This window comes from Tachypleus tridentatus, chromosome 4 (assembly GCF_004210375.1).
Source record: "Tachypleus tridentatus isolate NWPU-2018 chromosome 4, ASM421037v1, whole genome shotgun sequence".
NCBI classification, from domain to species: domain Eukaryota; kingdom Metazoa; phylum Arthropoda; class Merostomata; order Xiphosura; family Limulidae; genus Tachypleus; species Tachypleus tridentatus.
In genome coordinates this window covers 3,054,321-3,126,409 of record NC_134828.1, presented here as the reverse complement: position 1 = coordinate 3,126,409, position 72,089 = coordinate 3,054,321, and the positions used below count along the sequence as shown (strand labels likewise).

Below are 72,089 nucleotides of genomic sequence, written 5' to 3'. Positions count from 1 at the left end.
AATAGCACCTAGGTACATTCCAACCATAGAAATCAAAACATGTTTAGAAGACATAGCCAGGAGACTTGTGATACTTTCTACAGAGAAGAAAAACAAGGAAACAACCAAAAACAACCAACAGAAAGAAGACAACTTAGATAATTTTATTGACATCCAACAGCCAAACTTCCCAGGTAAAATTACAAATTTATATTTTCCAGAAACACCTAAAAACAACATCTTAAACGATTTTTTTCAAAGAAATTTCTCACAAAACCATCAACATAATTTCACAAAACAGAAAACTAAAAAACAACCTTACAAAAAGAGACATTAATTCCATTAAAAACCTAAAACAAGACAAAACATAAAAATTCTAAAAGCAGATAAAGGTAACGCTATAGTCATAATGAACACGAATGAATACATCCAAAAAATGAATAACATCCTATCAGACACGAACAAATTTAAACCAATACACACAAATCCAACAAAGACACACGAGACGCAACTGAACAAATTACCACTACAAATGAAAAAGCCAACACAATTTCGCAAACACTTTATTCCTACCTACGTAAAACCGACTCACGCACACCACAAATATACGGCATCCCCAAACCTCATAAACCAGATTGTCCATTACGACCAATAATGTCCACATATGAATCGTTTAATTACAATCTTGGTAAATACATAGCATGGGCATTCTCCAAATATGTAACATCAGCCAGCTCATTCATCAAAGACTCTATTAATTTCAAGTCTAACTTTAATCAACTTGATCATAAAGCCTTAATGGCCAGTTTCGATGTTATATCCCTCTTTACAGAAGTTCCAACCACTGAAGCCTGCAAGATAGCCTTAGAACTCTATATCCGAGACCCTAACCCAACTATAGAAATATAGGCTCTCACATACTATAAACAACAACCATTACCAGATGCGGTTTTTATTTAATTATATGAAGGAGATGGTTTAATATATGTGGACATCCTGTATTTATTTTTGTCTATATACAGAATAGGGTTGCAATAACTCTAATAATTCAGACTTACTAAACCCTATACAGTTATTTTGTTTATTTACGAAATATATATGTTTCACCAGGTGTAAATACAGTCAAACATCGATATAAGGCGCTAGTTGGGGTCCAAAAAATTCGACCGCGTTGTATCTGATTGCGCCTTATACCGATTTGATTATATATTTTTTTGACCCTCGGGGTGAGCGATAATGCAAAATTTACGCGTTTTGTAGTGTAATAAAGAAAAACAAACAAAACTACTTACACCAATGATATAGCATTTTTTTATTTATTAAACTCAATTTTAAGACTGAAATTAAATGTAAAAAAGCAGAATTCTAAAGAAATTTATCGAATTCATTACTTTGATGGGGGCTGATATTCTAAAAGTAGTTCCGTCAGAGCAATCATGTGATCGTTTTTACGATTAGACGCTGATTAAAATTAGTTCAATTTTAAAAGTTAATACATATAGTAATTAATTTTGATAATTTATTTACTAAATTATTAAAATCTAAGTACAAACTGAAGTCAAATAATTACCAGATAAAAAAATGTCATGGCAAAGTTTAAAATACGAATTCAGTACTGAAACAAAAACGGATTTTTCAAAAAATTTAATAACAATAAAATATAGTAAGCACATAAAACAAGTTGAAATGCACAAATTTATAGTGGATTTGGTTTTTGATTTTTGATCACATTAACCGGCTGATTACATTAAGCAGTGGTAATATTAAGCGGCGGCCTCTAGAAACCCCAAAAAATTTGGGGCCTAAGACCCCATCGCGCCCAACTGATTATCGCGCTTTATCGATGCGTTTTATATCGATGTTTACCTGTGGTTAATAAAGGTTTTTCAGAAAATAAAAGTTATTTGAACTTTCAAAATAGAATATTTCTTTCAAAATTCATTTTTGTCGTAATGTTTCACTTCAAACTATAACGAACAGTTTTTTCAGACGTTCAACGATTCTTCGTCCAAAACAGGTGCTAGAAATGTTCCCATGAAGCATGCTTTGTTGCTGGATACGTTTTGCAAGAACGGAACGACAGCAGACGACGATATTCCGAGTGTTATTCTAGTTAAGTTGGTGTCAAACCTAATCTACGAAAATAAAACAACAGCAACTGTGAACAATTTAAAAATCAGGAAAGGTTTTTTTCTGCGTTTGTAATTATATCACTATTAACGAACCATATAATTATAAGCTTGAACGACAACAGTTTTAGGTGGTAATTAAAAATACCAAATATCAAATGTTTTAAATAATGCAATAAAAAACACGTTCTATGTCTGTTTGTGTTACACAATGCATCCAAGGAATTTCAGTTTTAAAATTAATGTTTCAATAGAGGTTCTAGGTCCGGCATAGCCAGGTGGTTAAGGCACTCGACTTGTAATCCGAGGGTTGCGGTTTCGAATTCCCATCACATCAAACATGCTCGCCTTTTCAGTCGTGGAGGCGTTATAATGTGACGGTCAATCCCACTATTCGTAGGTAAAAGAGTAGCCCAAGAGTTGGCGGTGGGTGGTGATGACTAGCTGCCTTCCCTCTAGTCTTACACTGCTAAATTAGGGACGGCTAGCGCAGATAGCCCTCGAGTAGCTTTGCGCGAAATTCACAAACAAACAATCTTTATTGGTCGGTGACCATGCATACTGTTAAGAAAGAGGTATCTTAATAACAAGCAGGTTTTCAATATATAACAGTATAAAGACAGTGAGAAAAGAAATATGAGTTAAAGAAGTAAGTGAAGTATCCACAATAAATCAAAATTGAAAACAGTGAAGAGAAGTCAGTAAAAACTGGACAATAGTAGGTAACAACTTCTGTGATTTTACAGATATTTCAGTTTACCAAATCAATTATGGAAATTGTGAAAATAGTATCAAGAGGTTATAGGTTAGGGCAACGGGAGATCAAAGAACTTATCAGTGATTATATTATAATTTATGAAGAAAAAGTTAAAGCTTCTTTCAGAAGCATATGAGTCAGTAACAAGAAAATGGGCAGGTCTCTGTTAGATGAGTATTACAAAAAGTGAATAACAGAATTCAACAGTTTATTCACCAAGCTCAGGTGTTGTGGGATACTTTATAATCAAAACTGTACCTGTGGAAAATAAATTAAAGCTAATTGAAATAATTAGTTTGTCAAAGAACACACGAGGAGTTCAGAGACTGTTCAATCGCAATGTTTCCCCATCCTTCGAAGTTCTTTGCACACTGAAAGGATATAAATCAATAATAATAATGTCAGATGTCCATGAAAGATGTGGCAACAACATGACTCATGAGTCCTGAAAGAGAGAAATATTCTGCCTACAACATGACTCTGAGTCCTGGAAGAGAGAAATCTTTTGTCTATAACATGACTCGTGAGTCCTGGAAGAAAGAAACCGTCTGCCTACCAATGTAGTAAGAGTTAGACCAACGATATCTAAAACGTCAGATATTGAGGGAGGTTTGGACATTCTTGTATAAAAGATATACTATAGTGAACGTTAGGTAGTGTTAGTTAGAAATTAGCAAATGGATTATTAAGCTGCTGGATATTGCTTACCATCTCTTTCTTTGGCTTACCACAGAGATCCTTATTGATTATTAACCTGCTTGACGTTGGCCACCACTTCCCTCTTTGGCTTACCACAGAGATCCTTATTGATTATTAACCTGCTTGACGTTGGCCACCACTTCCTTCTTTGACTTACCACAGAGATCCTTATTGATTATTAACCTGCTTGACGTTGGCCACCACTTCCCTCTTTGGCTTGCCACAGGGATCCTCATTGATTATTAACCTGCTTGACGTTGGCCACCACTTCCTTCTTTGACTTACCACAGAGATCTTTATTGATTATTAACCTGCTTGACGTTGGCCACCACTTCCCTCTTTGGCTTGCCACAAGGATCCTCATTGATTATTAACCTGTTGGATGTTAGTAACCACATCTCTCTTTGATTTACCACCGGGATCCTCATTGACTATTAGCGTGCTAGATGTTGGCTACAACCTCTCTTTTTGGTTTATCATAGGGATCCCCACTGAGTATTAACATACTGAATGTTGGCTCTCTCTTCATGTTGACATGTGAAAGAAAAAAATTTCCACATAAGAACTCGTTTACCCTATATAAATTGTCTAATAGAAGTGTCTACACAAAATGAGAAATAAGCGAAGAGTCTTATCCTTATGAACTATACTCTATCCCAGAAAATACAGCAAAGAAGCCTCATTAGTCTGGTGAGTACAGCTATATTGACAGTGTTGAATCCATTTGTAAACATTAAACTGCAAATCTGCCAATGACCAAACCTCAAAATGCATCACGAAGTTAGTAACAGGACCAACCAAACCAACACTATGTGACATTCGCTATCACATCTCGTTGAATACATCAGCACTTGAAAGACAGGGTAGATGAAACAGTAATACAATCACTGAAGTCTTTAAGTCGTCAGGCAGTGAAGCCAGAATGTAGAGGAGCTACATCTACTGGAAGGTATCAAAAATATTGAACTGGCCCAGTTGTGTTTAATAATGTAAAACAAACTGATAACGTTGATGCATCATATTGTTTTCATATTTAACAGTAACTACACTAGGACTAAGGGACACAAATATAGATTTTGGTAGGGTAGAAATCATCTTCAGCTAAAACATTTTTATTTTTCTAACAGCATGGTTGGCCTTTGGAATGAGTTTCCTTTCAGTTGTTAAAGAGGCAGTAAATTTAAATGAATTTAAGAAATAAATGAATGAGAAGGGCTAGCTTTAAGTTGTTGTTTTTTATGTTAATTTAGTTTGTAGGATGGACCAGTATGCCCAGTTTTGTCCCAAAACGTGATGTTATGTTATACACTTTAGAAACATACATTTAGAAACACGATGGGATACTTACGGCCGCCTCAGTTTTTCTAAAGTTTATTATTCGTTTGTGTTTTCATATAGCAAAGCTGCTTTGAGCTATCTGCTGAATCCACCAAGGGAATCGAATCCATAATTTTAGCGTTGTAAATCCGTAGGCTTACCGCTGTACCAGCGAGTAGTGAATCATATTATAATGGATAATAAATCATATTAAATTTGAAGGAGAACAAATATATTTTTATTGCGATTTCAAAACAATGAAAAATAAAATGTATTAATGGTTTTCGTAAAAATATTTTATCATAATTTCACAGGAATGTTTGAAAGAATAATAAAAATACATTCTAGATAGGTGGCGTTAAGTTTGTAAAAAATATTGACGTACCATCCGGGACGTTATAATGAAAGTTATTACCTTGACAATTGAATAGAGACAGCACATTTTTTAATGTCGGTGCTAACTGTTATTAGTTTCCATGTTATTAGATCTACAGACTAGAATCACGTCTATTTTGTTGATGATATAGCCAATAACTAAAGCTCACTTTGACAGAATAAATCCTTTCAACAACAGTCTCGTCTCGCGTGCATATCGAGATATACCAAATGCTCTTTACAAGGAGTGTCGTTAGCGGTTGCTTGGTTTCTCTTAATTAAACTTTCTCTCGTTCAGAACAAAGTCATCTCCTGCTGATAGCTATCCAATCAACACTTAGCGTGCAAAAGACCAGTAAAAGCGCTGAAGCTAACGATTCTGGACTTACAAATTCTATCAAGCCAGTTGTAAACCAGTTAGACATGGTTCTTAGCGGCGATGAATAGTGGATAATTATATTTATTCCGCTTGTTTTGTTAGGTTGTAATAATCAACTTCGACATGGCAATCAGCTGAATCCGTTCCCAGTGCTTGAACAACTATTGTCTTCTACTGATTTTACGCCCAAGAATTGTACGAGCGACTGTATCTTGTGAATGAATTGAATAACTTTAAATGACAGCTTGGTTGTAGGCTTAGCCTTGCCAAAAATATGTGACGTTGTTCGAAAAGAAAGCGACTCCATTAATGTAACATTTAAATAACAAATATTTTACCGGATTTCAATTTCGATAATTTTCTAGACATTTTTGAAGTGTTTATAACGCTTTAAATATTCCGAAGAGAATACAAAATCAATGAATTGAGATCACAACAAAAGTTTTATGAACTGAAAACGAAATATATCTTACTAAACAAGAATATAGTTTCTCGGAAAAGTTACTACCTCTAGATACATCACCGCAATATATATATATTACCATGTTGTCACCACGATATATATATATTACCACGTTGTCACCACGATATATATATATTACCACGTTGTCACCGCAATATATATATATATTACCACGTTGTCACCACGATATATATATATTACCACGTTGTCACCGCAATATATATATATATATTACCACGTTGTCACCACGATATATACATATTACCATGTTGTCACCGCAATATATACATATTACCATGTTGTCACCACGATATATACATATTACCATGTTGTCACCGCAATATATACATATTACCATGTTGTCACCACGATATATACATATTACCATGTTGTCACCGCAATATATACATATTACCACGTTGTCACCACAATATATATATATATATATTACCACGTTGTCACCGCAATATATACATATTACCATGTTGTCACCACGATATATACATATTACCATGTTGTCACCACAATATATACATATTACCACGTTGTCACCACGATATATACATATTACCATGTTGTCACCACAATATATACATATTACCGCGTTGTCGCCACAATATATACATATTACCATGTTGTTACCACAATATATACATATTACCATGTTGTCACCACAATATATACATATTACCACGTTGTCACCACAATATATACATATTACCACGTTGTCACCACGATATATATACATATTACCACGTTGTCACCACAATATATATATATATATTACCACGTTGTCACCGCAATATATACATATTACCATGTTGTCACCACGATATATACATATTACCATGTTGTCACCACAATATATACATATTACCATGTTGTCACCACAATATATACATATTACCATGTTGTTACCACAATATATACATATTACCATGTTGTCACCACAATATATACATATTACCACGTTGTCACCACAATATATACCTATTACCACGTTGTCACCACGATATATATACATATTTACCACGTTGTCACCACAATATATATATATATATTACCACGTTGTCACCGCAATATATACATATTACCACGTTGTCACCACAATATACATATATATTACCATGTTGTCATCACAATATATACATATTACCATGTTGTCACCACAATATATACATATTACCACGTTGTCGCCACGATATATACGTATTGCCGTGTTGTCGCCACAATATATACGTATTGCCGTGTTGTCGCCACAATATATATACATATTACCATGTTGTTGCCACAATATATATATATTACCATGTTGTCACCACAATATCTACATATTACCGTGTTGTCACCACGTATATATATGTATTACCGTGTTGTTACAACAATATATACATATTACCATGTTGTCATCACAATATATACATATTACCGTGTTGTCACCACCATATATATACGTATTACCACGTTGTCACCACAATATATACATATTACCATGTTGTCACCACGATATATACATATTACCATGTTGTTACAACAATATATACATATTACCATGTTGTCATCACAATATATACATATTACCATGTTGTCACCACAATATATACATATTACCACGTTGTCACCACAATATATACATATTACCGTGTTGTCACCACGATATATACATATTGCCGTGTTGTCGCCACAATATATACATATTACCGTGTTGTCGCCACAATATATACGTATTATTACATGTTGTTACCACAATATATATATATTACCATGTTGTCACCACAATATCTACATATTACCATGTTGTCACCACGATATATACATATTACCATGTTGTTACAACAATATATACATATTACCATGTTGTCATCACAATATATACATATTACCATGTTGTCACCACAATATATACATATTACCACGTTGTCACCACAATATATACATATTACCATGTTGTCACCACGATATATACATATTACCATGTTGTCACCACAATATATACATATTACCATGTTGTCACCACAATATATACATATTACCATGTTGTCACCACAATATATACATATTACCATGTTGTCACCACGATATATACATATTACCATGTTGTTACCACAATATATACATATTACCATGTTGTCACCACAATATATACATATTACCATGTTGTTACCACAATATATACATATTTAAACAATAAAATGGTTAGAATTAGAGATCAGAGTTAGGTCTCAAATCAACTGCAACTCATCTTCACAACTATCCACTTATCTATAACATATATTCGTTGTTTTCTTTCTCATATGTTGCGGATAATAACTGTTAGAATTCTTAAGAGATTGTTACCTCTTTATTCATCAACAATATATCTAACCCTAACTTTGTATCGTAAGAAAACTTTGTATATAAGTATCGTGAAGGTAATGATGATATTAGAATGTTCAATACAACTTTATAAGACCCCGGCATGGCCAGGTGGGTTAAGGCATGCGACTCGTAGTCTGAGAGTCGCGGGTTTGAATCACCGCTGCGCTAAACATGCTCGCCCTTTTAGCCGTGGGGGCGTTATATGTGACGATCAATCCCACTATTCGTTGGTAAAAGAGTAGCCCACGAGTTGGCGGTAGGTGGTGATGACTAGCTGCCTTCTCTCTAGTCTTACACTGCAAAATTAGGGACGGATAGCACAGATAGCCCACGAATAGCTTTGCACGAAATTCAAAAAACAAAAAACAACTTATTTGTGTTAAAGACAACGAACTTGGAACATCCAAAAATGTTTTCAGGCATTACATTAGTTTTAATTATTTATTAAAATTATTTAGTGCGCTTTTTTGTGTTCATTTTTAATCCATTATAAAATAACATTAATTTTTCTCTGTTTCAACCTTGTAATTTCAAATTATGCTACAAAAATGATGCGCAGATAGCCTAGTTGCTTTGCGCCAGAAAAAATCAAACGAAAAATGAAAAACCTTTTGGTTTACATAAAAGCGTACAGACACTACACGCCTCTCAACCTGTGAACAAGTATTTTATTTCCCGCTCTAAGTTTCCCGTTCATCTTGTAAACTTTTCTACCCAAAGATAGCTCGTAAAACATGTCATCAGAACATAGTCTTAACATATTGATTGTCGTATCCCAGTCGGCCTGAAGAACTCTAATATTCAGCGAAACGTGTCGTCGGCATTGGATATAGTTGACATAGCGTAGCTGAAAACCTGTTTTACAATTTGCTAAGAAAACCCTAAGGAACAGAATAAAAACACATAATCTTCACAAGTGACAAAAAATTATGTCCAGTCATTTATTTCTCTGCACAGTGTCCAGGGGATTAGATAACAGAGTTTAAACTTTAGATGTCCAACCATCTGTTTCCCTGTACTGTTTCTAGGGGTTTAAATAACACAGTTTGGTCTTGAGATGTCCAATCATTTGTGTCCCTGCACTATATCTAGGGGATTTAATATCAGAGTTTGGGCTTGAGGTGCCCTGTCATTTGTGTTCCTGCACTATATCTAGGGGATTAAATAACAGAGTTTGGTCTTGAGATGTCCAGTCATTTGTGTTCTTGCACTATGTCTGGGGAATTAAATAAAAGAGATTGGTCTTGAGACGTTCAGTCATTTGTGTTCCTGCACTATATCTAGGGGATTAAATAACAGAGTTTGGTCTTGAGATGTCCAGTTATTTGTGTTCTTGCACTATGTCTGGGGAATTAAATAAGAGAGATTGGTCTTGAGACGTTCAGTCATTTGTGTACCTGAACTATGTCTAGGGGATTGAATATCAGAGTTTGGTCTTGAGATGTTCAGTCATTTGTGATCCTGTACTATGTCTAGGGATTAAGTAACATAATTTAGCTTTATGTTGTCCAGTCATTTGTGTTCCTACACAATGTCTAGGTGATTGAATATCAGAGTTTGGTTTTGAGATGTCCAGTCATTTGTGTTCCTGCACTATGTCTAGGGGATTGAATACCAGAGTTTGGTCTTGAGATGTTCAGTCATTTGTGTTTCTGCACTATGTCTAGGGTATTGAATACCAGAGTTTGGTCTTGAGATGTCCAGTCATTTGTGTTCCTGCACTATGTTTAGGAAATTAAATAACATAATTTAGTTTTAAGATGTCCAGACATTTGTGATCCAGCACTATGTCAACGGGATTAAATAACAGAGTTTGGTCTTTAGATGTCTAGTCATTTGTGTTCCTGCACTATTCCAAGGGTATTGAATATCAGAGTTTGGTCTTGAGATGTCCAGTCATTTGTGTTCCCGCAGTATGTCTAGGAGATTAATTAACAGAGTTTGGTCTTGAGAAGTCCAGTCATTTGTGTTCCTGCACAATGTCTAGGTGATTGAATATCAGAGTATGGTTTTGAGATGTCCATTCATTTGTGTTCCTGCATTATGTCTAGGGGTTTGGATATCATAGTTTGGTATTGAGATCTCCAGACATTGGTGTTCATGCACTATGTCTAGGGGATTTAATATCAGAGTTTGGTCTTGAGATGTCCTGTGATTTGTGTTCCAGCACTATGTCTAGGGGATTAAATAACAGAGTTTTGTTTTGAGATGTCCAGTTATTCTTTCCCTGCACTATGTTTAGAGGAAAGAATATCAATGTTTGGTCTTAAGATGTCCAGTGATTTGTGTTCCAGCACTATGTCTGGGAGATTGAATATCAGAGTTTGGTTTTGAGATGCCCAGTCATTTGTGTTCATGCACTATGTCTAGGGGATTGAATATCACAGTTTGGTTTTGAGATGTCCAGTCATTTGTGTTCCTGCACTATGTCTAGGGGATTAATTAACAGTGTTTGGTCTTGAGAAGTCCAGTCATTTTTGTTTCTGCACTAAATCTAGGGGATTAAATAACACAGTTTGGTCTTGAGATGTCCAATGATTTGTGTTCCTGCACTATGTCTAGGGGTTAAATAACATTGTTTAGTCTTGAGATGTCCAGTCATTTGTGTTCCTGCACCATGTATAGGGTATTAAATAATAGAGTTTGGTCTTGAGATGTCCAGTGATTTGTGTTCCAGCACTATGTCTATGGGATTAAATAATATAGTTTGGTCTTGAGATGTCCAGTGATTTGTGTTCCAGCACTATGTATAGGGGATTAAATTACTGAGTTTGGTCTTGAGATGTCCAGTCATTTGTGTTCCTGCACCATGTCTAGGGTTTGAATATCAGAGTTTGGCCTTGAGATGTCCAGCCATTTGTTTCCTTGCAGTATTTCAATAAGTGTAGATACCAGATTTTTTTTTCATGTTATATCTAAATATCTACTTTCTTGCACTGTTTCATTTATACTACATGTAAAAGTTTTATCCCTGATAATTCCAAATATCCAATCGTATCTTTCCTTCTTCGTTTTATTTGAATTATATGATAAAGTTTTATTCTTGAGAACATGAACACACTTAGTTCCTTATAACAACTTATATTCTGTTAATAAGGCTGTTAAAACAATAATTATCGAGTTTTTGTCTATTATTTTAGTTTCATTGTTTCACATATTTATAATAATCTTAAACTGACTAAGTTCCTAATAGTGACAAGGTAAATTTCCCAGAATAATTGTATTTTAGACTTTCAGAGACTCTGAGTGGACATTTAGTTTATGATTTGCTCATATCGTTAAAAGTAACAAATGTCATATTATGTCAATTCGTGGAACATTAGAACTTTTAAATTGAAGTGGGGAAGATTTGAAATACTAACCTATATATAAAACTTAAAATATCTCTTGTTGATTTTTGTTTATTTATTTTTCCCCTGCGCTCATTGCGCAGGTAACACCTCCATCACGTGAAGGTACGCGAAAAGAGAATTAGTCGTAGATATACGCGTCTGTCGTCTGCTGTTTGAACAAGTAATTTTATAGTTAACGTGTTTTTCGTGGTTTTACACAAACTTTATACTTTGATAAGTTTTAATTAACATTTAATTCTGAATAGAGTATTAGAATATATAGGCCTATTTAGTTACAGATAAGTAATTATACATCATATATTTAATGTCACACACGAAAGAGACGTATGCAGAATTAAAATGTTATGTGTGAAAGAGCAAACAGTTGGCCTAGCCTATAAAATACAGTGATGATGTCTACCATGAAATAGTGAAAATAGTATTGCTTACTGTATACTATTTATTGTGTACAATATGATTAATGTCAGCGTGACAAGTAGAGCACTGGCATGAGGCGGAAGATGGAAACTGTATTTTTTATTACTAGTAGAATAGACAGGCCTATTTAGTAATAGATTATTAATTATTCATTTATTAACACATCATATATTTAACCTCATGCACACAAAATATGTGCAGAATTATATTGTGTGTGAAGAAGCATACGGTAGGCTTAGCCTGTAAAATATAATTGTTACTGGGAACAAGAAACAGGAAAATGTTTTTATTCCATGTATCCCGTTAATTCCAAACAATTTTTCCTTCGAGTTCAAACGCATGCAGTTCCAGATTTGGGATGTCAATAAACAAAACCCAGGGTCAGTCTCTTAAATTAGTGAGACTTGATTAGCTGTCACCATCTTTCTCACATGGACAACTCTAATTTAGATGCACAAGTGTGTGAAACAATAAGGGCCCGTTTGTCCAACCAGTGAAGAAGAAAAAAATCTTTCATAGAGAAGCTCTGATTTAAAATGATTTGTATTTCATTTTTAAAAATCAAACCTATAATTGCATATTTTTCATAAAGTCATAAAATATGTTTTATATATCGAAAGATCGAACAGAGAAAGTATGGTTATTGTCTTGTCATGTTTCACCGTGCTGATGTTTCATATTCCTCGTTTTTGATAGAATTACAGTGGGCATTCTGGAGAATATTTACTAAAATGTAGAGAATTAAACCAGTCTTCTGGCTCAGAGAACGTTAAATAAAATTATAACTTTGTTGTTCTGGAAACTTTCATTATTTAGGGACAGATTATTTTAAAGAAAATGTTAGATACAATTATAGCTTTGTTATTCTGGAAACTTTCATAATTTAAGGACAGATTATTTTTAAGAGAATGTTAGATACAATTATAGCTTTGTTATTCTGGAAACTTTCATTATTTAAGGACAGATTATTTTTAAGAGAATGTTAGATAACGTTTGTTGTTTTGGAAACTTTAATTATTTAAGGATAGATTATTTCTAAGAAAATGTTAGATAAAATTTGTTGTTTTGGAAACTTTCATTATTTAAGGATAGATTATTTTAAAGAGAATGTTAGATAAAATTATAACTTTTTTTTTAAACTTAAAATTTTGGATTGTTATATTTTTTAACGGTGCCAGGAAATACGAGGGCTGTTCAAAAAATACGCGGACTGACGTCATAAAACAAAATGTACTTTATTTAGAAGTTACAGGTCTGGGACCCCTTCAAAGTACTCTCCTCCCCAACGCACACACTTATCCCAACGGTGTTTCCACTTGTTGAAACAGTCCTGGTACGCTTCTTTTGTAATGTCCTCCAGCTCCTTAGTCGCATTTGCCTTAATCTAGGGAATCGTCTCAAATCTTCTTCCTTTCAAGGGTCTTTTGAGTTTGGGGAACAAGAAAAAATCGCAAGGAGCAAGGTCAGGTGAGTAGGGGGGTGGGGAAGAACAGTGATCGAGTGTTTGGCCAAAAACTCACGAGTTCTGAGGGCTGAATTTCGCAGCAACGCGGTGCATCTTCAATTTTTCGGTCAAAATCTCGTAACAAGATCCAGCTGATATCCTACACTCTTCAGCAAGCTCCCTGACAGTCAGACGTCGATTTGCTCACACCAGGGTGTTGATTTTGTCGACGTGTGGGTCGTCAGTTGACGTGGAAGGACGTCCAGGACGCTCATCATCTTCAATGAACTGTCGACCATCCTTAAAACGTTCATGCCACTTGAAACATGCCATACGCTTCATAGCAACATCACCGTAAGCCGTGTTAAGCATAGCAAAAGTTTCAGTCGCAGATTTTCCAAGTTTAACACAAAATTTCACAGCAAGTCGTTGCTCCTTCAGGTCATTCATTCTGAAATCCGCCAAACGAAAAAATCGCACTTCACTTAAAACCACGTAGCTATTACACAAATGAAGATATCTGCAATCGGGAAATGGCGTCGTAATCAGCTGATCTGTGCAAACCTAGCGACACCAAGCGGATTCCCCTGGAACCAACTGGAGCCGCGCAATTCAAACAGTCCGCATATTTTTGAACAGACCTCGTATGATCAGTTTTATATGCTCTCTTTCATTGCTATGTCCTTACTTATGTGGATAAGAGTATTACCTCAGATTTTGTTTGGGTGTGGTTTCGAAGTCAGTTTTTGTTCTAAATGTTCTGCTGCGCAGGTTTTTCTCTTCCACAGGCAAGTTCCAGTGTTGTGACGCTACCCCATTCAATAATCTCACTTTATGAATTTATTTGTTAAGAAAGGTTACAAATTTATTGATAGATAATTTTTGGAGCCAATTTTCTCTTAGTAAAGTACTGTTACAAAAAGACTGAATGTAAGAGAACTAGAAAGCGTTCCTGCCAACGAGAGTTCCAATGTAAATTGTTTGGTCACGCTGCTACTCTAGTAAAACAGTTGCTAAGTGTCGTTCACGCAAAACAGTAACTAGTTTCTGCTAAGTATCGTTCACGCAAAACAGTAACTAGTTTCATGAACTAGTTCCTACTGGATATTTCTGATCTTCCATTATTCTCCTTGACTGTGTTTGTACATAAATATATCGTGGTGCTCAAATTTTTTGCTTGTTGCTAAGCGTAAAATGACACAATTAGTTCTATTTTGCTCATTACGGGCAAGAAAGCCCGATTTGTGAGCTTCATAAGCCCTAAGACTTTCCACTGAGCCACTGTGTGTATGTGTGGGAGGGACATATCAAACTTAAAAATTCCGGTTAGCTTCTCTTTAGAGACTCTACCATGATATTTTTATGTTCTTTTTTTTGTGCTAAAGTATCATTAACATCGTAAAGCCATAACTTTCACCATCGAATGGTAATACAGGTTTGATGCTCTTTATAAAAAGCCTCTACCGTTTTATTGGGCTATTAAGAGCTGTTTATCTGATATTTCATTCTGTACAGTTCCTTTTTACTGTCATTTATTACTTCTACAACATAATGTCACAGAATGACTGCCACTGTCTCGAAACATACAAATAATTTTTTTCGCAGAAAAACCATTAAGATCTGACGTAACTGCCTTCAGCATTAGGTTTACGGCCAATAAAGTTGCGTAGTATAAAAAAGGTTATATCTATAAAGTTTGTTCTCTTTTTATCACGTGACTTTATTTCTTTAATTGTATTCTGAATTATTTTGTGAAAACAATGTTAAGCCAATGTTTTTGTTTGACATAACCATTTTTTTTGTCAAGCAATGAGTTAAGTTTCTTTTTTTATAGTATTTATTGGAAATAGATAAAAATAAACTGGGATTATTATGCAATATATGAAATATAATTTTTATAACTAGAACTGCACTGAAGAAACAATTTGAACTACGGTATGATATTCTAAGCCCATGTAAGTTTACAATATCATATTGTAGAATAGATTATAAAAACTGTTTGTATATCTATCTGGCACTAGCAATGTGGTTACAAATAATGTTTTATTTTTCATTTATGTCAATTAATTCTGTTGGGTGTTGGAGCACGTGTCATTTTTAAATAGTCAAGTCGTCTAGTGAATAACAGCGGAAGGAGGTAAAAAGTAGTATAATTATTTATATATTACATAAAATAAATGATTCCCATTTACAGAAAAGACGTTTCTCACTCTTAAGAACGGTAATTCCAACTTTATGAGACATTGTTCATTATTAGAGACAATGATTTCCAATTTTGTTTGTTTGTTTTTTTAATTTCGCGCAACGTTACACAAGGGCTATCTGCGTTCGCCGTCCATAATTTAGCAGTGTAAGACTAGAGGGAAGGCAGCTAGTCATCACCACCCACCGCCAACTCTTGTGCTACTCTTTTACCAACGAATAGAGGGATTGACCGTCAATTATAACGCTCCCACAGCTGAAAGGACGAGCATGTTTGGTGCAACGGGGATTCGAACCCGCGACCCTCGGATTACGAGTCAAAAGTCTTAACCCACCTGGCCATGCCGGGCCATTTCCAATTTTAGGAAAGGTTGTCAGAGACAGTGAGTTCCAACTTCGGGAAATATTATTTACTATTAACAATCACAGGAAACATTATTCATTGTTAGAGACGGTGATTAACAATCACAGGAAACATTCATTCTTAGAGACGGTGATTAACAATCACAGGAAACATTATTCATTGTTAGAGACGGTGATTAACAATCACAGGAAACATTCATTGTTAGAGACGGTACTTAACAATCACAGGAAACATTATTCATTGTTAGAGACGGTGATTAACAATCACAGGAAACATTCATTGTTAGAGACGGTACTTAACAATCACAGGAAACATTATTTATTGTTAGAGACGGTGATTAACAATCACAGGAAACATTATTCATTCTTAGAGACGGTAATTAACAATAACAGGAAACATTATTCATTGTTAGAGACGGTAATTAACAATCACAGGAAACATTATTCATTGTTAGAGACGGTAATTAACAATCACAGGAAACATTATTCACTATTAGAGACGGTAATTAACAATCACAGGAAACATTCATTGTTAGAGACGGTAATTAACAATCACAGGAAACATTATTCATTGTTAGAGACGGTAATTAACAATCACAGGAAACATTATTCATTCTTAGAGACGGTAATTAACAATCACAGGAAACATTATTCATTCTTAGAGACGGTAATTAACAATCACAGGAAACATTCATTGTTAGAGACGGTAATTAACAATCACAGGAAACATTATTCATTGTTAGAGACGGTAATTAACAATCACAGGAAACATTATTCATTCTTAGAGACGGTGATTAACAATAACAGGAAACATTATTCATTGTTAGAGACGGTAATTAACAATCACAGGAAACATTATTCATTGTTAGAGACGGTAATTAACAATCACAGGAAACATTCATTGTTAGAGACGGTAATTAACAATCACAGGAAACATTATTCATTGTTAGAGACGGTAATTAACAATCACAGGAAACATTATTCATTCTTAGAGACGGTAATTAACAATCACAGGAAACATTCATTGTTAGAGACGGTAATTAACAATCACAGGAAACATTATTCATTGTTAGAGACGGTAATTAACAATCACAGGAAACATTATTCATTCTTAGAGACGGTGATTAACAATAACAGGAAACATTATTCATTGTTAGAGACGGTAATTAACAATCACAGGAAACATTATTCATTGTTAGAGACGGTAATTAACAATCACAGGAAACATTATTCACTATTAGAGACGGTAATTAACAATCACAGGAAACATTCATTGTTAGAGACGGTAATTAACAATCACATGAAACATTATTCATTCTTAGAGACGGTGATTAACAATAACAGGAAACATTATTCATTGTTAGAGACGGTAATTAACAATCACAGGAAACATTATTCATTGTTAGAGACGGTAATTAACAATCACAGGAAACATTATTCATTGTTGGAGACGGTGATTCTCTATTTTAGGATAAATTATTCGTTATTAGAGGCTGTTTTTTTCCGTTTTTAAGAAATATTATTCACTATTATATATATATACGATGATTAACAATTACAGGAAACATTATTCATTGTTAGAGACGGTGATTTCCAATTTTGTGGAAGGTTCATTCATTGTTAGAGACAATTATTTCGAGTTTTCGGGAAGAAAATTTGCATTCTTAGGAGAAACGATTCGTGTTCTTAGGAGAAACGATTCGTGTTCTTAGGAGAAACGATTCGTGTTCTTATAGATTATTGTTTATATTGTTTAAAGTATTATTTCATTACAAGTTATAGCTTTTACAGGAAGGAAGAATATTTTTAAGACATTACAAAGTTTCAGTCACTGCGATCATTCTCCAGTACATAAATATTTTTCCGATAAAATCTGTAACTTGTAATGACTTAATACTTATGATGAGTGAGTAAAATTAAAAAGAATTTATTAATTAGCCCTCAATTGTAACAGATATTCTGTTGTAAGCTTAGTGCCTACTTCTTGTTTCAGTGTAATTTTCTTTTTGCTTGTGACATATATTATTGGCTATTTTTTCAGAAAGTCCCGCCTGTTCTCGCAAACTGTAGAGGATTCTTGGAAGTGAAAATCAACAATATTTATTTTACGAAAACACGCTAGAACATTGTTGAAATTTATACAAACTCGCTTGATGCCAATGAAAATTGGTAAACCGAGAGACGGAAGAGAGAATATTACACTATGTAACAAAATTTTTACTTTTTCTTGTTCCTGGGCAGAAAGTATTATTTTCCAATTACTTATGTATAAAGTAAATAGAAAAGACCTATTTTTATCTTAAAACTTTGCTTTTGTGATCTGAAATTTTAAAATTTACCCATTTTATAGAACATTCCAGGTAGATTCAGTGCTGAGTAGCTGATAGAGAATTTTCAAGAACATTCTAGAATGTTGTAGAACTTAAGAGAATTTTCAAGAATCTTTTAGAATTTTCTAGAACTTTCCATGATTATATATATACATGGGCTCACCACTTACCACTTTAGTTTAGTTCTAGCTGCCTAAGTGAACACAAATAGACCTATCTGATTTTATCAAGAAGCTGCAAGCATTATCCAGACACATTCTGCTATGTATGTGGCTAATTTATCAAGACAAGAACGAAAAGATATTCTGTGACAGCATCTGCTAAAATGTGTAAAGACTACAAGGTAAATATTGGACATCTCATTTTGCCTGCGAGCACTGTCAAATACCTCTAGAGGGTAAAACGGACAATTTTTGCTTGCTTGAATAGTAAGATTTTATATTATACAAATTTTAGACCTTTTAAAATTTAAATATCTTTTACTTTTTAAATTTCCAATAATATAGAAGAAATATCACATATAAAATATTTTGCATGACCCTCTTACACATTAGTTGTGGATGAAATAAATTTATTTTTCATAATAACAATTTTATTTTGCTCTTTAGCAGGATGGTAGAGAGGGGAAAAGAGAGCCATGAAGTTCGCTATTCCAAGAATTTGGTGTGAACCTACTGACCGCTCAAGCAATTGCTACTTCTGCATGGTGGACCCTGACAAGAATACATCTGCTATCATGTATCCGGACCTTCCATCATCCATCCCCAGTGTCACACTGCCCTGAACTCCCTGTACCCACTCCGCCAGAGAGAAAGCAGCCATTCTCAGAAGAGAGCAGCAGATCAGAAGAGGAGGGAGACGTTGAAGATCCAGATTACAATTTTAGATGTGCAGCTGGTGAGAGAAACCCATACTACCCCCAACCAAAGAGACCTCAATGACTTGATCAGAGTCTTGGTCTAACAAAGTCAAATGCCGAGCTTTTGACATCTAGGCTCATGGAGTGGGATTTGTTAGATGAAAGTGTGCAAGTCGCAAGTCAGAGGAAGCGTCACCGACATTTTTGAAGCTTCTTCACTCGTCAAGATGGGCTCTGCTTCTGTCACAATGTATCCGGTCTCTGCGAGGTAATTGGAGTTGCTTGTAACCCGAATGAGTGGGGCCTCTTCATTGAGACAATCCAGAAGCCTCAAAGCTGTGCTGCTCCATAACGGGTATAAGTATCTGTCTCTTCATTGAGACAATCCAGAAGCCTCAAAGCTGTGCTGCTCCATAACGGGTATAAATATCTGTCTCTTCATTGAGACAATCCAGAAGCCTCAAAGCTGTGCTGCTCCATAACGGGTATAAATATCTGTCTCTTCATTGAGACAATCCAGAAGCCTCAAAGCTGTGCTGCTCCATAACGGGTATAAATATCTGTCTCTTCATTGAGACAATCCAGAAGCCTCAAAGCTGTGCTGCTCCATAACGGGTATAAATATCTGTCTCTTCATTGAGACAATCCAGAAGCCTCAAAGCTGTGCTGCTCCATAACGGGAATAAATATCTGTCTCTTCTCCTGGCTCATTCGGTGCACCTCAAAGAGCAAGCCGAGCGCTTCCACCAAAATATACTGGACTTTGAATGCTGCTACCAAGGAACATATAACGAAAACATGATGGGATATTATATTTGGGGGCTGATACGTGAAAGTGGTTTACATTACAAAAACTATTCACTTCTAAGCATGGAAAACAGGTTAATTTCTAAAGTTCATTATCCAGGTCACAAAAGTATAGTTTGAAGGGAATAATGGTTATTTTCTGTACTTTCGCAACATAAGCAATTAAGAAATAACACATACTATCCAGGAACAAAATTTATGTTACGTAATTATTGGTCAGCTACAGTCAGTATGCTATAGACCTAGGAAGCTATAATTGTGATTAACGTCTGTTAATCAAAAACTACAGAATTAGACCAGGAACATTATAGATTTTGTACATTTCAAACAGTTCAACATCATGAATTACTTCGAACATTAATGTTCCACGACGACATGAAATACCTTCCTCGATATAAAGTGGACTTGTAAGCGGTGTGAGGCGAATAATGAAACAACAGCTAGCTAGCTTAAGCGAAGCGAGCCCGGCATGGCCAAGCGTGTTAAGGCGTGCGACTCGTAATCTGAGGGTCGCGAGTTCGCATCGCGGTCGCGCCAAAGGTGCTCGCCCTTTCAGCCGTGGGGGCGTTATAATGTGACGGTCAATACCACTATTTGTTGGTAGAAGAGTAGCCCAAGAGTTGGCGGTGATGACTAGCTGCCTTCCCTCTAGTCTTACACTGCTAAATTAGGGACGGCTAGCACAGATAGCCCTCGAGTAGCTTTGTGTGAAATTCTAAAACAAACAAACTTAAGCGAAGTGTAATAATCTCAATACAGAATTAATTAGTTAGTCGTGGACTCGGGCCATCAATAAAATATTTAGTTCTGGATCAGATAGAATGCTCAGTATTGTTTGTATATTTATAAAACTCTTGTACGTGCCCCATATACTTGTAATAACTGTTATTATATATTGTATTGTTGTTTCTATAAATCTGATACGTATTAACAATAAATTAACTCCTAAATATAAATTCAAATTTCCTGTTATTTGAAATCGTAATACGTAACGTACGTAATATAATAAATCTTAGACTCGTCTGTTATAAGATATGTTACGTAACACAATAAAATATCTTCTATTGTGTTCATAACAGGTATCCTAAATTAGTGGTTAGCGTTATAAGCGTTCATGTTTATAGTTGAGCCACTGGATGCATTTTTTCAGTGACTCTGATTCACATTGGAAAACGTAATTTCAGTTTTAATGTGAAGATGGTTCCCATTTATGAACATGGTGATTTCCATTCATAGGCTCAGTGATTTTTATTGTTTGAGAAGTTAATTGTTGTTATTAAGTATGATTATTTTCTTTGTTAGATATAATAACTCATATTCTTAATAATGATGGAAGCTCTCAACCAGAAGAAATATATTATTATTATTATGTATGGTAAGTAGAGATAAGAAAACAGTCTGGTGAAATTGTAACTTTTAATGTTCCCCTGTATAGTAATTGTATTTCGTATTATTAGGATAAGATGAATGATTTGGAAGATAAGAATTTATACACTACTGCAACTTTTATATATGTGATGATTTTTAGTAAAGTTTTGTATAATTAAATTATTTATGTTTACTGATAGAACACAATTAATGTATTACCATATAAATTAAATCATTTATGTTTACTGATAGAACACAATTAATGTATTATCATATAAATTAAATCATTTATGTTTACTGATAGAACACAATAAATGTATTACCATATAAATTAAATTATTTATGTTTACTGATAGAACACAATAAATGTATTACCATATGAAATGAATTCAGTGATGTGTAGAATAATTCACTGAAATGTTAGAAAAACAAATTAACGAAATGAAAAAATATATACAGGGAAATACGAAAATACATGTGTAACCTGTTAGTAAAATTCATATCGTCTGTATTTTAATATTATTCGGGTATTTTGATACGTGCTTAATTTCTCTTTTTACTGTATTTGTTTACTATGTTGATGTTTTATTGAAAGTGAACTTTTGATGCGATTTTCTAACACTAGATGGGGCCTTAAAAAGCACAAGTCCATTTCAGTGGTTTCTAACTTTTTATGTCGAGTTCCCCAAGAGAGACATTTAAGCCAGGGCATATAATTTGTTCGAAAAAGACAAAACAAATTAAAAGTGGTTATATTCATAAGATTTTAATTTAAAAAAATAATTAAAAGGTTTGTTCACACTGACTAGTGGAATACGTTGGTGACTCACCACAATTGCCCTCTACATTGAGTTCCTTTTTCATGTTTTAAAATGGTTTCCACATACTTAACGTTCGGAATGGCAGCATCCAACTTTTTAACCTTACAACTAATTTATTTTCTAACAATATTAGATAAGTGTATGTTAATGTAACAGTCCTGTAAGTCCGAGAGTCAAAGGATCGTGCTCCAGACAATGTGCCATGGATGCGTTACAAGAGTGCCTTTGAAATCCCACTACACAGCTTAAGTAACCCAAGAACAAATCTATTGACTAGCTGTCTTATCTATATTCTACAACAGATCTGTTGACTAGCTGTTTTACTTATATTCTATAACAGATCTGTTGACTAGCTGCTTTACTTATATTCTATAACAGATCTGTTAACTAGCTGCCTTAACTATATTCTGCAAGAGATCTATTCACTAGTTGCCTTATCTATATTCTACAACAGATCTGTTGACTAGCTGCTTTACTTATATTCTATAACAGATCTGTTGACTAGCTGCCTTAACTATATTCTGCAACAGATCTGTTCGCTAGTTGCCTTATCTATATTCTACAACAGATCTGTTGACTGGCTGCTTTACTTATATTCTACAACAGATCTGTTAACTAGCTGCCTTAACTATATTCTGCAACAGATCTGTTCACTAGTTGCCTTATCTATATTCTCTATATTCTACAACAGATCTGTTGACTGGCTTCCTTACTTATAATCTGCAATAAATCTGTTGACTAGCTTCCTTGCTTATATTCTACAACAGATCTGTTGATTGGCTGCCTTATCTATATTCTATAAGACATCTGTTGACTACATTTTTTATCAATAGTCTATAACACTTCTGTTGACTACATGTCTTATCTATAGCTTATAACATTTCTGTTGACTACATATCTTATCTGTAGTTTATAACATTTCTGTTGACTACATGTCTTATCTGTAGTTTATAACAGTTATGTTGACTACATGTCTTATCTGTAGTTTATAACAGTTCTGTTGACTACATGTCTTATCTGTAGTTTATAACAGTTCTGTTGACTACATGTCTTATCTGTAGTTTATAACATTTTTCTTGACTGCATGTCTTATCTGTAGTTTATAACACTTCTGTTGACCACATGTAGTCTATAACAGCTCTACTGATTACATTCTTTGTAAATAGTCTCTAACGTTTCTGTTGACTACTTGATTATAATAGTTTACAAAACGCAACAAGTTTAAATGTATCACATAATACAACTCTAATAGAGAGGACAAGATGCCTTTTTGGCCAATCTCTGCACGTTCAAGCAGTGACCTAAAGCGCCATTACGAGGACTAAAGAGTTATAATAAAAATGTATTTATCTTATCACCTGCTCAAAGATACTGTATTTATATAATTAATCAACCTGTTATGTCCCGTAAATTAGCCAAAAAAAATTTTAGTACCCGGCTGAAATTCTTTATTCAGAATAATAATATAGATTTTCGTGGTTTTCAAAGATTCTGTAGTAATAGTTTCGTTTCTATGATAAATTTGATTAACCAATTAAACAGATAGACACGCAAACGACCTAAATAGCTCACCTTATTAGCCAACATATTTCGCCCTCTACCTTTGCAAAATAGGTTTCCAAACATTTATGTCCATAATATCTAAAATAATACTATCATAATTTCCAAAAATTCAGTAACTATTAATACTTTTTGTTATCAACCTGATAATAAGTAATGGAATGAATGGTGCTAGGCCTTATATTAGGCTAAAACTGACTTATTAACATTTATGTTCAGCTGGAACGTTTTTACGTTACTCGACCTGCACAGATGTTGTTAATTTTCTTTTTCTATTTTATGTTTTGGTTTTAATGACAAAATAACTTTTCTCCTTTCCTTTGTTTTGAGCACGAACCCACACTTCACGTCACACTAAGTGCAATAAGCAGTATTGTATTCTGTTTTGTTTTACGGCTACCAAATGAAATTTTATCTTGATCACGTAGTTTCTTTCGTCACGTGCGTAATGTTTCCTTCTTGTATCGAAGATTACCACACTTAGAAATTGATTCAGTCGTAATAAAATATGGTATTTTCGTTGGGTTCAGTAAATTGTGTTCCATGAGGACTTCTTATTACTTGCGAACGTTTTTCTTTTCTTTCAGAAATCTGTAAAAGTCTTGTTTCTCAGCCTTTAAATTGCCCTGAAAAATACGCTTGTATTATATTTCTAAGAAACATAAAAAACACCTTAGGTTTTATAAAGGATGCCCCCCAAAAAGGATTGTGTGCGACATAAAAGAATGAAATAAAACTGGTAACTACATTTTTTATTTTACCTACCGTCATGCTTCAAGTTTGAAATAACGTTCTAGCTAATTAATTAATGAATATTTGCTCTAAACATTCTTATGGACTCTATAAATATAGCCACCAGTTTGGTCGCCAAATTTGGTTTCATTCTTTTAAGCCATGTGCTAAATTTAATTCCTTTTTAGCTAAGCCTTTCTTTCACACCTAAGGTGTTTTTGATTACATATCGTGACTTTTTGTCAATACACACTAAAAAACACACCAAATAAGAAACTGATACTCGATAGCAACTCACATTAGCTTTAGGAACAGACCTATATTTTACAGAACCAAACCAGATTGTTTAAAATATACTCTTCAAAAAAAGAAACGTAAAAGGCAAAATATGAGACAAATTGTTAACAAGTTTATTCCGGGTAGTTCTGTATGACATGTGTGAAACTTTGCACATTCACTGCTGAACATCCAAAGTCTGCAAAGGCGAAGTCCACGCTCACTAGGTGAAGTTTAACGTCACTCAACGTAAATAACGAGTATGCCCCCCGTGAGCATCAATAACCGCTTGGCATCTCCTGCCCATGGAAGCGATGAGATGACGAATCACATCCTGTGGAATGGCTGTCCACTCAGCCTGCAAAGCTGTTGCAAGTTGAGGTAGAGTCTGCGGTTGAGGTTGTCGCCGTCGCAGACGTCGGTCAAACTCGTCCCAAAGATGTTCGATGGGGTTTAAATCTGGTGATCTGGAGGGCCAGGGAAGAACGTTGATGTTGTGGTGTCTCAAGAAAACAGTGGTGAGTCGGGCTGTGTGAGGACGGTCGTTGTCATGTTGAAAAACGTCGTTGACGTTCACCATGATGGGTTGCACATGGAGCCTAAGAATCTCGTAGACGGTTGCGTACGGTCTGATCGGAACTCCTACGCAGCCCTGGTATGGTTGAGGCAGTAGACGTCGCAGTGGTGGTCCTATCCCAAAGGTGACGTAACCGGATGTTGCGATCTTGTGCGAGCGTGGTCACACGAGGTCTGCCAGATCGTGGACGGTCACGAGTTGATCCATGTTGTTGGTGACGATTCCATAGCCTTGTGATGGTGCTTGGGTGGACATTCACAGCTCTGGCAACATCTGATCGAGATTCGCCTGCTTCCAAGCGACCAATGGCGTTGTTGCGTTGTGCTTCAGTCAGTCTTGGCGTAACTATATTGCGTGTCGGTGGCTTAACACTTAGCTATGGAAACCGAGAACCCGTCACTTTTATAGGGATTTTGCACATGTTGCACTTGCAGAACATGCAGATCTCTCAAACAAATTTATTGGACACGAATGCGTTTTGGCGAAAAATCCGATGTTTTCTTCCGTTTTCAAAGTGCACAACTTTTATTGTCATTTTGGTCTGACAATCAGTGCCTTAACACGTGTAACATCACATACTCTGAGCTTGTAACGTTATTACATATATTTCTCTTTAAAATAACAAAAATATCCCTTTTGCGTTTCTTGTTTTGAAGAGTATATATGGTGTCTTTTTTCTCTCTAAAACAGTGTCAATAACTTTCTGTATAGTAACGCCATGGAATTTAAATTAACAGTTTCTTGTCATTACCTCATGCAATAGATACAGTCGTATCAAGCATCTCTATTTATACTAATTGCTTAAGATAATATCGCGTGACGCTGAACGCTCTTTAATTAGGAGAATTTGATAAAATTCAGTAAATTTGTTTTCGATACAAATGACAAAAACTAAAAATGATCAATTTTTCTTTAAAGTATGCCATAGTTTGGATTACCACAGTTGAAACATAGAAGGTATCAGACATAGTTTGTCCTCTAGCATGTTGTTTTGGCCACACGACACATCAACGTGTATCATGTTCCGAGTATTTTAAAAACATGCTGCATTCTTTGTTTTCGTCGTAGCTTATGTCATTCTGCCCTTCTGCCCGGCTTATTTTATTATTGTCTAACTTTTCTTTTCTTTTACATACAACTCGAATACTGAGAGATTTAAATGAATGAGAAGAAGGCAGATAAATGTTATTTTTTCGTGTTTCACCTTAAATATGTAAACAAGTCACACAGCAAGACACGTTTATTGTGTTCAGAGAATAGTGGCGAGTAAACACGTCACACGGCAAGACACGTTTATTGTGTTCAGAGAATAGTGGCGAGTAAACACGTCACACGGCAAGACACGTTTATTGTGTTCAGAGGATAGTGGCGAGTAAACACGTCACATGGCAAGACACGTTTATTGTGTTCAGAGGATAGTGGCGAGTAAACAAGTCACACGGCAAGACACGTTTATTGTGTTCAGAGGATAGTGGCGAGTAAACAAGTCACACAAGCAAGACACGTTTATTGTGTTCAGAGGATAGTGGCGAGTAAACAAGTCACACAAGCAAGACACGTTTATTGTGTTCAAAGAATAGTGGCGAGTAAACAAGTCACACAGCAAGACACGTTTATTGTGTTCAGAGAATAGTGGCGAGTAAACAAGTCACACAGCAAGACACGTTTATTGTGTTCAGAGGATAGTGGCGAGTAAACACGTCACACGGCAAGACACGTTTATTGTGTTCAGAGGATAGTGGCGAGTAAACAAGTCACACAGCAAGACACGTTTATTGTGTTCAGAGGATAGTGAGGAGTAAACAAGTCACACGACAAGACACGTTTATTGTGTTCAGAGAATAGTGGCGAGTAAACAAGTCACACAGCAAGACACGTTTATTGTGTTCAGAGGATAGTGGCGAGTAAACAAGTCACACAGCAAGACACGTTTATTGTGTTCAGAGGATAGTGGCGAGTAAACAAGTCACACAGCAAGACACGTTTATTGTGTTCAGAGGATAGTGAGGAGTAAACAAGTCACACGACAAGACACGTTTATTGTGTTCAGAGGATAGTGAGGAGTAAACAAGTCACACGGCAAGACACGTTTATTGTGTTCAGAGAATAGTGGCGAGTAAACAAGTCACACAGCAAGACACGTTTATTGTGTTCAGAGAATAGTGGCGAGTAAACACGTCACACGGCAAGACACGTTTATTGTGTTCAGAGAATAGTGGCGAGTAAACACGTCACACGGAAAGACACGTTTATTGTGTTCAGAGGATAGTGGCGAGTAAACAAGTCACACAGCAAGACACGTTTATTGTGTTCAGAGGATAGTGAGGAGTAAACAAGTCACACGACAAGACACGTTTATTGTGTTCAGAGGATAGTGAGGAGTAAACAAGTCACACAGCAAGACACGTTTATTGTGTTCAGAGGATAGTGAGGAGTAAACAAGTCACACGACAAGACACGTTTATTGTGTTCAGAGGATAGTGAGGAGTAAACAAGTCACACGGCAAGACACGTTTATTGTGTTCAGAGAATAGTGGCGAGTAAACAAGTCACACAGCAAGACACGTTTATTGTGTTCAGAGAATAGTGGCGAGTAAACACGTCACACGGCAAGACACGTTTATTGTGTTCAGAGGATAGTGGCGAGTAAACAAGTCACACAGCAAGACACGTTTATTGTGTTCAGAGGATTGTGAGGAGTAAACAAGTCACACGACAAGACACGTTTATTGTGTTCAGAGGATAGTGAGGAGTAAACAAGTCACACGGCAAGACACGTTTATTGTGTTCAGAGGATAGTGGCGATAGCAAATGGTGTTTGTTGTTGAATTTCGCGCAAAACTACACAAGGACTATCTGCGCTAGCTGTCCCTAATTTAGCAATGTAAGACTAAAGGGAAAGCAGTTAGTCATCACCACCTATCGCCAACTCTCGAGCTACTCTTTCACCAACGAATAGTGGGATTGACCGTGACATTATAACGCCCCCACAGCTGAAAGGGCGAGCATGTTTGGTGCGACGAGGATTCGAACCCGCGACCCTCGGATTACGAGACGAACGCCTTAACCCACCTGGCCGTGCCGGGCACGAATAGTATTAAGCAAACTGTAGTTAGAACCATAATTTTACTTTGTTTTGTTTCTTAAGAAGGGTTTTCTCTTTACTTCGTTTGTTCACAGCAGCAAATCTAATTATTGTCAAATACGAAATACACGTTCTTTGTTTGTTATTAGTTGTTTTCCTTTTCTAGCAGACTTTATCTGTCAGTGAACTAAGGCTGAAGATAGACGTTAGATTTCCCTTCTTTCTTTAAGTTGAGCCAGTAATCTTAGTTTTAATACACACCCTGAGAATGAGAGATACATGTTTGGTTTATATATATATATTTTTACCTCCTTGCAATATCTGGAATTTGAAATGTCTCCAGGCTTTGAAGGAGAAAAATCCAGATCTATAATCTACACAGAACAAGGTAACGCTGTTACCTTTCTTGAGCTCTGTCGAGCCGTTTTCTCCGTGGATTTTGCAAGCCCTCCCGATGGCAGCGGCCGAACAAACCTTAACCACGTTTCCATGCTGCTGTAAGGTGACAAAAAGCCATACTTGCTCGAATTAAAACTCTTCAACCGTTTTCTTCAGGATAACACAGTTCGATCAAACCCTAAACTCCGTATGATAGCCACTGAAGCTACCCGGCATGGCCAGGTGGGATAAGGCGTTCGACCCGTAATCCGAGGGTCGTGGGTTCGAATCCCCGTCGCCCCAACCACGTTCGCCCTTTCAGCAGTGAGGGCGTTATAATATTACAGTCAATCCCACTATACTTTGATAAAAGAGGAGTCGAAAGGTTGACTGTGGGTGGTGATGACTAGCTACCTTCCTTTTAGTCTTACACTGCAAAATTAGGGACGGCTAGCGTAGATAGCCCTCGTGTAGCTTTCCGCGAAATCCAAAAAATAAACTTATCTTCAACCTGATTCAGAAAAGATTCATGTAGTTCACAATATACCAGTTGTTGTTCACATAACTTTGTAATATAAGTAACGTGAATTAAAAAGGAAAGTCGTCAACGACTTTGGTCACTCACAAAATTTGTACCAGAATAGCTGCTAAAATTTATTTAATAATAATTACAATTAATAATAAATAGTCTCAGCTATGAGTAACAAACACTTTACTATGTGCGGCCATTTTGTCTTAAGCCTCGCTACTAATGATTTTTGTTACTCTCATCACAAAAACATAAAGATATTTAAATTAGTACAACAACACAGCCCCACAGTCCTTGTACTTACAACGACAGAAAGTGTAATGTGTAGTGTAGATAACACATTGTGTAGTTTTGTGCTTAATTACAAATACACATATTAAAACTCTATTGGGTGTTTCTTCCAAGTTTTCCCTCTGGATATATAATCCATTTACTAGTCTCAAATCTCAAATCTAGGCAGACGAAATGTTCGTTTCTACTGGAAAAATACCACAAAGTTTTTTCCAGACAATGTAAGTTCTGTATTCAACAAGTAATAATATGTAACATACATGTTCTATCCTTTTACACCCCAAAACTAGACTTTATGTTGCTGCTAATTTATCTTAAACCCAAATTCGAATACATTTATTCTAAATACCCTTAACTCCAAACATAAATATATCAATTTCAGGAGAAATAGTGACAACAACATTGTGTATCCTAAAGGCGGCCGGTATTAAAAATTTAATTAAAATAAAGTACACATCAACATTTCGACCTTAAGTCATCTTCAGGGTAACAAAGAGTCATGGATAACAAAATTACATTTCTTCCATGGCGCTGTTTGTTTTGCACCAGAATGGTACCTTAAGGTATTGTAGGATTACCACCAGACTTCTATGTTAAATTTCTTCGCTATGAGTTTGAGTTTTTCACTGAAATGTTGCAGGTAAATGGTGGTAGTGGTGGTAACTTCCTGATCTTTTCTTTCTGTCGTGGTCTTCAAGGAGTTTTTTTGATGAAGAAGGAAGTGTAACCATTCTGTTTAAAACTCTCTATGATCTTTTGACGTTCTGCCTCAATAGATGTCTTATAGCAAATGTTTTCTGCTCTCTTGTTTAGGCATTGGATTTTACCACGTTTTATTGAGGTTGGATGATATATAGGACTGGAAATTTAGGTATCTGTCCGTGTGGGTGGGTTTTCTGTATACAGTTGTTGTTATTTGTCTTGCTTGTTTACTGATGAGTATGTCAGGAAACAGTAGACTGTTTTGTTCCTCTATTTCCATAGTGAAGTGGATTCTTTTGTCTACGGAATTGAGATGTTCTAAGAAAGCTGTTTTCATGACTGTGGGACCGAGTAACGAAGGTGTCGACATATCGCCTGCAGAAACTTGGTTTTATTGGTTTGGATGAAAGAGCTCTTTCTTGAAAGTCTTTTATAAAAATGTCTGCTAGGATTGGAGAGAGTGGTGATCCCATGACTAGACCATCTGTTTGTTTGTAGAATTCATCATTGTATTGGAAATAGGTTAGTTCCATTATGGCGTCTATTTTCATATGTGGTCTGTGTGGTAGAGAGTTGTCATTCAGCAGTTGTTGTCTGGTGATGTGAAGAGTTTCTGAAGTTGGAACATTGGTAAATAGGTCTGTCACGTCAAAACTGACCACAACATTCTGGGATTTGATGTGTAGCTTTCTGACTTGTCCTATGAAATCTGTCGAGTTTTGAATGTGATGTTTGGTGTTTTCTCGTAGTGGACATAAGATAGGTACTAGGAAAGTAGCCAGTTGACAGCAAGGTGAGTTTTGGGCACTGAAGTCTTAGAGGTATATTAGGTTTGTGTACCTTCGGTATTCCGTAGAACTGAGAGGAAAAACTTTCCTTAGATCATACGTCTTTGGTTAGTTTTTCGTTGATTAAGCCTTGTTTCTTTAGTTTGTTCAGCGTTCTATTGATGAGTCTCTCTATCTTCTCTGTAGGATCATTTGGTGATCTTTTTGTATTGGTGTTTGTCTAGTAACTGTTTGATCTTCGTGTAATAATTGTTGACGTCTAGGATGACTATGTCCTTTGTCTGCTGGTAGAATCTTGATGTTATTGTCTCGTTTTAGACGGTTCAGTGCGCTGCTTAGTAAAGTTTGGTTTTGGTTTCATGGCCTTCCTGAATATGCTGTAAGTTTGATGTCGGAATTGTTTAGCCATAGAGTTCGGGAAGCAGCAGATTCTAAGGTTGCAGCTATATCAATAGTTGGAATTGTTCTAGGTTGGATGGCGAAGTTTAGACATAGGTTAAGGATTTTATTTTCGTTACAAGGTCTAACTGTAATTGTGAACTATGTTTTTAGGCGTTGGATTATCCGTCTTGATCAGTCCGTTGAATTTTTTAACTTGTTTCTTCTTGATGTTTTCTAGGTTGGTTGTATAGCGTTTGATGTAGAGGTTTAGGATATCTAATGCTCTAATGTTTGTGGAGAGAAGTTGTTGAAGCTCAGTATACTATATTCCAGTTGTGTTCGTTAGATGGCGCTTCTTCCGTCTCTGTTATGTATGCAGTCTCAGGAGGTGTCTGCTGGTATTGTCAAGGACATTTTCTATCTTAGTAGTTCTGGTGAAAGTAGTTTCTTTGAGTCTCAGAAAGTTTGAGATGACGTTGGAATCTGTGCAGCGTAGCAGGAAGGTCGCGTGATTAGAGCAGCGCGTGACCTTTATAAGGTCCTTGTTGTTGATCTCCTTGATAGAGGCTGGTCCATAACAGCTCGTTAGGTATTCTTTGATAGATTGTTTCATGATGAAACTTTGTGGAATGGACGGCAACAGTGAGCTACCAAAGATAATCTCAAAAACGTCGTCTATGAAATTCCGTGTTCCTACAACGATATATACATTGGAGAAACGGGAAGAAAACTTGTGACAAGAATAAAAGAACATAAATATAGTACAATGAAAACACAACATTTAGCCATTGCAGAGCACGTGAAGTCAACTGGACACAGAATAAACTGTGAGAAAACTAGAATCATCGACACAGACAAATTCTGGAAGACAAGAAAAATCAATAAATCATTTTATATTAACACTATTAAACCTTCATTAAACAGAGATTCCGGATTAGAGGTGAATAACTTGTGGCTGCCATTGGTTGAATCTACAGGAAATCTCTCCTCCAATCAGAAACAGTGATAATCCAACAAATCATAACAGGCTCTCCACAACCCACCAGGATACTATGAAAGAACGACAACACCTACATACACACTGATCAGAAGACTTTTGAAACTTCGTCCTCTACACTTGTGTCTTCACAACAGGCAGTTGCCGTCCATTCTAGAAAGTTTCATTGTGAATACTCTGCCTAAACAATCTACCAAAGAATACCAACCACACGTTTCCCCGAACGGCTGGGGTAAATCTTCGGATTTACAACATTCAGGGGTTTAATCGATAGTTTTGCTATAAAACATTCACACGCAGTCTACCCCCTCACTTCCCCTCTCGACGCTACAGACATATTCATGAGGAACTTTTCAAAAGGTCATACCTGGTAAAGGTCGAATCAACAATCCTGTCAATCAAACAGCACCCTACCTTTCGATCTCTCTACTATATCAGTTATCTAAGTAGCTCACCTTTCAACCTCTCTACTGTATCAGTTATCTAAGTAGCTCACCTTTCAATCTCTCTAATATATCAGTTATTTAAGTAGCTCACCTTTCAACCTCTCTACTATATCAGTTATTTAAGTAGCTCACCTTTCAACCTCTCTACTATATCAGTTATCTAAGTAGCTCACCTTTCAACCTCTCTACTATATCAGCTATTTAAGTAGCTCGCCTTTCAACCTCTCTACTATATCAGTTATTTAAGTAGCTCACCTTTCAACCTCTCTACTATATCATTTATTTAAGTAGCTCACCTTTCAATCTCTCTACTATATCAGTTATTTAAGTAGCTCGCCTTTCAACCTCTCTACTATATCAGTTATTTAAGTAGCTCACCTTTCAATCTCTCTACTATATCAGTTATCTAAGTAGCTCACCTTTCAACCTCTCTACTATATCAGTTATTTAAGTAGCTCGCCTTTCAACCTCTCTACTATATCAGTTATTTAAGTAGCTCACCTTTCAACCTCTCTATTATATCAGTTATTTAAGTAGCTCACCTTTCAATCTCTCTACTATATCAGTTATCTAAGTAGCTCACCTTTCAACCTCTCTACTATATCAGTTATTTAAGTAGCTCACCTTTCAACCTCTCTACTATATCAGTTATTTAAGTAGCTCACCTTTCAATCTCTCTACTATATCAGTTATCTAAGTAGCTCACCTTTCAACCTCTCTACTATATCAGTTATCTAAGTAGCTCACCTTTCGATATCTCTACTATATCAGTTATCTAAGTAGCTCACCTTTCGATATCTCTACTATATCAGTTATCTAAGTAGCTCACCTTTCGATATCTCTACTATATCAGTTATCTAAGTAGCTCACCTTTCAATCTCTCTACTATATCAGTTATCTAAGTAGCTCACCTTTCAACCTCTCTACTATATCAGTTATTTAAGTAGCTCACCTTTCAACCTCTCTACTATATCAGTTATCTAAGTAGCTCACCTTTCGATATCTCTACTATATCAGTTATCTAAGTAGCTCACCTTTCAATCTCTCTACTATATCAGTTATCTAAGTAGCTCACCTTTCAATCTCTCTACTATATCAGTTATCTAAGTAGCTCACCTTTCAATCTCTCTACTATATCAGTTATCTAAGTAGCTCACCTTTCGATATCTCTACTATATCAGTTATTTAAGTAGCTCACCTTTCGATCTCTCTACTATATCAGTTATCTAAGTAGAAACTACTTAGATTACCGGCGATTATCCGTCAGAGTGAAAATCTGATAATATAACAGTTATTTGTGAGATAGAATGCATATCATGTTATTCAACTCACCCGTATTTCGTCACATCAGTTTACATAATTCTAAACTCGTGGAAAATGTGATTTCCACTAGGTTAGTGTGTTATCTAGAATACATTAAGGTAATTTCGACCATTTAAAACGCAGCTCCTAAGCACAGACTAATTATATAAATCACTTGAGTTAACTGAAAATATATATGTGGTTTTAATGGTAATCATTGCTGTGTTTCTAGATGTTAAAAACCCTTGGATTCTGTCTCGCACAATGGGCTTAGATACAAGCTCAAATCTTAAAATATTTCTTTCGTGTTTCTACGGCATCTCAACTTTACTCATTTTGACTGTTGCTGCATTCACATTTTAATTTGAAAAAGAAATCCTCGAGGAAAGTGTGTGTGTTCTTTTCTTATAGCAAGGTCATATCACGTTATCTGTTGTGTCCAGATAGGGGCATCGAACCCCTGATTTTAGCGTTATAAATCATTAGACTTACCGATATCCCAGCGGTGAACCCGCGAGACCAGCGCGTTCTCTATTATTTGATAGTTTTATCATTGTAACTCAAAGCTACATAAGGACTTTACAGACAGAGGAAAGTCTAATCAACAGGACCCACCGCCAGCTCTTGGTCTACCCTCGTCTTGCTGCCACTCTTATATCACATTCATGGCCTCAAAACCTCCTAGTTCACATCAGGAATGATTGAATACACATTTTACTAAACCTTCGGTAACAAGATATCGTTCGGAGTGTGTGTGCTTTAAGTCGATTTGGTCCAAGGTAAGGTTTAAGTATGCCAACCATTAGATTAATTTGAAATTTAACTATATAACTAACTGTTAAAGAAAAAAACTGAACTAAAAGCAAACACACGAGATAGTTTAATTATACGACATTAATATCAATGATTACATTAACAGATGATTAATCTCAGAGTTTCTTAAAGTCACGTACACACGTCAACCGTTTCACCGACAGAGGAAGAAGAAACGTCAGAATTATAAACCCTATAACCGTTCTCGTTTGAAGATAATGATTACTTGTGAACTTCAAACATTTAATTGTTTCAAGAAATTATGTTATTAATTACAAACAACAGACAAGACTCGTTCCATCAGTGGTATAGCACCGCAGACGGTAAGGCTACGACGGTGTAAACTCGGAAAGTCTCTCTTAACTAACTCTTAATACCATGTCAAGAGCCATTGTAATGTAGACTTTTCCAGTCTGGAGTGACAGGCAGAACAATATTCTGCAAGAGTTGTAGATATTAGAAAGCAGAATATATTTTAGAATTAAACTACATGCCAAGGAAACAAAATCCTATAACCTTCTATGCTTTCGTGTACCGTATTGGAGGGTCCAAGGTTAGAAACTTAATGTCTTTGCACGTGTTCAATAATTTCAGTATGTATGCCAATAAATCCACTTCAAAGAATAGAACAAAAAACATAGGGTCACTAATTTTACTTAACGTACTTCTGGTCACTAGTTCGAAACTGGGCACACTTTTCTCTAAACCTCAACGCTCGTTCGACCTGACCGTTCAACATACAAGCCCTTTGTGTTGATCAGATTAAAGTTCTTCGTGACGATAAATTGTCGTGACCAACTAGAATGGTCAATCTCAAGAGGGAAAATGCCCAATAAATAAATAAAATATATATAATATGATCTACAGTCTGCTGTTGTTACCAGTAATGTAGTCTTGTGATCAGATTAAAATAACATAGAAAATATGTGTGGTGTGATAGGAATTCGAATCCGCGAGCCGCAGATTACGAGTCGAGCGCTTTAACCACCTGGCCATGCCGGGCCTACTATTTCAGTACCACTAAGATATAAACATAAGCTTGTTATTACTTCGCATGTTCTGTTTACAAAACAAGATGTGCAAACAGTGACTACTGAATAGTTTATTACACTTTTACGGTACCAATAAGAATGAACTTTGAACCCAATACGACCTTACCCTATCGAGTAAAGAATTTTTTTTATTCACATAAGTGAGGTTATGGATTCAACCAAACCATTTTCGTCTTCACATCTAAAGTGGACATGTTATTCGCAACATTTTGGTTTCTTTCGTATTTTAATGTTTCTACGGATTCACACCGACGTCAATCCGTGGGTGTCAAGTTTTGAGCATGTCTTGAATCCGCCACCGTTGTCGTCGAAGAGAACGATACTTTGAAGTCTCTTCTGCCTCTGTCCGTCTTCGTTAACAAAACCGCAACGTGACCGATGGAAACGGTGCAAATTTGTCCCAACTAGAATTACTATGATGGCGGTGTAGAAGACGACAACGACCTGAAACATAACAAACGTCCTGAAACGACATCTGGTGATTAGAAATATTAATTAGTTAGGGTTTACTGATGTGTTTGAAATAACGTCTCGAAACTTATAACATCCAGTAAATGTAACTAACGACATATGACTTGAAGAAAAAATAATTAAACACATTTTCTACATTAATATGATGCTAAAGTAACGACATTTTGATTTCTTTAGAACGCCTGGAACAGTTAGGGCCATCTCAATGAATAGCTATTTGAGAAAACAAAACCGTCAGGTAGCTACGTAATTAGGGGTATGGTAAGAAATAAACACTTCACGTTTCTTGTACTTCCGGTCATGCGTACTTCATATAACTATAAACTTAAATGTATCTCAAGAAGTTCATACAGGCTATTGGAATTGACCATTTTTAACAATTATTATTTTTTAAAGTAATATTTTTGAAAAGTATTTTAAAATATATTCACTATTTCGGTGATAATTTACAAACGTTTTATTGACATATTATCTGAAAGTAAAGAAGAAACAGACCAGATCTGTAATTGTAAATCCGTTTGTGTTCTTTCAGTGCAACCAAGTCATAAGGGAACGGCGCGTGATTTCTGTTCAGCATCAGTATAACCAAGTCATAAGGGAACGGCTCGTGATTTCTGTTCAACATCAGTATAACCAAGTCATAAGGGAACGGCGCGTGATTTCTGTTCAACATCAGTATAACCAAGTCATAAGGGAACGGCACGTGATTTCTGTTCAGCATTAGTATAACCAAGTCATAAGGGAACGGCGCGTGATTTCTGTTCAGCATTAGTATAACCAAGTCATAAGGGAACGGCACGTGATTTCTGTTCAGCATTAGTATAACCAAGTCATAAGGGAACGGCACGTGATTTCTGTTCAGCATTAGTATAACCAAGTCATAAGGGAACGGCGCGTGATTTCTGTTCAGCATTAGTATAACCAAGTCATAAGGGAACGGCACGTGATTTCTGTTCAGCATTAGTATAACCAAGTCATAAGGGAACGGCGCGTGATTTCTGTTCAGCATTAGTATAACCAAGTCATAAGGGAACGGCACGTGATTTCTGTTCAGCATTAGTATAACCAAGTTATAAGGGAACGGCGCGTGATTTCTGTTCAGCATCAGTATAACCAAGTCATAAGGGAACGGCACGTGATTTCTGTTCAGCATTAGTATAACCAAGTCATAAGGGAACGGCGCGTGATTTCTGTTCAGCATTAGTATAACCAAGTCATAAGGGAACGGCGCGTGATTTCTGTTCGGCATTAGTATAACCAAGTCATAAGGGAACGGCACGTGATTTCTGTTCAGCATTAGTATAGCCAAGTCATAAGGGAACGGCACGTGATTTCTGTTCAGCATTAGAAAATTCTGTTCGTTTTCAATTTTATTTATTTCTATCATATACTGTCAAGATAAAAATAAAACCTTTACGTAAACATAAGTTGAATTGAATTATATTATGAGGGTTTAATATACATCTGTAATTAATAGTGTCTTTGTTTATGGCAAAGTTACAAAGGCTAACTGACGCTGTTCCTAATTTTGAACAGGCGACCTTGAAGAAGATAACTGACAGGCAGCAATTACCACCAACTCTTGAGTTACTCTTTACTGAAGGATTGTGGGATTGATGGTCAAATTATAACGCCCTCTAGACTAAAAGAGAAACTTTAATTAAATGTTTACACTAGTGGATCGTTATTTTTATTTTAAAAATATACTTTAGCAAAGAAAAAGGAAATTCTTTGTTATTTCGTCTCATTGTGTTAGATTCCCGCGGTGGGCATAGCACGTGACCTGAATGTGGCTTTTCTTAAAACAAACAAACTCACTGAATAGATATTAATTTGTTTACAAAAATTTCTTTGCTGCTCCAATGTAACTGATGTTTCTTTTCCTATGCGACAACATAAATATCGTGTTTTAGATTTTTACAACTAGTGTCGTTTTACTTGAAAAATGATAAAAAAGTTTTAATAATTCAACACTACTGTTTCGACATGTGTTCTTTGTGGTCAGCTGTAACAGTAATAATATATTGTTATACTCACAACCACATAGATTACAGCATCTACGGACTGTTCAGGAAACATCTCTCTGACGCTGCTGGGTGTCAGCGAGTGGTTGCACTTACCTTGAGTCAGTAGCCTGTGAGACGGAGAGAAACAAAATACTTGGTTAAAGCACTTCTAACGGAGAGAAACAAATTACTTGGTTAAAACACTGGTAAAGACCTCTTCACACTAAAGTCAGCGTGCACAAGAGTGCAATATCCTTTAGACATTGTTAAGGAAACAGTTACGTAACGCGCTACGTCTCCACAGCCCTGCTGCTGTGCGATGGAGTGTATGTGCGTAGGGGGGTATTGTTTGTTTGTTTTCTAATTTCGCACAAAACTATACGAGGGCGATCTGTGCTAGTCGTCCCTAACTGAGCAGTTGAAGTGCAGATAGCAGGCAGCTAGCTACTCATTACAACCCACCACCAACCATTAAGCTACTTGTTTTACCAACGTATAGTGGGTTTGACCATTATAACGCCCCCAGGGATGAAATGACGATTATATTTAGTGTGGTTGTGATTCCAACCCGCAACCTTCAGACTGAGTCAACCATTCTAACAACCTGGTCATTGGCAGAATAGTAATGGGGCACACTACAACAATATTTTATTTCTCAGTTATTTAATTTCATGCTATTCATCACTGATTGACAAAATGATTTCCTTTATTAATACCTATTTACGCTATAAATGTGAATTCCTAACCATTGTTAAGAGACTGTCAGCTCTCGGTGGTTGGAATATTAATTTGTGAAAATCCTACAGTATCATACAAAAGGGCGTTCTTTCACTGACGAATAAGAAATTTATAAAACACACAATAATATCACACAAGAATGAAGTTATGAAATACTCTATATCACACAAGAATGAAGTTATGAAATACTCTATATCACATAAGAATGAAGTTATAAAATACTCCATAATATCACACAAGAATGAAGTTATGAAATACTCTATATCACATAAGAATAAAGTTATAAAATACTCTATAATATCACATAAGAATGAAGTTATAAAATACTCTATAATATCACACAAGAATGAAGTTATAAAATACTCTATAATATCACACAAGAATGAAGTTATAAAATACTCTATAATATCACACAAGAATGAAGTTATAAAATACTCTATAATATCACACAAGAATGAAGTTATGAAATACTCTATATCACACAAGAATAAAGTTATAAAATACTCTATAATATCACACAAGAATGAAGTTATAAAATACTCTATAATATCACACAAGAATGAAGTTATGAAATACTCCATATTATTACTCAAGAATGAAGTGTTCTTATGAAATACTGTATAATATCACACATCAATGAAGTTATCCTATGATACACAAACATTACAAACTTTAGTGAATAAAAAATGATAGTTATCAAGGTTACCTAGAGATAAGGCAGCTTCAAGTATTACTTTGGTTTTTTCATTTAGTACATTTACAAATAACGAAAGAAATTCGATAATTCATCAGACATTATAAGGTAATAAATTGCCTTCTATTGAAAGGTTTTATTATTTACATTTACCTTTTTTTTAGTCCTTTTGTGGACCGAAAAATATAATAGCGGAGTATTCAAACCAAGATATTCATGCTATGGTTAAGGATGTAAATATTTAAATTTTTAATGGTTTAATATCGATATTTGCTGACGAGAGCATCTAGTAATTTCAAACAGAATCTAAAACACGAGTAATCAGATTCATATTATTGTCAATTGTGAAAGTTAGCGGGTTTATTTAGTCACTCGAAGAATTTGGCATACCTTTCGCGAAACGTTTGTATTGAAAAGTTATATTTGAACTTAGGCCTACAACTTGTTTCAAAGCGAACGTAGCCTGAAAAACGTTAGAGAAGAAATAAATTAATTGGTTACTATTACGTGAACTGAATTTGGTATAAGTTTTACCAAATAATCGAAAATAATTACATTTTAAATATTTTATTGTATATATTTGATAGAGGAATCACGCCATTTCGATACGTCAACGATCTAGTAATTTCGGGCAATATCCAGATGCGCATTATTTATAAGTATGAGTAGCCAGTCAGCGATGAGTGGTTAGTAATGAATGAGAAGTGTTACGTATTATAATGTATTTCAGATGAGTTTCCGATATATGTTACGTACTCTACGTATTAGATTTCAAATAGCCGGAAATTTTAATCTGAATTTAGAAGTTAACTGAATTTCGATATGTATTAAATTTATATTTGCCAACGAGACTGCTACACAATTTTCTATCTTAACACTAATATATTTTCATATACAAAAACAATACATTTAATATACCGGTTATTACTCTTAATAATAATTATTACAAATGATGGCTTATACACAAAAGGTTTACAAACTCAGCAACACTACTTAATCTTACATCTGTTGTGGAACTGAATCTTTTATCGACGTTCATTAATTCTTTGTTGATACACCTGTACACCGGCGACAATATCTAATGTCCTCGTATAAATACAAGCGTCTGAAGTTAATTCACTGAAGGTAAACGGTTTATAATGTTCGAAATCTGTAGAAAACCTAAGTCAAATTCTGTAGTTTTCCGATTAATAAGCGTTAATCACGATTATAGCTTCCAAGGCTTATAGTATACCGACTGTAGCTGACCAGTAATAATAAATGTTTCTCAGCGCGTCTGTTTTATATACCAATCACGCGAGATCCTGGAATTTTCAACAATATTCGGAAACATGCTAGCGTTTTCGTAAAACAAATATTGTTGATTCATACTCTCGAGAATCTTCTACAAATTTAGAGAACAGGCAAGACTTGCACTATACACATCCAACAATATATATCACTTGCATAAAAAAGTATACTGAATAAAACGTAAGTACTAAAATAAATGTATGATGTTAAATCCATTACATAAGTTAGTTGAGAAATTAAAGGTAACTAAATGAGTAATTCATATCAATGTTAACAGCGACATTAATTGTGTATGTTCAAGCACTCAGCTGTGTAATTATATAAGTTTATAAGGTATTTCTGTAATCTCCAACCGCTAGAAACAGGGTTTCGATACCCGTCGTGGGCCAGAGCACAGATAGCCCATATGTAGGTTTGTGCTTTATTCCAAACAAAAAGAAAACAGTAAGTGAATTAGGCATACCATTTACAAGAAATCTTCTGATGTATTTAAATTTACCGAACGCAACATGTATAAACGTTATAGAAGAAATACACCAATTTGTTATCATTAGAGACCGGTAAGTCTACGGATTTACAACGCTAAAATGAGGAGTTCGATTCCCCTCGGTGGACTCTGCAGATAGCCCGATGTGGCTTTAATATAAGAAAAACACACATCATTATAGACTGCGTTTGGTATTATTTTTACTAAATAATGCAAAAGAATTAGTCAAAAGATAGAACACTTTACAATATCTTAGAGATAAGTATATAAACACAACAGTCTAAGAATACATCTTTCCCTACTGTCAATACTCTAATAAAATCTTGGCTTTCTCTACACATAAAGGTAGATTCTATTTAACACCATGTATTTTACTATCGATATTGTTAACTATTTATATCATAAAATATACCATAAAAGATATTTGGAAACGCACATTTGAACCTTATCTCTCGGAGATTTAAAATATTTTACCACTTTATTTACCAAGTTTAAAACCCTGTGGAAATTTCGTGTACCACACAGTACATGAAACCTTCCATTATGAATCACTCCCCAGTGGCACAGCTGTCTGTCTGCGAGCTTATAACGCCAGAAATCAAGTTTCGTGGTGGAAAGAGGATAAGTAGCCCATTGTGTAGCTTCGTGCTTGACAGCAAACAAACCATTATGAATCTTTAAACGTGATCCAAGAAAGACCTTCGATAAGTATTAATTGTTATTTAGGTAAGCTTTAGTTGATTAGGGCTTATATAATATGAGATAATTAGAGGTCAGCTCTGTTTTCTGGAACTTTAATATATTAAACTTCGCAATGAATACCATTCTTAACAAAATGTTCTGGGAGTGTCAATGATAGTTATTACTTCTGAATTATACAATCCCTTATTGACATGACGAAACTGTATAACCAGATTGTACTAAACACTGATTTGTAAACTTAGTAAATCGATTTCGGGTCACTATTACAGTTTACCCATATTATCTTCAGTGGTTTTCATATCTACATTATAGCTAGTAACAAAAAATAACAATAATATGTCTTAATAACATTGCTTTTGATCTGTGATACATAATAGTCAATTTTACGTTTAGCGACAAACGTGAAAAAATAACGGAATAAAAAAATAACAAATTTGCAAATTTTCTTATCTGAATCCAACAGAACAGCGTGACTTTAACTATTACAATACAAGTCTTCCTAGAATGCATCTTACACTTCGTAACTTTAACTATTACAATACAAGTCTTCCTAGAATGCACCTTACACTTTGTAACTTTAACTATTACAATACAAGTCTTCCTAGAATGCACCTTACACTTCGTAACTTTAACTATCACAATACAAGTCTCCCTAGAATGCACCTTACACTTTGTAACTTTAACTATTACAATACAAGTCTTCCTAGAATGCACCTTACACTTCGTAACTTTAACTATTACAATACAAGTCTCCCTAGAATGCACCTTACACTTTGTAACTTTAACTATCACAATACAAGTCTTCCTAGAATGCACCTTACACTTTGTAACTTTAACTATCACAATACAAGTCTTCCTAGAATGCACCTTACACTTTGTAACTTTAATTGTTTTCCAGAGACATTCGTCTTAATTTGTCCATTTCAGATTTCAAATCAAGATGTGTGAGAATGTATTTCAGGACCGTCTTTTCTCACCCATGACTTCTGCTTAATGAACCTTTCTCCAGCACCAAAACTCGTCACATTTGGACGATAACGGTCAAAAGTCTGTCTAAACGTTACTTATGTAAACAGTACAAAACCTATGTTTTGTCATTCCTATCGGTTCCTTGTGTTCCGTCCTCTAAAATCAGTGGTCAACCTCTTAACAGAGTTTGATTCATTAACGAAAACAAACAATTGGTTTTGCTACATAAATGCTGTCCAGTAGGGTAAAAAAACACTGAAAACACGATGACACTGAAAAACACCATCTGGAATAGGATGACGTTTTTTAGAATGGAAAGCGACAACGACGTAGAGAAAATTCAATCTTCTTTAGTCAGCCGATGATAAAAACTTTTAAAGTCAGCTTGAAAACTCGAAGGAAAAAGAACCTTGTGGAATGTACAAGACTTAAAGAATTTCGAGAATAAATTGTGTGTCGGAGAAAAGTGCTCACGTGACCATACAACGTTAAGTTTTACGCGCTCAACGACCGTAATAATTGAAATTGATTTCTACCCTTGTTACACAGCGGAGATTAGTGTTTGTAGTTAGCACGAAGTCAAACACGTGTCCATAACTTGTTTAATATTCGTGAATTATGTTAGTAAGTCCATTTAAAGAGAAATAACTTTACAGTATATTGGGTAAAACGTGTTTGAAAGGTCTTTTTTACGTTCATATGTATTCTAAGTGAATATTTTAGTTCAAATAAATATTTAAAAATAGAAAGTTAAAATTATGCGATGCGTGCATCATGATTTACATGAATGTAGTTTTCATTTTTACATATAAAATGCGAGTTAAATATATCATAATATAACTATTATGTTTTTTGTTTTTCCACATACAAACAAGGTGCAAACAAGTAACAGAGACATTCAGCTATATATAATTTTGCTTTCTAAGCTCAACATTGTTTGTTTGTTGTTAAGTACAAAGCTACACAATAATCTATCTTTATTATACTCACCATGAGTACAGAATCCCGCCAGAATTAGCGTTACAAACCCTTAAGCAAATCGCTGAGCAAGCTGGGATTATTAAGTTGTTATTACTATGATTGAAAACTGTACTTTCATTTAAGCACCTAACGATAATTTATTTAGGAAACAATAAACCCTAGTTTCCTGTTTTTCTGAATTATAGGTTAACACTAAGCAAAACAGTGAAAACGGTAAATATTAAGCCTAAAATTTAAAAAAGCGAAAATATTCTGTGTTTTATTATTTAGGATTTTTAACAAAAGGTTATAGGCCTGCATATATTGCTTGTGTGCAGGGTACACATATGTTCATTTTATCGCAAGCATGTTAACCTTGCTCTGCGTAAGTTTGATCACGCTTACATAAGTTGTTTCGTAAAATCAAAAAAGTGGTTCGAAACCTTACGAAAACGATTTAAAACATGTAACAGATGTTGATGTGTTTTTCTTTTATTTTTGTGCTATTCAATGTGTTCCACGGTAAAGCGCTTCATATATATATACATACAAGTCATTTAACAGTCGAGACACTATAATGACAACTTATAACACGTCGTCTGAAGTCGTATTACGATGCAGTTACAGACATAAATATACATTTTATAACTGGATACGTGTTGCCTCAAGTATGAATAAAAACTTATTGAACAATAGTTTCCCTTTGTCTCATGCTTTTTATTGACCATGGTGTTTTTGTTTTTTTTTAAACTTGTTAAGTTGCTATTGCTTAGGCTGTGTGATGGAGATTTCTAGGGAAAATAAGAGAAATGCCTGAGTTTCCAGTAGTGTACCTTCCACTCACTATATCTGAATGTACTGAAGTTATAGTGTGATCAATAGCTTTCAAAGACGTTTTTTTTTTTTATACAAAATTCGATTTTTTGCTACCATTAAAATATTTCAACGCCAGTTGCGAACTAGTCTTACAGTCTTGCGTTTTAGGTTCGAACATTTGCATATAAAAAAATAGCTTTATTCAATTTATTTCACCATGTAAACTTACTTTGAAACTCTAAAAGTTTTAGGAGCCGAACGTCTATAACCGTGGATCTTTCGAAACACTATTTTACTTGCGAAGCGTTCTTTTCTCGGTACATGTCATCACCATAAACCGAAACATAAAATTCGTTTTTCGTGACCATGTGATCTAATATGCCTTAATTTGTTATCTTACAAAACCTGTAAAGCATTATATATATATATATATATATGTTTCTACAAATTCTTTGTGTAGGAGAATGCAGTAGAAAATAGATTATAGAGTGAAATAACATATGAATCTTTTTAACGACCTTTAATTTCGACCAAAACTAATATTTTTAATTACGTAAAACAATATCACCATAGTACTAACCTTTAACGGCCTGGCATGGCCTAGCGTGTAAGGCGTGCGACTCGTAATCCGAGGGTCGCGGGTTCGCGCCCGCGTCGCGCCAAACATGCTCGCCCTCCCAGCCGTGGGGGCGTTTTAACGTGACGGTCAATCCCACTTTTCGTTGGTAAAAGAGTAGCCCAAGAGTTGGCGGTGAGTGGTGATGACTAGCTGCCTTCCCTCTAGTATTACACTGCTAAATTAGGGACGGCTCGGTGCAGTGGGCTAACAACCTACTCACTTAAATACTTGTTGAAGAATCCGCAAGCGATTGCGGCCCTATGTTCCTAGATGGAATCTAATGGTTAACTAACTAACCTTTAATACAGGCACTTGTAGAATGCAGTGATTGATTTAAAGCAAAACTACACTTGAGGCTGTTTGTGCTCTGTCCACTAGGGGATAATCGAACCCAGGATTATGGCGTTGTAAGTCCGTAAACTTATCGCAATCCTAATGTGGGCCATTTACAATCATGTTGAAAACTAGTAGCTACAGTAAGAAAAATTTATTAATTCACACACACACACCATGATAGCTTGGTCAGTGAAAAGGAAATTTTAAATTATTATTTTGTAATTTTTAATCACTAAACATTGAATATTTTAATCAATCTTTGATATTACTGGCGAAGTTCAGTGATTTTTCTGATTTCTTGATAATAATCGGTGTCACTGAAAAATGATAAAATTTAATTACTGAAGAAATGATTTTCTTGACTGCACGATCGTTTGTGTTGGAAATTACATGTATACATTATAATAAATAAAATAAAATATACTTGTGCTAATATGTATAACTGTTTATGGAACAGAGTTCAAGACTTTCGAAAATTACAATAAATCTCAATGAACAGCCGATGAAAGCGGCATTCTTGGTAGGTCAGCGGTGATTTTTCAGAATTATGACACTAAAATCCGGGTTTCGATTACATGCTGTATAGAGAGTGCAAATACAAAATCGTGTTGATTTTCATTGAACAACATGAAACTAATTTAACATGTTGACAACACATTTGCAACTAAAATATGAGTTAAAGATGTGACAGAGAAGAAATGTGCTAAGTTTCAACATTGAAGAATGTTTTAAAGTTTTTTTAATTTTTTATAATAATAACTCAAAGATTACCGCAATATTTCATTCTTATAACAACAAGCTATTAGTTTTCGAGTCATTTGCGAATGTAATAAATTATAGTTCCGATATTGGCCAGCACGCGACACTACTTCCTATGCTAAACCTAAAATATATTTATAATATACATAAACCTTATATACATAAGGGTTATCAGAACTACTTATATCATATTTTCAGCTTAAAGGCTACAGGCAAGGTAGCTAGTTAACAACAACCGCCCACAACTCTTGGGCTACTGTAACTGAATAATATGATTCGACTACTGTAACACAATCACGGTTACAAAGTGCGAAGCTTTATTTGTATTGTATTTTATGGCGGTGATGGCATAAAAACGTGCTCGAGGATCCCTTGTCCGGCACGCCACCATTAGTCAGTCACGTCTCGTCCCACAATCAACAAAAACTAAATGTTCTATCGATGGTACAAGTGGTATCACCTCGTTTTGTACAGTATTACTGAATGTCTAATATTATTGTTTAGTTTTATCAAACGAAAAACTACAACATTCATATAAGTTCTTTGCCCAGCCTAATTTTTAAGTTTTTAATCTTACAACACCACACAAATTAGGCTTAATACCAGTATTGTACCTCGGGGGATTGGTTAATTCCCGATTATCGTAAATTAAATACCTAATACAGTACTACCTGCAGACAGAGATGGGGAGCACGTGTAGCCCCGAGTTTTGTGACAAAGTATTAAATGTACCTTCACTTGTTACGAGATCATAAGAACAGTTTTGATCTTAAAGCATAAAATGTGCGTTATTCTTTAGGACAATAACTCTTACGCAAAACTTTCTAACATTTTCATTCGCGACATTCGAGTGAATGTTGTACATTTAATTTTCATTCTACGTGTGTGGTTTCACAAAGTACCAGTAAGGGTTTGGTTGGTTGACGAGTTTTGGCTCTCTTCGCATAGTTTTGGTAGAAATGGTGACGTGAACAAAACAGTTTAAATATTACGTAATAATCAGCTTGAGCTCGATCCATCCATGATATATTTATTATTTACAACCAACGTAAAACCCGTGAAGTATTGTGTATCAAGGGTTAGATATATGGTTGAAGACATGAAACGCTAAATAGCAGATGATTGTACTATTAATGGGCACAGCATAGATAGTCCATTGTATAACTCTCTACAAACAAACTAATTAATCATGCTTAGACTTATGGCAACCAGCCACTGGTCCATTACTTTATGAGTAAGAAATTGCGGTTAAGAACAAAGTATCTAAATTCATACGTTGAAGAAAGTTAGAACCTGAAGAGCTAGAAATCGAATAAAATAACTGTTCATATTACGTGAGAGAACCTTTACCATCATAGATGGATTTTACTGGAATATTGTTTGTTTAGTTAATGGGAATTTCGCGCAAACTGCACAAGGGCTATTTACGCTAGCCGTCCCTAATTTAGCAGTGTAAGACTAGAGGAAAGGCAGCTAATCATCACCACCCACCGCCAACTCTTGGGCTACTCTTTTACCACCGAACAGTGGGATTGACTGCCACATAATAAAGTCTCCTCGGCTGAAAGGACGAACATATTTGGTATGACGGGGATTCAAATCCAGATATTCAAACTTGGAATTTCTATTGGTCTATGATTGAATTCCTGCTACATTATAAACCTTTTGCAGTTTTTAATAACTGAATTATTTTTTATTCCACACGTTTAGTTGGTAAGGTAGTTTTTTAATTTCATGTGAAATTAAATGACGACTATATGTGCCAGTTAACAACTAGTCAACACCACCAACCACCAATTCTTGGGATCCGTTTTTTTAAATCAGTGAATAGTGTGAATGACCATCACATTATAATATCCATGAGACTGAAAGGGCGAGCATGTTCGATAAGACGGGAATTCGAACCCGTGACCTCACTTTGCCTTGGTGTATAAAGCTAGATTTTCGTTTCAGTACTTTTTAAATATGTCATGAATTCAGAAGAACGTAAGTAGACCGGCTACTACAAATCTTTCTCATAATTGAAGCCTTGAAACGTCCGAATATTTTGGTTTATTGTAGCAGTAACATTTCATCTCGTTTGAGTGTAAAATGAAGACCTAATCTTGATAACAAAACTTTAATAATTAAACCTAAAACCTGAAACAAAGCCCTGAAGAATCCAACAACTGATTTTGTAGGAGAAGGCGAGTGCTGAATGGAACTTTACACAGAACAGAGGGAATCATCCTTTCAAAAAATACCCGGATGACGTCAGAATTTTACACAGAACAGAGGGAATCATCCTTTCAAGAAATACCCGGATGACGTCAGAACTTTACACAGAACAGAGGGAATCATCCTTTCAAGAAATACCCGGATGACGTCAGAACTTTACACAGAACAGAGGGAATCATCCTTTCAAGAAATACCCGGATGACGTCAGAACTTTACACAGAACAGAGGGAATCATCCTTTCAAGAAATACCCGGATGACGTCAGAACTTTACACAGAACAGAGGGAATCATCCTTTCAAGAAATACCCGGATGACGTCAGAACTTTACACAGAACAGAGGGAATCATCCTTTCAAAAAATACCCGGATGACGTCAGAACTTTACACAGAACAGAGGGAATCATCCTTTCAAGAAATACCCGGATGACGTCAGAACTTTACACAGAACAGAGGGAATCATCCTTTCAAAAAATACCGGATGACGTCAGAACTTTACACAGAACAGAGGGAATCATCCTTTCAAGAAATACCCGGATGACGTCAGAACTTTACACAGAACAGAGGGAATCATCCTTTCAAAAAATACCCGGATGACGTCAGAACTTTACACAGAACAGAGGGAATCATCCTTTCAAAAAATACCCGGATGACGTCAGAACTTTACACAGAACAGAGGGAATCATCCTTTCAAGAAATACCCGGATGACGTCAGAACTTTACACAGAACAGAGGGAATCATCCTTTCAAGAAATACCCGGATGACGTCAGAACTTTAAACAGAACAGAGGGAATCATCCTTTTAAAAAATACCCGGATGACGTCAGAACTTTACACAGAACAGAGGGAATCATTCTTTCAAGAAATACCCGGATGACGTCAGAACTTTACACAGAACAGAGGGAATCATTCTTTCAAGAAATACCCGGATGACGTCAGAACTTTACACAGAACAGAGGGAATCATTCTTTCAAGAAATACCCGGATGACGTCAGAACTCAAGAAGTCCAGGTTGACAAGGGTGTCCAGCTTTCGAACCTTTGATAAGTACGTTTAGTAATGCTTCGTTGAGTAAAGATACATTTCTTTAAAAAATTTCTCTAAAATTGCTGAACGTAAAAATTAGTGATATATCATTTACATTATATCAGCATTTTAAACACAATGTCATTGTATTCTCAAGCCGTTGGTTTGTAAAACACTCGTGTTTCAACATACAGAAGTGTTAAATGCGAACATACAAACAGTTAGTGTTTATATGTAAAGCAACATTTCTTACTACCGTGGTTTGCTTTTATTGAACAGAACCATTCATCGTATTACTTCTAAAGGTATTTCTATTATTTTGTTAATGTTATTCCTCAAAAGATTGTTGTACCAGTGGTTCCATGTGAGCTGAAGCATACATAAAAATTGTTAAAGCAGCATACGCTCATTCGTTTGTTCTTCTGTCTAAAGAAACTTAGCCTATAACTTTCAAACTGTAAACAGCTCTTCGTCATGAAGTTAACAGGTATAACTATGGCACCATTATTTAATCATCTCTGATGTTCTGTTGTCAGATTTGTCTGTAATGGCGGCTTAACAAAATACCTCTAGCAATACACCCTCTTATGACATCATTGTCTCGCTATCGCCGTCTAGTGACACCTTTTGGACATCATTGTCTCTACCCCCAAAGCAGCCAATCAGTGCGCGTGTCTGAACATCTGTTCAAGCTACTTATACCATTTTATATTAAATATTAGTTTTTGATTAGTTCTCCGCCAGATAACGTGGCTGTTAATGTGAAATACCGTGATTTCATTACAAGGCGCTGCAACTCAACTAGAGCAACTGGTTTAGGGGTCGTGAATAGCAGTTTTCCAGATCATTTCTGTCCAACAGTTCTCAACTCAATGGGATTACAAAATGCAGGCTTTGCTGATTATATCAATCCTATAATATTCTCCTGGTCGAAAAATCACGTGCAATACGCTCACAGTGGACAATGGCATTGTCATCCTGAAACACAAAGTTACCGCTAAACCTTGCCTTAACATATAGCAGAAATATCGTCTCCGTGTGATGCCTGGAGGTGGCGCCATTGACGTTTTTCTGGAGGATATGAAGAGTTTTTCCACCATGATGAATAGCTGCCCAAAAAGGTACTGCACCACCTCCTGTGTCTTCCCTGTGGGAAACATAGTCTTCCCTCAGTTGTTTTCAAGGCAAACAATAAACATTAATCCTACCATCAGCTTTAACAAGACAGAAACAGGATTGATCTGAAAAGATGACATGTCAGTGTCTTAACTATGAGTTGGCATGCTGTTTTGCCCAAATAACAAGGTCATGGCGGAGAATTAAGGCTAATATCGGTTTGCAAATAGCCCTTTTTGCAAAATAACATTGTTTGTTCAATCTCCCATTCGCTGCTATTTTGGATACCCTGGAATGAACGTGTTCATGCCATTTCTGTCTTAACGTGATATGAGACGTATTTCGACCTTGACATGTTAACCTGATCAAAATAATGTCATCTCTGGCAGAAGGTTTTCAGCGTCTACCAGTAGACTTTCCTGGAACAAAGTTTCCTGTAGTCTAATATATTTCACGATTCTGGGGGTTCCAGCATACCCAGGTGGTTAAGATACTCGACTTGTGACCTGAGGGTCGCGGGTTCGAATCTCCGTCTCACAAACATGCTCGCCCTTTCAGCGTTATAATGTGACGGTCAATCCCACTATTTGTTGGTAAAAGAGTAGCCAAAGAACTGGTGGTGGGCATTGATGACCAGTTGCCTTCCCTCTAGTTTTACACTGCTAAAGTAGGAACGACTAGCTCAGATAACCCTCTTGTAGCTTTGCGCGAAATACAAAAACAAACAAACAGGATTCTTGATACAATACGCAGACAGTACCTCAAGTACTGCTCTGGTATTCTGGATACAGTACGCAGACAGTACCTCAGTTACTGCTCTGGTATTCTGGATACAGTACGCAGACAGTACCTCAGTTACTGCTCTGGTATTCTGGATACAGTACGCAGACAGTACCTCAGTTACTGCTCTGGTATTCTGGATACAGTACGCAGACAGTACTTCAGTTACTGCTCTGGTATTCTGGATACAGTACGCAGACAGTACCTCAGTTACTGCTCTGGTATTCTGGATACAGTACGCAGACAGTACCTCAGTTACTGCTCTGGTATTCTGGATACAGTACGCAGACAGTACCTCAGTTACTGCTCTAGTATTCTGGATACAGTACGCAGACAATACCTCAGTTACTGCTCTGGTATTCTGGATACAGTACGCAGACAGTACCTCAGTTACTGCTCTGGTAATTTGGATACAGTACGCAGACAATACCTCAGTTACTGCTCTGGTATTCTGGATACAGTACGCAGACAGTACCTCAGTTACTGCTGTGGTAACATTCGTTCCTTTTCTGTACAGTCGAATAACCCCTGCCACGTGACGAGGCATGACTTTCCATCAAGTAGTACAGAGAAATTGTCTGAACAAACAGTTGGTTTGTTTCGAAAAAATATTTATATAACCAAAGTTTTATACCAAACAAATGTGTGTGTTTGTTTTGACGAACAAAATAACTTATACAGATTTCAAGTCATACACTACCTTCTTTGTTATTACTGGCCCGGTATGGCCAGGTGGTTAAGGCGTGCGACTTGTAATCTGAGGCTTGCGGGTTCGCATCCCGGTCGCGCCAAACATGCTCGCCCTTTCAGCCGTGAGGGCGTTATAATGTGACGGTCAATCCCACTATTCGTTGGTAAAAGAGTAGCCCAAGAGTTGGCGGTGGGTGGTGATGACTAGCTGCCTTCTCTCTAGTCTAAATTAGGGACGGCTAGCACAGATATCCCTCGAGTAGCTTTGTGCGAAATTCAAAAAACAAACAAACAAACTGTTATTACTGTAGACAGTAACATCAATATCGGACAGTAATTTGGCCAAGACTCTATAACCTAGAATTCAGACTGATAAACACAATATTAGAACGTATGACATAGCATTCTGACAGATAAACAGGATATTAGAAGGTATAACATGGTTTTCTGACAGATAAACAGGATAATAGAACGTATGACATTGCATTCTGACAGATAAACAGGATATTAGAAAGTGCAACATAGCTTTCTGAGAGATAAATAGGATATCAGAACGTATTATATAGCTTTATGAGAGAAAAACAGAATATTATAACGTATAACATAGATTCATGACAGATAAACAGAATATTAGAAGGTATAGCATAGCTTTCTGACAGATAAACAGGATATTAGAACGTATAACATAGCTTTCTGACAGATAAACAGGATATTAGAACGTATAACATGGTTTTCTGACAGATAAACAGGATATTAGAACGTATAACATAGCTTTCTGACAGATAAACAGGATATTAGAAGGTATGACATAGCTTTCTGACAGATAAACAAGATATTAGAACGTATAACATAGCTTTCTGACAGACAAACAGGATGTCAAAAGGTATAACATAGCTTTCTGAAAGATAAACAGGATATTAAAATATATAACTTAAGACCGACAAATAACTCTCAATAAGGGCTTAAGAAGGTATAACCTACCTTTAAGACCGACAAATAACTGATAATAAGGGTTTAAGAAGGTATAACCTGGCTTTAATACTGACAAATAATTGTTAATAAGGGTTTAAGAAGGTATAACCTGGCTTTAAGACCGGCAACTAATTGTTAATAAGGGTTTAAGAAGGTATAACCTGGCTTTAAGACCGGCAATTAACTATTCATAAGGGTTTAAGAAATTATAACACAGCTTTAAGACTGACAAATAACTGTTCATCAGAGGATTAGAAGGTATAACATAGCTTTAAGACCGACAAACAACCGTTCATCAGAGGGTTAGAAGGTATAATATAGCTTTAAGACCGACAAATAACTGTTCATAAGGGTTTAAGAAATTATAACATAGCTTTAAGACCGACAATTAACTGTTCATCAGAGGGTTAGAAGGTATAATTTAACTTTAAGACCAACAAACAACTGTTAATCAGAGGGTTAGAAGGTATAATTTAGCTTTGAGAGCGACAAACAACCGTTCATCAGAGGGTTAGAAGGTATAATATAGCGTTAAGTCCGACAAACAACCATTCATCAGAGGGTTAGAAGGCATAATTTAGCTTTAAGACCGACAAACAATCATTCATCAGAGGGTTAGAAGGTATAATATAGCTTTAAGACTGACAAACAACCGTTCATCAGAGGGTTAGAAGGTATAATTTCGCTCTAAGACCAAAAAACAACTGTTCATCAGAGAGTTAGAAGCTGATGGACTGTCTCTCATTTGGGGGATAAAAGGTACGACATCTAAGAACAAAGTAATCCAGGTTTAGGTGCCGTGTGTTTGTTCCATTATAAAAAGACAGAGTGGATTGGTTGCTATAGTTGTTAAAGAAAACAGTGGTTGTCACAATGTTTTCCCATTGGTTCAGGTTTCTGTCTGTGTAACATCATCCTGTACTAATAAGACCAGTTGTTTATTATTTGAGGGGAAGTGCACTAAATAAACAGAATACTTGTTTTTAGAGGTATAAGCGTAAAGCTACACATGGGCTATACGTACTAGATGTCTCTAATTTTCAACTGAGAAACAATTTAGAAGGATGGTTGCTAATTACAGCGGTCACCGCCAACTCTTGGGCTACTCTAATCGCATTACGGTATTTATCCTTTTAAAGTTAAATTTGGTGTAACGAGACGCGAACCTCAGATCCGATCTCCGGCAGTTAATTACCTGGCGAATCCTTTTCAACAAATGAAAATAAGTTACTTACTGCCTTCTGAAACAGATTACGAAACCGAGAAATAGATATTGCGACTCGTGATCGAAACAAAGAGGTCTAAGATAGATATAACAAGGATTAGGCTAAGGAAATAGGTTTGTGTACTATATCAAAGAAACCCAACCAAGGAACTAATAGAAAGAAGGAAGGAAAGAGAGACGTGACTTGTCAGTAATTAATGAAATTATTTCGCAATGTTAAAGTTTACGCGGGTTTGATTGATAGATCATTCGATATAAAGCGACAAAACACATTTCTTCCAACGATATATTTTTAATATCATTCCTATATTTGTGATTCCGACTCTTAACCAAATATTGGATTCAAGAATTTTCTGCCTTTCTTTCATAAACATTCTTTGTCTGCTCATCTTTCTTTAAAACTCGGGTGATTCTTGCTTACTGTGTCGTCATCTCGTGACGTGTCTTTGCAACTAAAATGTCTTTTTAAATTACACAGTTTCTACTTTTTTTTTCAGACAATTCCTCACTGTCCAAGATCGCTAACAGAACGTCTGTTTTACACACAACGAAAAGTTGCTTACGTAACCTCACGTGCAACTAGTTTTATCTTAAGATTGCAGGCCCAACATTGCCAGGTAGTTAGGGTGCTCGACTCCTAATCTGAGGGTCGGGGGTTCGAACCCCTGTCTCATCAAACTTTGGAGCGTTATAATGTTACAATCAATTTCACTATTTTTTGGTACAAAAGTAACTCAAACGCTGGCGGTGAGTGGTATTGACTAACTGCCTTTCACTGCAAAATGACGGAAGCCTAGCACATTTAACCGTTGAGTAGCTTTGTGCGAAATTCAAACAAACTTTAGATTTTATGTAAAAATCTGAAATACTTTGTCAGTTGTTTTTTTTTTTAATTTCGCACAAAACTACTTGAGAATAACTGTGCTAGTCGTATCTAATTCTGAAGAGATAAACTAGAGGGAAGACAGCTAGTTAACACCACCCATCACCAATTCTTGAACTACTTATTACCATGGATAATGTTTATTTGTTTATTTTGAATTCCGCGCAAAGTTACACAAGGACTATCTGCGCTAGCCGTCCCTAATTTAGCAGTGTAAGCCTAGAGGGAAAGCAGCTAGTCATCACCATCCATCGCCAACTGTTGGGCTACTATTTTACCAACGAATAGTGAGATTGACGGAAACATTATAACGCCCCTACTGCTGATAGGGCGAGCATGTTTCGTGCGACGGAGGTTCGAGCCCGCGACCCTCGGATTGCGAGTCGAACGCCTTAACCCACCTGGCCATGCTGGACAGTACTATGGATAATAAGATTACAGTCACTTCTAGAACTGAAAGGGTAAGTATGCTCAGTGACTGGATTAGAAACCGTAGATTGTGAGTTGATAGCGCCCTATGGACCTAACCGCTAAAACTCTCTTAATACTTAAAGAACCAAAAATCAAATATTTTAGAAAGTAGCAGTTTGTGCGTAATTTTGCTTTTATATACATTTTTAATGATTTTTTTAAAAACAAACTTTAATTTAAAACAGTTACAATTTTCACGACTTGGTTTGTAACAGTTCCTTATCTGAACCTCGTGTTTCTACATTTAACAATTTATATACCTAATTTTGAGTTTGTTCTAGTGTCCACCGCTGGTACAGCTGTACATCTACGGATTTAAAACTCTAAATTCAAGGGTTCGATTTCCCCTTCGTGGACTCAGTAGAGAGCCCGAAAGGGTTTTGCTATAAGAAACCACACATACATGTACGCTTCATTCTGGTAAAGTTATTATTTCGTTTCAGGATAAATACACGAGTTATCCATAAGTAGGTCACACTGAACAACAATTTTTTTGAAAAGTTTAGCTTCCTGAAAAGTTTTTGCTGATTATGCCAGGTACCTGGTGGGTATGCACAAATATAGTTTTGGTTTTGCTTCCTGAAATGTTTTTGCTAATTATGCCAGGTACCGGGTGGGTATGCACAAATATAGTTTTGGTTTTGCTTCATCATGTAGGAACTCTGAGAAATAGACAGTTAACTGTTTACCGGCAATAACGTATTTAATTGTTTCTACTTCGCTATTAAGTTCAACATAATTAAAAGTGTTTTGCTCCTGATTTTCGTTTGTATTGAATGTCCGGTGCATCACGTTGCAGTGTCCAACAGCAGTCAGCAAGCACTGACGGGTTCCAGTTGCCCTGATATCGTTTTTCCATTGTAGCAATGTCCTGGTGAAACCTTTCACCGTGTTCGTCATTTCCAGCACCGAGATTTGCGGGGAAGAAGTCCAAGTGTGAGTGGAGGAAATGAATCTTGAGTGACATGTTGCACTTTATTGTTCTGTATGCTTTGAGAAGTTTGTCTACCAGCTGAATGTAATGTGGGGCTTTGTAATTGCCAAGAAAATTGTCAACAACGTCTTTGAAGGCTTTCCAGGCAATTTTTTCCGGCCCAACTAACAGATCCTCGAATCGCTTGTCACTTTTAACATGTCTGATTTGAAGGCCAACAAAAATGCCCTCTTTGATCTTGGCCTCAGTTATTCTTGGGAACATCTGTCTTAAATAACGAAAACCTTCGCCTTCTTTGTTCATTGCTTTCACAACATTCTTCATAAGTCCCAATTTTATGTGAAAAGTAGGCAAAAAAATCTTTGCCGGGTCGACAAGTGGTTCATGCGCCACATTTTTCTGTCCTGGAACTAACTTTTTACGGAGTAGTCAGCTCTGTCTAGAATAATGTGGCACGACTGTCTCATTCACAGATGAAACAACAGTACTTTGTGTAGCTAAGCTGCAGTCCCAGTAACAGAGCAACGACTTTCAGATCTCCACAGATATTCCAGTTGTACTTGCTGTACTGGATGTGCTTCAGCAACATTTCCATGTTCTCGTAGGTTTCTTTCATGTGTGCTGCATAGCCAACAGGTATTGAAGGGTGAACGTTGTCATGGTGTAACAGAACAGCTTTGAGGCTTAACATTGATGAATAAATAAAGAGACGCTACTCTTGCGGGTCATGGTCACAACTCAAAGCAGAGAACAATCCTTCGATACAGAGACTGTCAACTTGTGCAAAGAATTCGGTTATATCATCTTGAAGGCTTCGAAAAACAGATATTTTCGTACCTCGAGACAGAAAACACTATTCATGTTGTCTCGAACCCAGCAATTCGGCTTTTGCTTTTGACAGACCCAAATCTCTAACCAGATCGTTTAATTCTGACTGTGTTATGAGATGTGGATCGCCTGAGGAGCACGGTTCAAAATCCGGATCAGTGTCACTGCCAGTTCCCTGCATTACAGTTCCTTCATCTGGTTCGTCTGTGGTCCATTCCTCTAGTGGTTTCGGAATTGGAAGACTGTCGTCACGTGACACGGGTCTCATTGCTGAAGGCAGATTAGGGTATTCAATTGACTTTTTGTTTTTGGCAGAGAAACCAGACACATTAGTCAAACAGAAGTAACAGTCCGTCACATGGTCTTTCTGTTCTCGCCATATCATCGGGACAACAAACGGCATTGTCTTTCGAGTGCCTCTGAGCCAAGCTCTCAGGCAGACAGCACATGTCGCACAACAAATGTGAGGCACTCATTCCTGGTCTTGATCACCAATTTTACAGCCGAAGTATAGATGATATACTTTCTTCACAAGAGCAGTCACTGAGTGTCTCTAATGAACAAGCGTATACTCACACACCATCTAACGTGATATCACACACGTCACTGTTAACTTCCGTTTCACACGCCATCTAACGTGATATCACACACGTGACGGTTAACTTCCGTCTCACACACCATCTAACGTGATATCACACACGTGACGGTTAACTTCCGTCTCACACAACATCTAACATGATATCACACACGTGACTGTAAACTTCCGTCTCACACACCATCTAACGTGATATCACACACGTGACGGTTAACTTCCGTCTCACACACCATCTAACATGATATCACACACGTGACTGTAAACTTCCGTCTCACACACCATCTAACGTGATATCACATAAATCACTGTTAATTTCCGTCTCACACACCATCTAACGTGATATCACACACGTGACTGTAAACTTCCGTCTCACACACCATCTAACGTGATATCACACACGTGACGGTTAACTTCCGTCTCACACACCATCTAACGTGATATCACACACGTGACTGTAAACTTCCGTCTCACACACCATCTAACGTGATATCACACACGTGACGGTTAACTTCCGTCTCACACACCATCTAACGTGATATCACACACGTGGCTGTAAACTTCCGTCTCACACACCATCTAACGTGATATCACATAAATCACTGTTAATTTCCGTCTCACACATCATCTAACGTGATATCACACACGTCACTGTTAACTTCCGTCTCACACACCATCTAACGTGATATCACACACGTGACTGTAAACTTCCGTCTCACACACCATCTAACGTGATATCACACACGTGACAGTCAACTTCCGTCTCACACACCATCTAACGTGATATCACACACGTCACTGTTAACTTCTGTCTCACACATCATCTGACGTGATATCACACAGTTACTGTTAACTTCCGTCTCACACATCATCTAACGTGATATCATACACGTGACGGTCAACTTCCGTCTCATACACCATCTAACGTGATATCACACACGTGACTGTAAACTTCCGTCTCACACATCATCTAACGTGATATCACACATGTGACGGTCAACTTCCGTCTCACACACCATCTAACGTAATATCACACACGTGACGGTTAACTTCCGTCTCACACACCATCTAACGTGATATCACACACGTCACTGTTAACTTCCGTCTCACACAACATCTAACGTGATACCACACATCATTTAAGATGATATCACACAGTTACTGTTATGAACAGTACAGTGCTTGTGTTACCCTCAATTTAATCACTTGATTTCTGTATTGTCTACTACGTGTAGACTCCACATTTTCATAATCAGTATAGAATTTATCACGGATTTATACAAACTGATGAGTGAAAGTAAACCCGAATGTGTAAGAAGGTATCATTCACACAGTATCTCCGATATCCAGTGCCAATCAGGCCTTTCGTCAAACTCCATGTCTCTTAGACAGCTGTTTCATCATTAAGTTACTTGAGTGTATTTTTATCAACGTTGTTTAGTGTTAACTTTAAATTTTACATATCATCTATTACAACGTTTCTATTTATCTGTGAGGATTATCTGGTTTATCATACTACAGATATTATATTTCTCACTTAAAACTATTACGTCTCCTCCTTCCCTAGTGGTACTGCGATAAGTCTGAAGGCGTTTAACTCTAGAACTGCGTTTAGATACCTGTGTTGAGCAGAATATAAATAGCCCTTTTGTGTTTAATTACAAACAAACGTAGAGCGGTTTGTGCTTTCCTAACACTAAACGTTGGTTTCGTCTCTGAAGTTGGTGTTTTATCTTCTAGATATATTTTTTTGCTGATTGTACGGTTTCTGAGTTTCAAGACTACGCAGTATTGTAAGAGTACCAGCTGTAGAACCAGTCTGTTTTAAACGTGTGTGGTTGCTATAAATACGCTAGAAGACATCAGTTTGGATTGAATGTACATGGTTACTATAACTACGCTAGAAGACATTGGTTTGGATTGAATGTACATGGTTACTATAACTACGCTAGAAGACATCAGTTTGGATTGAATGTACATGGTTACTATAACTACGCTAGAAGACATTGGTTTGGATTGAATGTACATGGTTACTATAACTACGCTAGAAGACATCGGTTTGGATTGAATGTACTTGGTTACTATAACTACGCTAGAAGACATTGGTTTGGTTTGAATCTACATGGTTACTATAACTACGCTAGAAGACATCAGTTTGGATTGAATGTACTTGGTTACTATAACTACGCTAGAAGACATTGGTTTGGTTTGAATGTACATGGTTACAATAACTACGCTAGAAGACATCGGTTTGGATTGAATGTACATGGTTACTATAACTACGCTAGAAGACATTAATTTGGTTTGAATGTACATGGTTACTATAACTACGCTAGAAGACATCGGTTTGAATTGAATGTACATGGTTACTATAACTACGCTAAAAGACATCAGTTTGGATTGAATGTACTTGGTTACTATAACTACGCTAGAAGACATTGGTTTGGATTGAATGTACATGGTTACTATAACTACGCTAGAAGACATCGGTTTGGATTGAATGTACATGATTACTATAACTACGCTAGAAGACATCAGTTTGGATTGAATGTACTTGGTTACTATAACTACGCTAGAAGACATCAGTTTGGATTGAATGTACATGGTTACTATAACTACGCTAGAAGACATCAGTTTGGATTGAATGTACTTGGTTACTATAACTACGCTAGAAGACATCAGTTTGGATTGAATGTACATGGTTACTATAACTACGCTAGAAGACATCAGTTTGGATTGAATGTACATGGTTACTATAACTACGCTAGAAGACATCAGTTTGGTTTGAATGTACATGGTTACTATAACTACGCTAGGAGACATTGGTTTGGATTGAATGTACTTGGTTACTGTAACTACGCTAGAAGACATTGGTTTGGATTGAATGTACATGGTTACTATAACTACGCTAGGAGACATTGGTTTGGATTGAATGTACTTGGTTACTATAACTACGCTAGAAGACATCAGTTTGGATTGAATGTACTTGGTTACTATAACTACGCTAGAAGACATTGGTTTGGATTGAATGTACTTGGTTACTATAACTACGCTAGAAGACATCAGTTTGGTTTGAATGTACATGGTTACTATAACTACGCTAGGAGACATTGGTTTGGATTGAATGTACATGGTTACTATAACTACGCTAGAAGACATCAGTTTGGATTGAATGTACATGGTTACTATAACTACGCTAGAAGACATTGGTTTGGATTGAATGTACATGGTTACTATAACTACACTAGAAGACATTGGTTTGGATTGAATGTACATGGTTACTATAACTACGCTAGAAGACATTGGTTTGGATTGAATGTACATGGTTACTATAACTACGCTAGAATTGAGTATCGTAATTGAGTATCTGCCTCTATTCCCCAAAATCACGACGTTGTGTTTCTGGAAACTTGTCACTGACCATTACTTGATGTATCTTGTTACATCTTGAAACAATTCTCTTTAGGTTGTGTTTGTTTGTTAATTATTAGCACAATACTGCACAACGAACCACTTGTGCTCTGTCCACTGTAAAGAATCGAACCCTGGATTTTAATGTTGTAGTCCATCTGAAAACTATTCTCTTTAGGTTGTGTTTGTTTGTTAATTATTAGCACAATACTTCACAACAAACTATTTGTGCTTTGTCCACTGTAAAAAATCGAACCCTAGATTTTAGTCCTGTAGTTCCATATACTTATCACTGTCTCACAGCTGGACTACCTCAGCAAAAGAGAGAAACTGTATCTGTGCTGACAGCTTCCCATGACAACTGAAGATTCAAATTGCTATTCAGGTGGAAACTGTTTTTAAACTAATAATCAAAACAGAAACTTGTGACTTCTGATAAAAATAGTTGACACGTACACCGGAACTGAAACCAGAATCAGCATTAATTCAAAAAATGGTCTTAATGTTTTCTTGCTCAACTTACCCAAACCTGTGTTATATTTTTGTAAGATATGACCTCTTATATCACCAAGCTGTTGTTTTTGTACCATATGTTCGTACATCTGACCCTTTATCCTAACTTCGCGGGTTGTGTAAAATGTGTTGATAATATTAAAACCGAGAACAAATAACTGGCTATTAGCAAAGAATAAATAATTTAAACAAACATGGAGCTTATTGTATCCACATTGTTGTAGCAGAAAAAATATCCCTCAACAAGGATTATTATTAAAGTATTGAGGGTGACTAATCCTCCTTCACCTTTACTCGAGCGGAATCCTCTTAAAAACAACCACATTCTACTTGTGTCTCAGTTCAACTTACTAAAGTTCGTTATTTTTGTTGTCTTAATCAGTAATTCGTTAACTGTTTTACCAAATTCAAGACACGACTTACTGTTTGGTTTCTCCACGTTTAGACTTGAATGGTAATTTCTTTCCTAGGATGATTTTAATTTTATTCGGTGCTGTTTTCTTGTCACTCTATATTTGTTTATTTTTATTTCTTGTTTTGTCATCTTCCACTGATTTTAAAGCAGACAGAATATTGTCGTGTGTAAGAATTTTTATGCTAATATTTAGAAACCAAAATGATTAGTTCGTTTGTTGAATATCGCACAACTCGAGGGCTATCTGTGCTAGCCGTCCCTAATTTAGCAGTGTAAGACTAGAGAGCTAGTCATCACCACCCACCACCAACTCTTGGGCTACTCTTTTACCAACGAATAGTGGGATTGACTGTCACATTATAACGCCCTCACGGCTGAAAGGGCGAGCATGTTTGGCGCGACAAGAATGCGAACCCGCGACCCTCGGATTACGAGTTGCACGCCTTAACACGCTTGGCCATGCCGGGCCAGATTAGTTCGTACTGAAAAATTGCACATAAAAAGATGTAGCTAGTATAAGGGAAAACTACTTACAGTCACCATGTCATGTGTCATGTTGCATTCTCCATGTTTATGGGTTTAAAGTCTGGTTAGAGAACATGATTCTTACATATGTTGTATCTTTAAAAAATCGTGTATTATTTTACACACTCCGTGTTTATAGGTTCAAAGTCTTGTAACGGAATGTGATACTTACATACATTGTAGCTATAAGGCCACGTGAAATGTTCTTTTCTTTTGTAAATATGGTCGAACTTCAAGAGTTCTTTGGACAGTTGTCGCCAATTGTATATCGATTTGTTTTGTTTTCTTTTTCACATAATTTTACAAAGATGAGCTTCGACTAAAATTATCATTAAATTATAAACGAAGTTAAAAATATATATTTTTGTTTGTTTTTTGAATTTAGCTACATAAGGGCTATCTGCACTACCTGCCCCTAATTTTGAATTGATAGAGTAAAGGCAAGGCAATTAATTAAGAACAACCATCGCCAACTGTTGGGCTACTTTGTACTAATTAAAATGATATTAATTGCAACATTGTATATCCCTCATTGCCGATAGGTCGAGCATGTTCGGCGAGATGATTCGAACTCGAAGATTGCAAGTCCAACTACATCACAGAATATTAAGTGAAGATAGCGCTTCGAAACACGTGCAGTCAGCGGTTGAGAATCTGGTCGTAATTAAAAAAATCTTTATTATTACTAAACTAAAGTAAAAGTAGTTGCTTCACTCTCTTTTATTAATGCGCATGATCTGGAACGTGCCTTTCGAAGAACGGTATAGATCGGGTTAGAACTCTTAGATAATGAAGCGCGTATAGTTAAAATTTGTTGACAGTCAAGTAAAAGCTTAGTTAAGATAAACAAGTGTTATTAAATGTGTGGGTTGCTCAAATTCAATTTCGTTTGTGCACTAGTATGGAAGGAATGACGAATGTTTCAAGTTGAATTGTCACTTTTTACAGAAACAAAGACCTAGAAACAGCAAGTGACACGAGTCTCGTAGTTTACATGTGAAATTAATCCACGTGTATTCCAGTTTTCAGCACTTCTTTTTGCTAATACCACATATACCTGGTCCATCATTGCCTAGTGATTAGGACGCCTGACTAATAATCTGAGGATCGTAGGTTCAAATCCCCGTCACACCAAATATGCTTGCCCCCTTCAACCATGGCAGCGTTATAATATCATGGTCAATCCCACTATTCCTTGTAAAAGAGTAGCCCAAGAGTTGGTGGTGGGTAGTGATGACTAGCTGCCTTCTCTCTAGTTTTACACTGCCAAATTAGGGACGGCTAGCAATGATAACCCTCGAGTAGCTTTGCGTGAAATTCAAGACAAACAAACAAACTACACACATCTCATCAACTATCGTTGTACCTACGTTTGCACTTCCCCACTAAGACTACAAATCGTTACATTACTACTGATATCACAGCCTAATATCCAACCTCAAAGACTCCTGCAAACAAATAAAGTTCTTATAAGATCCTAACAGGACACTTTACCAGAACAGACCTCAAACAGGAGACTTTACCAGAACAGATCCCAAACAGGAGATTTTACCAGAACAGACCCCAAACAGGAGACTTTACCAGAACAGACCCCAAACAGGAGACTTTACCAGAACAGACCCCAAACAGGAGACTTTACCAGAACAGACCTCAAACAGGAGATTTTACCAGAACAGACCCCAAACAGGAGATTTTACCAGAACAGACCCCAAACAGGAGATTTTACCAGAACTGACCCCAAACAGGAGACTTTACCAGAACAGACCCCAAACAGGAGACTTTACCAGAACAGACCCCAAACAGGAGACTTTACCAGAACAGACCCCAAACAGGAGACTTTACCAGAACAGACCCCAAACAGGAGATTTTACCAGAACTGACCCCAAACAGGAGATTTTACCAGAACAGACCCCAAACAGGAGACTTTACCAGAACAGACCCCAAACAGGAGACTTTACCAGAACAGATCCCAAACAGGAGATTTTACCAGAACAGATCCCAAACAGGAGATTTTACCAGAACAGACCCCAAACAGGAGACTTTACCAGAACAGACCCCAAACAGGAGATTTTACCAGAACAGATCCCAAACAGGAGATTTTACCAGAACAGACCCCAAACAGGAGACTTTACCAGAACAGATCCCAAACAGGAGACTTTATCAGAACAGACCCCAAACAGGAGACTTTACCAGAACAGACCCCAAACAGGAGACTTTACCAGAACAGACCCCAAACAGGAGACTTTACCAGAACAGACCCCAAACAGGAGACTTTACCAGAACAGACCTTTTTTTCAAACCTTCCCCACATCAACCTTTATATCCAGTCGCGAGTTTGGTACAAGATATATATCTTGGAACTGCAGTTCTTTTGTTACTTTGTTGTTAAACACAGAGCTGCATGAGGGCTATCTGTGCTAAGCCCACGACGAATTTTGAAACTAGGTTTCTTGCAGTATAAATTCGCAGTTTTGTTTGTTAACTTTCATACAGGTCTCACTTGTCATTATATACAAAATAAACTATATTATTTATTGATGGGCTGCCAACATCTGTGTTAACTTATACAAGTTGGGTTAGGTATATTTCGAAACACGTTACAAAAGTTTCGTTACTTTAGTGTATTTCGGTGTAATAATTTAAAATAGTCGTCACTTGCTAACAGATAAAAACTATTGACATTTCAATATTAAGTAATAATTCATATTGGACTAAATAATGTTAAAAAGTTAAAATAAGTGTTTTCATTTCAGTATTTTCATAGTGTACTAAAAACTTACCGAACGTACAAATTGTGAAAGTTAATCTTTTTCACCTTCATGTTGTTTCGAATGTTTTTTTATTGCACTGTTGTTCGAATTTAGCTCAGAGGTTTTAAAATAAGGCACGTTGTTTATGTTTGCTGAAAACTACGAAGACAAAAAAATATGTAATAACTAAATCAGTATCTGTTCGAATTACTCAAACTTTTTGTCCGTATCGTAATGAGCCCAAATATTTTCCTTTTGAGTAGATTCAGACTACGTTTCAGTGTTAACTGAAGCTAGAAAGAATAAAACCTGATCGGTGTTATTGAAATTAAACCCTTCATCCTTATTTTGTGGATTTACAGCCTCAAAAAATGTTGGTAATTTAATACTATGTTTCAAGCCGCTGTTTTAGTTGGGCTCGGCATGGCCACGTGGTTATGGCACGAGACTCATGATCCAAGGGTTGCGGATTCCAAACCCTGTCGCACCAAACATGCTCGTCATTTATGCCATGGGTCGTTATAATGTTATTGCCAATCCCACTATTTGTTAGTAAAAGAGTAGCCCAAGAGTTTGCGGTGGTTGTTGATGAATAGCTGCCTTCCCCTAGTTTGAGACTGATAAATTACGGACGGCTAGCGGAGATGGCTTTGCGCGAAAATTAAAAAAAAAAACAAGCAACTTGTTTTAGTTATATAATTTATTTATCTTGATATCAGTACACGCTTTGATGTTTTTCTGGGGTGTTTGTTTTTTAGCCTCACAAGCCTTTGACTTACCGCTGTGCAACTGTGGGGATTCAGGGGTGGAAACTTTTTGTGCAAGTGAATGCATAGAAATTCCCTTTTATTTCACTTTTATCTTACGTAAACATATAACTGAGAAATTAAATCGTTTAAGGAATTCGTCTTGTAAAAACACATAATCTTCCTAAACATACGAGTAGTCATAATAACACACGATTCCATCCGAATATCAAGCCATGTTTTATACAACAATAACATTCAATCCAAGCCATGTTTTATACAACAATAACATTCAATCCAAGCCATGTTTTATACAACAATAACATTCAATCCAAGCTATGTTTTATACAACAATAACATTCAATCCAAGCCATGTTTCATACAACAATAACATTCAATCCAACACTGAAAATCAAGCCATGTTTTACACAACAATAACATTCAATCCAACGCTGAAAATCAAGCCATGTTTTATACAACAATAACATTGAATCCAACGCTGAAAATCAAGCCATGTTTCATACAACAATAACATTCAATCCAACATTGAAAACCGAGCCATGTTTTATAGAACAATAACATTCAATCCAACACTGAAAATCAAGCCATGTTTTATATAACAATAACATTCAATCCAACACTGAAAATCAAGCCATGTTTTATAGAACAATAACATTCAATCCAACACTGAAAATCAAGCCATGTTTTATATAACAATAACATTCAACCCAACATTGAAAATCAAGCCATGTTTTATATAACAATAACATTCAATCCAACTCTAAAAATCAAGCCATGTTTTACACAACAATAACATTCAATCCAACATTGAAAACCAAGTCATGTTTTATACAACAATAACATTCAATCCAACAAGGAAAACTAAGTCAAGTTTTATACGACAATAACATTCAATCCAACATTGAAAACCAAGCCATGTTTTATACAACAATAACATTCAATCCAACTCTAAAAATCAAGCCATGTTTTACACAACAGTAACATTCAATCCAACATTGAAAACCAAGCCATGTTTTATACAACAATAACATTCAATCCAACAAGGAAAACTAAGTCAAGTTTTATACGACAATAACATTCAATCCAACATTGAAAACTAAGCCAAGTTTTATACGACAATAACATTCAATCCATCATCGAAGATCAAGAAACGTTAAGTCAGTGTTAGCTGAATATAACTAGCTATATATGCTTTATAAAGAACACTGTTAAAACACTGAGTCTTCGGAACCTGGCCTTCTTTGTCAAACCCACTTTTACATATTTCACTTATATAGGAACTGTAAATTATGTCATATTAACTTTCTCAACCATTCTTATTCTACAAATCCTTGCTACGTTACTGAAACATATTTATCTGTGTTACTTGAGAATGAAGTAATTAGTCCGTTAGAATTCTAGTGAATTATTGTGAGACCATGATGTGGCTATTCTGTAAAATAGAAGTTTAATTTCGTAGAATGGTTACTGTCGTTTTACATTCGGGTTTAAGATTAAATTATAATTGTGGTTTGATTTTAAAACAGCCAGTTACATGTGATTAAATTAAATAGTTTGTTTTTTTCTGTTCTATAACTATTTAATATTTGTTTGTTAATTTAGCACAAACCAACTCAAGGATCTATCTTTTCAGTGTCCAGCACAAATATCGAAACCAGGTTTTAAACATTATAGCCCACACCATGAGCCATTACGGGTGGGTGGGCAGCTTTTTTCTGAGATTGTCTTAAAATGATAAAAGTACAATTATAAAAGAAAAGTCGGAAACCAAACCATTACCTACTTATAATAGGTAGTGTGGTGTGCGTGTGTTTTATTATATCAAAGCTGCGTCGGTCTATTTGCTGTATCCTTGGAGGGAAATCGAACCCCTGATTTTTGCGTTGTACATCCAAAGATCTACCGCTGTCCTACTAGGGTTGGGACAATAGTCAGAATGTAAACGCATGTTTTATAATAGGTATTTAGACTTGTGCTAACTTTATTTAACTATTTAAAAACATTCTGTATCATAGATCTTACACTATTTAGGATATCATTCTGTAATGACTGTTGTGTGAGGAGTTCGCCACGTGAATCACAAGGAACTGACAATTGTGAAAAAGTTAAACACGGCTATTTGGCTTTCCAAGATAAATAATGATGCGGCTAATTTGTCTCATCTCTCCAGTGGTTACTGATCATTCATTAAAACTCAAGCGTTATCTGTGTTCTGTCCACTAAGTGTATCGAAACTAAGTCCGCAGACATGCAAGCAGGTGAGCAGCATTATTCGTCAGACCGAAAACAAATTTACCCTATAGATTCTGTGCATTCAACTTCAACTATCTTACGGTTTAACTATACAGTGAATGTTTAATACTTAAACTAGTGCCTCAATAACTTCACCTTGTGTACAGTACTGATAATAAATTTATATTCGTTTTGAAACAGTGGGCAAATTGGTTTGGTTTGTATTGAAATTCGCGCAAATCTACTCGAGGGCTATCTACTCTAACCAGTGATGTTGAGAAAACCCACTTGTAGAGAAAAATATATATGTAAAAACGGCTCGTTTGGGTTGAGAAAACTTTTTACGTAGAAACTCTACGTTTTTACATATATATTTATCTGCTCTAGCCGTCCCTAATTTAGCACTGTAAGACTAGGGGGAAAGCAACTCTTGGGCTACTCTTTTACCAACGAATAGTGAGATGGAACGTCACATTATAACGCTCCCACGGCTGAAAGGGCGAGCATGTTTGGTGTGGCAGGGATCAGTGGCACAATATCAGTAAATATTGGCAGAATGTACTATGATATGACAATGATAATTCAACGTAAGTAAAATAGTGTTTCATACTTAGTTAGAAGTGATATTTATAAAAAGACAACCTAGTAAACACGATGGCTATTGGTAAGAATATAAAACGTCGTATTTATCTAACTTACCAATTAGGCCTGGCCTACAACCTAAATAACTTATAATATGTGCCATCTTTTATTTCAAGTTATTTAGTTAATAAAAATAAAAAAGTAAAACAACAGATTTTATATACTTACTGTGTACCGTGGCACAATTTTTTTGTTGTTTCTATGTACAAATAGGGCATCTTGGCTGGTAGTGCAATTGGTGTCTTGTCATTGAAGAAAGGTATTTGCAGATATAAACACGACAGTAAATCAGTGTCTTCGGTTTTCTCGACACGTTAGGCCTGCCTGTCGTTCGAGCCACCAACTCTCTTCTCAGCAGACGATTCAAACCAACTTCTCACGCACATGCGCTTTACTGGCAGACTTCGCGAACGACGGGTTCAATATTTTTAAAATCTAGTAAAATGTATTATAAGTCTTAAACTATGAACAAAGCATTTTTTTAAATTAATGAACCGATACTTTTACGAACTTACAACGCTAAAACCCGAGATTCGATATCCTTATGTAGATATAGTGCAGATAGACTTTTGTTTAGTTTTGTAACACTAAAATAGCAACAACTATTTCCTTACAACTGTTTTCTGTTTACATGTTTCTTACTCTTTTAAATAAATTGTATTTTCTATAAAATCGCTCATTTATGTATAAACTAAATAAGGTTTATTCAAAACAAACCACTTCGCCTCTTTTCTGTTTTAGATACTTGAAAAACAGCACATTAAAACTAGTATGCCCACTTTAGTACTACTAAATAATTTTGGGATTGAACCTTCAGCTAAAAATCGTAACACTAGCAGTTTCCTTAAATATTCTTTTGCAATTAATGTTAAGTATTTGGTATTTTCAACCTCAATGGTCAGACATAACCATTCGTTATTTAGCACTACTGCTGACCAGAGAGAAGGTATTCTGACAGCAGCAGCCTGCACGGTAACTTTCAAACAGGAAGCGTGTTAGGCAACATTTCATTCATTGATTTTGACCGTCTGACACGCAGTGGCTCAATTTAGTTTGGACGTCAGGTTATAGTTTAGAATCTTGCTTCGGAAGATGTTAAATGTATTTAATATTTTAGACTATTTTAGGTCCCCAGATGGGTCAGTGGTAAGGTTACAGACTTACTACGTCAAAATCCGGCGTTAGATAACTCGCAGTGCGCACTGAAGAAAGCCCTTTGAAGCTTTTAAAACAAACGAACGAATAAACGACTTCGGATATACTAACCTTCAAGAAAGTGTCTACTTGTGTCGTAAAACACAGTTTTGTGTGTGTGTGTGTGTGTGTGTGTCCTCTGAAAACTTCTTTCAACTAGACTGCCTAATACAGTAATAATTTCAGTAGGTGACACGAAAATAGGTAAAGTGCGACAAATATCTGAGAAGCGCGTGACGAAATAAAATATTCACAAATTCATTAGTGGGGAAGTCAACAGTGGGGTCCACAGTGACGAAATAAAATATTCACAAATTCATTAGTGGGGAAGTCAACAGTGGGGTCCACAGTGACGAAATAAAATATTCACAAATTCATTAGTGGGGAAGTCAACAGTGGGGTCCACAGTGACGAAATAAAATATTCACAAATTCATTAGTGGGGGAAGTCAGCAGTGGGGTCCACAGTGACGAAATAAAATATTCACAAATTCATTAGTGGGGGAAGTCAGCAGTGGGGTCCAGAGGGAAAAAAAATGATTATAAAAAAAAAAGTTTGTAGTTTAACATTTAACAAAACTTTTTTCGCAGAGAAGTAAAATTACACGGGGATGTTATGGTATGTTTGTAAACACAAACCCTGCATTTGTTATCACCAGGGGCGCAGCCATGACCTAATGTCTAATCAGTCAAATCAGCTGTTCAAACTTTGATTTACTAGGATTGTGAGGATGG

The 72,089-nt window shown here is 36.1% G+C and overlaps 1 protein-coding gene across 1 annotated transcript; it reads right to left on the bottom strand.

The window, feature by feature from the left end:
* Positions 1–36,441: 36,441 nt before the first annotated feature.
* Positions 36,442–71,512, bottom strand: LOC143248220 (uncharacterized). Its single transcript, XM_076496651.1, has 4 exons — positions 71,428–71,512; positions 70,330–70,596; positions 38,838–38,934; positions 36,442–36,773 (listed from the first exon to the last, which is right to left on the bottom strand). The coding sequence occupies exons 2-4, from the start codon at positions 70,377–70,379 to the stop codon at positions 36,573–36,575; spliced, it is 348 nt and encodes a 115-aa protein (XP_076352766.1). The 5' UTR covers positions 70,380–70,596; positions 71,428–71,512; the 3' UTR covers positions 36,442–36,572.
* Between the last annotated feature and the right edge of the window lie 577 nt (positions 71,513–72,089).

Excerpts from the sequence above, each read along its gene's own strand:
- LOC143248220 (XM_076496651.1), bottom strand. The coding sequence starts at position 70,379 with ATGCCCTATTTGTACATAGAAACAACAAAAAAATTGTGCCACGGTACA. Across the intron at positions 38,935-70,329 it reads AAATTGTGCCACGGTACACA|GCTACTGACTCAAGGTAAGT; the intron begins GTAAGTATATAA and ends TCCGTCTCACAG. Across the intron at positions 36,774-38,837 it reads ATGCTGTAATCTATGTGGTT|GTCGTTGTCGTCTTCTACAC; the intron begins GTGAGTATAACA and ends GTTATGTTTCAG.